Source organism: Aegilops tauschii, chromosome 2 (assembly GCF_002575655.3).
Source record: "Aegilops tauschii subsp. strangulata cultivar AL8/78 chromosome 2, Aet v6.0, whole genome shotgun sequence".
Lineage (NCBI taxonomy): Eukaryota > Viridiplantae > Streptophyta > Magnoliopsida > Poales > Poaceae > Aegilops > Aegilops tauschii.
The window spans coordinates 118,901,072-118,973,160 of NC_053036.3; positions in this window are offsets into that span (position 1 = coordinate 118,901,072).

Below are 72,089 nucleotides of genomic sequence, written 5' to 3' on the forward strand. Positions count from 1 at the left end.
CTGAACTATCAAGTAGTCATCATACCGAGTTTTTGTCAAAACGTTCATAACGTCCGCATCTGCTCCTGCAATAGTTCTATCACCTAGCGGTGCATCAAGGACATAATACTTCTGTGCAGCAATGAGGTTAATCCTCAGATCACGGACCAAGTCCGCATCATTGCTACTAACATCTTTCAACTTAGTTTTCTCTAGGAACATATCAAAATAAAACAGGGGAGCTAAACGCGAGCTATTGATCTACAACATAGATATGCTAATACTACCAGGACTAAGTTCATGATAAATTAAAGTTCAATTAATCATATTACTTAAGAACTCCCACTAAGATAGACATCCCTCTAATCATCTAAGTGATCACGTGATCCAAATCAACTAAACCATAAATGATCATCACGTGAAATGGAGTAGTTTTCAATGGTGAACATCACTATGTTGATCATATCTACTATATGATTCATGCTCGACCTTTTGGTCTCAGTGTTCTGAGGCCATATCTGCATATGCTAGGCTCGTCAAGTTTAACCTGAGTATTCTGCGTGTGCAAAACTGGCTTGCACCCGTTGTAGATGGACGTAGAGCTTATCACACCCGATCATCACGTGGTGTCTGGGCACGACGAACTTTGGCAACGGTGCATACTCAGGGAGAACACTTTTATCTTGAAATTTAGTGAGAGATCCTATTATAATGCTACCGTCAAACAAAGCAAAATAAGATGCATAAAAGATAAACATCACATGCAATCAATATAAGTGATATGATATGGCCATCATCATCTTGTGCTTGTGATCTCCATCTTCGAAGCACCGTCATGATCACCATCGTCACCAACGCGACACCTTGATCTCCATCGTAGCATCGTTGTCGTCTCGCCAGTTATTGCTTCTACGACTATCACTACCGCTTAGTGATAAAGTAAAGCAATTACAGGGCGATTGCATTGCATACAATAAAGCGACAACCATAAGGCTCCTGCCAGCTGCCGATAACTCGGTTACAAAACATGATCATCTCATACAATAAAATATAGCATCATGCCTTGACCATATCACATCACAACATGCCCTGCAAAAACAAGTTAGACGTCCTCTACTTTGTTGTTGCAAATTTTACGTGGCTCCTACGGGCTGAGCAAGAACCGTTCTTACCTACGCATCAAAACCACAACGATAGTTTGTCAAGTTAGTGTTGTTTTAACCTTCTCAAGGACCGGGCGTAGCCACACTCGGTTCAACTAAAGTTGGGGCTCTGGTGCCACTGTTGGGGAACGTAGTAATTTCAAAAAAAATCCTACGCACACACAGGATCATGGTGATGCATAGCAACAAGAGGGGAGAGTGTTGTCCACATACCCTTGTAGACCGAAAGCAGAAGCGTTAGCACAACGCGGTTGATGTAGTCGTACGTCTTCACGATCCGACCGATCAAGTACCTAACGCACGACACCTCCGAGTTCAGCACACGTTCAGCTCGATGACGTCCCTCGAACTCCGATCCAGCCGAGCTTTGAGGGAGAGTTCCGTCAGCACGACGGCGTGGTGACGATGATGATGTTCTACCGATGCAGGGCTTCGCCTAAGCACCGCTACGATATTATCGAGGTGGATTATGGTGGAGGGGGGCACCGCACACGGCTAAGAGATCAAGAGATCAATTGTTGTGTCTCCAAGGGGTGCCCCCCTCCCCGTATATAAAGGAGTGGAGGAGGGGGAGGGCCGGCCCTCTCTATGGCGCGCCCTAGGAGGAGTCCTACTCCCACCGGGAGTAGGATCCCCCCCTTCCAAGTAGTAGGAGTAGGAGTCAAGGAAAGGGGAGAGAGAAGAGAAGGAAGGAGGGGGCGCAGCCCCTCCCCCTAGTCCAATTCGGACTAGGCCTTGGGGGCGCGCAGCCTCTCCTCTCTCTTTCCCCTAAAGCCCAATAAGGCCCATATACTCCCCGGCGAATTCCCGTAACTCTCCGGTACTCCGAAAAATACCCGAATCACTCGGAACCTTTCCGATGTCCGAATATAGTCGTCCAATATATCGATCTTTACGTCTCGACCATTTCGAGACTCCTCGTCATGTCCCCGATCTCATCCGGGACTCCGAACTTCCTTCGGTACATCAAAACACATAAACTCATAATATAACCGTCATCGAACTTTAAGCGTGCGGACCCTACGGGTTCGAGAACAATGTAGACATGACCGAGACACGTCTCCGGTCAATAACCTATAGAGGAACCTGGATGCTCATATTGGCTCCCACATATTCTACGAAGATCTTTATCGGTCAAACCGCATAACAACATACGTTGTTCCCTTTGTCATCGGTATGTTACTTGTCCGAGATTCGATCGTCGGTATCTCAATACCTAGTTCAATCTCGTTACCGGAAAATCTCTTTACTCGTTCCGTAATAAATCATCCCGCAACTAACTCATTAGTTACAATGCTTGCAAGGCTTATATTGATGTGCATTACCGAGTGGGCCCAGAGATACCTCTCCGACAATCGGAGTGACAAGTCCTAATCTCGAAATACGCCAACCCAACAAGTACCTTCAGAGACACCTGTAGAGCATCTTTATAATCACCCAGTTACGTTGTGACGTTTGGTAGCACACAAAGTGTTCCTCTGGTAAACGGGAGTTGCATAATCTCATAGTCATAGGAACATGTATAAGTCATGAAGAAAGCAATAGCAACATACTAAACGATCGAGTGCTAAGCTAACGGAATGGGTCAAGTCAATCACATCATTCTCCTAATGATGTGATCCCATTAATCAAATGACAACTCTTTGTCTATGGCTAGGAAACATAACCATCTTTGATCAACGAGCTAGTCAAGTAGAGGCATACTAGTGACACTCTGTTTGTCTATGTATTCACACATGTATCATGTTTCCGGTTAATACAATTCTAGCATGAATAATAAACATTTATCATGAAATAAGGAAATAAATAATAACTTTATTATTGCCTCTAGGGCATATTTCCTTCATCAACCTACTGCACCTATTGAAAATATTGAATATGAAATTCCTTCGGCTATGATAGAACAACTGCTAGCTAATCCTTATGCAGGAGATGGAACCGAACATCTTGATATGCACTTGATATATGTGGAACAAATTTGTGGATTGTTTAAGCTTGCAGGTTTACCCAGGGATGAAGTGATGAAAAAGGTTTTCCCTTTATCTTTGAAGGGAAAAGCATTGGCATGGTATAGGCTATGTGATGATATTGGATCATGGAATTGGAATCGTTTGAAATTGGAGTTCCACCAAAAAAATTATCCTATGCATCTAGTTCATCGTGATCAGAATTATATATATAATTTTTGGCCTCGTGAAGGAGAAAGTATCTCTCTAGCTTGGGGGAGGCTTAAGTCCATGTTATATTCATGCCCCAATCATGAGCTCTTAAGAGAAATTATTATTCATAATTTTTATGCTCGGCTTTCTCGTAATGATCAAACCATGCTTGATACTTCTTGTGCTGGTTCATTTATGAAGAAGACTATTGAATTCCACTGGGATATTTTGGAAAGAATTAAACACAACTCTGAAGATTGGGAACTCGATGAAGGTAAAGAGTCAGGTATTAAACTCAAGTATGATTGTGTTAAATTTTTTATGGATACTGATGCTTTTCAAAAGTTTAGCACTAAATATGGACTTGACTCTGAGATAGTAGCTTCCTTTTGTGAATCATTTGCTACTCATGTTGAACTCCCTAAGGAGAAGTGGTTTAAATATCACCCACCTATTAAAGAAGAAATTAAAGAACCAGTAACAGTTAAAGAAGAAACTATACTTTATAATGTTGATGCAGTTGTTCCTTCTGCTTATATTGAGAAACCACCTTTCCCTGTTAGGATAAAGGAACATGCTAAAGTTTCAACTGTGGTCAACAAAAGCTACATTAGAACACCTAAACCTGATGAACAAATTAAAGTTGAACCTAGTATTTCTATGGTTAAAGATCTCTTGGAAGAAGATATGGATGGGCATGTGGTACGTCTCCAACGTATCTATAATTTTTGATTGTTCCATGCTATTATATTATCCATCTAGGATGTTTTATATGCATTTATATGCTATTTTATATGATTTTTGGGACTAACCTATTAACCTAGAGCCCAGTGCCAGTTTCTGTTTTTTCCTTGTTTTTGAGTATCATAGAAAAGGAAAACCAAACGGAGTCCAATTGACCTGAAATTTCACGGAGTTCGTTTTTGGACCAGAAGAAGCCCACGGAGCACCGAAGATGGGCCAGAAGAGTCCCGAGGCACCCACGAGGGTGGGGGCGCGCCCTACCCCCCTGGGCGCGCCCCCTACCTCGTGGCCGCCTCGGAGACCCCCCCTGACTTGTTCCCGACGCCAAAACCTCTTATATATACCCAAACTTCCAGAACATAACCTAGATCGGGAGTTCCGCTGCCACAAGCCTCTGTAGCCACCAAAAACCAATCGGGACCCTGTTCCGGCACCCTGCCGAAGGGGGGAACCCTCACCGGTGGCCATCTTCATCATCCCGTCGCTCTCCATGACGAGGAGGGAGTAGTTCACCCTCGGGACTGAGGGTATGTACCAGTAGCTATGTGTTTGATCTCTCTCTCTCTCTCTCTCTCGTGTTCTTGATTTGGCACGACCTTGATGTATCACGAGCTTTGCTATTATAGTTGGATCTTATGATGTTTCTCCCCCTCTACTCTCTTGTAATGGATTGAGTTTTCCCTTTGAAGTTATCTTATCGGATTGAGTCTTTAAGGATTTGAGAACACTTGATGTATGTCTTGCATGTGCTTATCTATGGTGACAATGGGATATTCACGTGATCTACTTGATGTATGTTTTGGTGATCAGCTTGCGGGTTCGGTGACCTTGTGAACTTATGCATAGGGGTTGGCACACGTTTTCGTCTTGACTCTCCGGTAGAAACTTTGGGGCACTCTTTGAAGTTCTTTGTGTTGGCTGAATAGATGAATCTGAGATTGTGTGATGCATATCGTATAATCATACCCACGGATACTTGAGGTGACATTGGAGTATCTAGGTGACATTAGGGTTTTGGTTGATTTGTGTCTTAAGGTGTTATTCTAGTACGAACTCTAGGATAGATCGAACGGAAAGAATAGCTTCGTGTTATTTTACTACGGACTCTTGAATAGATCGATCAGAAAGGATAACTTTGAGGTGGTTTCGTACCCTACAATAATCTCTTTGTTTGTTCTCCGCTATTAGTGACTTTGGAGTGACTCTTTGTTGCATGTTGAGGGATAGTTATATGATCCAATTATGTTATTATTGTTGAGAGAACTTGCCCTAGTGAAAGTATGAACCCTAGGCCTTGTTTCCACGCATTGCAATACCGTTTTCACTCACATTTATCATTAGTTACCTTGCTGTTTTTATATTTTCAGATTACAAATACCCATATCTACCATCCATATTGCACTTGTATCACCATCTCTTCGCCGAACTAGTGCATCTATACAATTTACCATTGTATTGGGTGTGTTGGGGACACAAGAGACTCTTTGTTATTTGGTTGCAGGGTTGTTTGAGAGAGACCATCTTCAACCTATGCCTCCCACGGATTGATAAACCTTAGGTCATTCACTTGAGGGAAATTTGCTACTGTCCTACAAACCTCTGCACTTGGAGTCCCAACAACGTCTACAAGAAGAAGGTTGCGTAGTAGACACCAAGCAGTTTCTGGCGCCGTTGCCGTGGAGGTGAGTGCTTGAAGGTATATCTTTAGATCTTGCAATCGAATATTTTAGTTTCTTGTTTTATCACTAGTTTAGTCTATAAAAGAAAACTACAAAAAATGGAATTAAGGTTGCCTCATATGCTTTATCTTTTTAATGTCTTTCGTGAAAATGATGGGAAGGAAAATTGTTCTCAAGTACTAGAAGAAGAATTACATAGAATGCTTGGCATAAAATATGTGAATGATGAGCATGATTGGAATGTTGTTAGTATGAATTCTTTGAATACCCGTGATGCTAATGATATGCAAAGCCACAAGCTTGGGGATGCTATATTTGATGAAGATGATATGTTTAGTCCCCCAAGTTTTGATGAGCAAATTTATTATGATGAAGGCATGCCTCCTATTTATGATGATTATTGTGATGACACGTTGATACGTCTCCAACATATCTATAATTTTTGATTGCTCCATGCTATTATATATTCTGTTTTGGATGTTTAATGGGCTTATTTATACACTTTTATATTATTTTTGGGACTAACTTATTAACCCAAGGCCCAGTGCAAATTGCTGTTTTTTTTTTGCCTATTTCAGTGTTTCGCACAAAAGGAATATCAAACGGAGTCCAAACGGAATGAAACCTTCGGGAGAGTTATTTTTGGAACAAACGTGATCCAGAGGACTTGGAGTGGACGTCAAGCAATCAACGAGGAGGCCACGAGGAAGGGGGCATGCCTACCCCCCTGGGCGCGCCCTCCACCCTCCTGGGCCCCTCATGGCTCCACTGACCTACTTCTTCCTCCTATATATACCTACGTACCCCGAAACCATCCAGGAGCACCACAAAAACCTAATTCCACCGCCGCAACCTTCTGTACCCGTGAGATCCCATCTTGGGGCCTTTTCTGGCGCTCTGCCCGAGGGGGCATCGATCACAGAGGGCTTCTACATCAACACCATAGCCTCTCCGATGATGTGTGAGTAGTTTACCACAGACCTTCGGCTCCATAGTTATTAGCTAGATGGCTTCTTCTCTCTCTCTCTTTGTATCTCAATACAAAGTTCTCCTCGATCTTCTTGGAGATCTATTTGATGTAACTCTTTTTGCGGTGTGTTTGTCGAGATACGATGAATTGTGGGTTTATGATCAAGACTATCTATGAACAATATTTGAATCTTCTCTGAATTCTTTTATGTATGATTGGTTATCTTTGCAAGTCTCTTCGAATTATCAGTTTGGTTTGGCCTACTAGATTGATCTTTCTTGCAATGGGAGAAGTGCTTAGCTTTGGGTTCAATCTTGCGGTGTCCTTTCCCAGTGACAGTAGGGGCAGCAAGGCACATATTGTATTGTTGCCATCGAGGATAACAAGATGGGGTTTATATCATATTGCATGAGTTTATCCCTCTACATCATGTCATCTTACTTAAAGCGTTACTCTGTTCTTATGAACTTAATACTCTAGATGCATGCTGGATGGCGGTCGATGTGTGGAGTAATAGTAGTAGATGTAGGTAGGAGTCGGTCTACTTGTCACGGACGTGATGCCTATATACATGATCATGCCTCGATATTCTCATAATTATGCACTTTTCTATCAATTGCTCGACAGTAATTTGTTCACCCACCGTAATACTTATGCTATCTTGAGAGAAGACACTAGTGAAACCTATGGCCCCTAGGTCTATTTTCCACCATATTAATCTCCCGCCAACTAGCTATTTCTATCGCCGTTTATTTTGCTTTCTTTACTTTTAATCCTTATCATAAAAATACCAAAATTATTATATTATCATCTCTATCAGATCTCACTTTTGCAAGTGTCCGTGAAGGGATTGACAACCCCTTTATCACGTTGGTTGCAAGGTTCTTATTTGTTCGTGTAGGTACGAGGGACTTGCGTGTGGCCTCCTACTGGATTGATACCTTGGTTCTCAAAAATTGAGGGAAATACTTATGCTACTTTGTTGCATCACCCTTTCCTCTTCAAGGGAAAACCAACGCGGTGCTCAAGAGGTAGCAAGAAGGATTTCTGGCGCAGTTGCCGGGGAGGCTTACACCAAGTCAAGTAAAGATTTGATCTCCCGCCAACGTGCGATTTCTGGCGCCGTTGCCGGGGAGTCTACGCACAAGTCAAGACATACCAAGTACCCATCACAAACTCTTATCCCTCGCATTACATTATTTGCCATTTGCCTCTCTTTTTCCTCTCCCCCACTTCACCCTTGCCGTTTTTATTCGCCCTCTTTTTCCGTTTGCCTCTTTCTAGTTGTTTTTCTTGTGCCATGGCCGAATCAAAAAGGGCCAAGGGCTTTCTCCATGGTTTTAATACTTTGGATAGTCCCTCTATCCTCTCTAAGCTTATAAATAATGATGCTATGGAAAGACCTACCGAGGTCGTCAGTGAGGGTTTGAATAATTTCGATGAAGATGATCCCGGAATTTTTCATTATTTACTTGATGAATCTTTGAAAGATGCTTGGGATAGGCTTTTGAGGATCCAAGCTAGCTATGTGCCCCAATATCAAATTGAGATATACCTAAAAAGCTTTTATGTTGCGTTGCCCGCTTCGTTCAAGCAAGTTTTAGATTCTATTTTTGAAGAGGGTTTTCTTGAAGGGGATCCCATAGATACTTATGAAAAGATGAAAACTATATTTGGGCACCCTATGAGTGAGAAAGTTGAATCCACCTCTCTTTTGTGCTTTTACCAAAACGAAATTATCAAAGAGATGAAAGCTAGCTTAGATGCAAATTTTCGTAGTGTGTTTAATCTTTCTTCCACCATTAATGGCCACGTACTTTATCAAAATAGAAAGATAAATGCCATAGATAATAAATTTTCTCTTTTCTTTCCCAACACCAAAGATGCTAACACCTAGATCTATCCTTGCCTTTATGCCTAGCTAGGGGCGTTAAACGATAGCGCTTGTTGGGAGGCAACCCAATTTTATTTTAGTTTTTTTGCTTTTTGGTTCTGTTAGGAATAAATAATCCATCTAGCTTCTGTTTAGATGTGGTTTTGTGTTTTAATTAGTGTTTGTGCCAAGTAGAACCTTTGGGAAGACTTGGGGAAAGTCTTTGCGATCTTGCTGTAAAAAACAGAAACATTAGCGCTCACGAGATTAGCTACAACTTTTTACTGGAGAGTGCTATTTAGTTGATTCTTTTTGAAGATGATTAATAGATAAATTCCTCACGTCCAGAAAGTTATTTTAGCATTTTTGGAGTTCCATAAGTTTGCGTCAGTTACAGATCACTACAGACTGTTCTGTTTTTGACAGATTCTGTTTTTCGCGTGTTGTTTGTTTATTTTGATGAATCTATGGCTATTAATGGAGCTTATGAACCATATAAAAGTTGGAATACAGTAGGTTTAACACCAATATAAATAAATAATGAGTTCATTACAGTACCTTGAAGTGGTGTTTTGTTTTCTTTCGCTAACGGAGCTCACGAGATTTTCTGTTAAGTTTTGTGTTGTGAAGTTTTCACGTTTTGGGTAAAGATTTGATGGATTATGGAACAAGGAGTGGCAAGAGCCTAAGATTGGGGATGCCCAAGGCACCCCAAGGTAAAATCTAAGTACAACCCAAATGCCTAAGCTTGTGGATGCCCCGGAAGGCATCCCCTCTTTTGTCTTCGTCCATCGGTAACTTTACTTGGAGCTATATTTTTATTCACCACATGATAGGTGTTTTGCTTGGAGCGTCTTGTATGATTTGAGTCTTTGCTTTTTAGTTCACCACAATCATCCTTGCTGTACACACCTTTTGAGAGAGACACACATTATTCGGAATTTATTAGAATACTCTATGTGCTTCACTTATATCTTTTGAGCTAAACAATTTTGCTCTAGTGCTTCACTTATATCTTTTAGAGCATGGTGGTGGTTATATTTTATAGAAATTATTGATCTCTCATTCTTCACTTATATTATTTTGAGATTCCTTTAGAACAGCATGGTAATTTGCTTTGGTTATAAAATTAGTCCTAATATGATAGGCATCCAAGATAAAAACTATAAAGTGCATTGAATACTAAGAGAAGTTTGATACTTGATAATTGTTTTGAAATATGAAGATGGTGATATTAGAGTCATGCTAGTTGAATAGTTATGAATTTGAGAAATACTTGTTCTAAAGTTTGTGATTCCCGTAGCATGCACGTATGGTGAACCGTATGTGATGAAGTCAGAGCATGATTTATTTATTGACTGTCTTCCTTATGGGTGGTGGTCGGGGACGAGCGATGGTCTTTTCCTACCAATCTATCCCCCTAGGAGCATGCGCGTAGTACTTCGTTTCGATAACTAATAGATTTTTGCAATAAGTATGTGAGTTCTTTATGACTAATGTTGAGTCCATGGATTATACGCACTCTCATCCTTCCACCATTGCTAGCCTCTCTAATACCGTGCACCTTTCGCCGGTATCACATACCCACCATATACCTTCCTCAAAACAGCCACCATACCTACCTATTATGGCATTTCCATAGCCATTCCGAGATATATTGCCATGCAACTTACCACCGTTCCATTTATTATGACACGCTTCATCATTGTCATATTGCTTTGCATGATCATGTAGTTGACATCGTATTTGTGGCAAAGCCACCTTCATAATTCTTTCATACATGTCACTCTTGATTCATTGCATATCCTGGTACACCGCCGGATGCATTCACATAGAGACATATTTTGTTCTAAGTATCAAGTTGTAATTCTTGAGTTGTAAGTAAATAAAAGTGTGATGATCATTATTAGAGCATTGTCCCATGTCAGGAAAGGATGATGGAGACTATGATTCCCCCATAAGTCGGGATGAGACTCCGGACGAAGAAAAAAAAAGGGGAAAGAAAAGAGGCCAAAAGAAAAAAAAGAAAAGAAGGCCCAAATAAAAAATGAGAGAAAAAGAGAGAAGGGACAATGTTACTATCCTTTTTCCACACTTGTGCTTCAAAGTAGCACCATGATCTTCATATACTAGTGGGAATTTTACATTATAGAACTTGGCTTGTATATTCCAATGATGGCTTCCTCAAAATTCCCTAGGTCTTCGTGAGCAAGCGAGTTGGATGCACACCCACTTAGTTTCTTTTGTTGAGCTTTCATACACTTATAGCTCTAGTGCATCCATTGCATGGCAATCCCTACTCACTCACATTGATATCTATTGATGGGCATCTCCATAGCCCGTTGATACGCCTAGTTGATGTGAGACTATCTTCTCCTTTTTTGTCTTCTCCACAACCACCATTTGTCACAGCCCTAGAATTTGCTTGTAGCTAATTACATGAGTGAGCATCATGCATCATGTCTAAATTCTGAAAGTTGAATTGAGGTTAGTTGGAACCCTCAAAAATCACTTCAGAAATAATCAACATTAAAATCTTTTCAAAGAAGTCCAAGAAAATGTTGCTCTTAGTCTCTGAAAATATTGGCAAGAGGTAAAACTTAAAACAATATTTTTGGAATCTTAGAGATATTTATTTTGGGCCTTTGAATTAAATCAATAACTATTTGCATTGGATATATATTTGTTAATTAATTAATATATGTCCAATAATTCTGATCTTTGGTGAAGGGCTTTGGAATAATCCAACTAGTCCCTACAAGAATTATCAGAAGCAACAAAAATGATTTAGTGTCTAAAACTAAATCAAAACAAATTATAGAAAATGCAAAACAGAAGAAAAGAGAGAGAGAGAGAGAGAGAGAACTACCTGGCCATACCTGTGTAACCACTTGGCCCAGCCGAAGCAGCCCAGCCCACCAGGCCCTCTTGCCAGTCATCTCCCTCCTCTCGCCAGAAGGACGAGAGGCGTGTGCCCGCAGCGCGCGAGCACGCGCTCGGCCACCTCCTGCCTCTCTGCTAGCTCCCCGACGCCCTACGCACGCCAAGCAACCCGTGGAACCCTCTCGGCCTCCCCCTCGTGCTCCTCCCCCTCCTCTGCTCTCTCCCTTCCATGCACCCGAGCATGCTCGTCGTCGCCGTCGCTGCCAACGCGCCCACCGGCCATACCTCTCCTTGCCGACGTGCCAAGATGCTCCGCCGCTTCATCCTCGACCTCCTCATCGAGCCACGCCCCGCGGGAAGCCCCGCCTCGCCGACTACGTCGCCTTCTTCAACCTCCGGCCGCGAGATCGCCGGTGACCTTGCGCTCACCTTGCTGCGCCCCCGAGCCCGCTGAGCCTCTCTTCCGAACCACCGTGAGCTCACGATCCTTTCCCCCCATCTCCCCTCGTCGTTTTCCTCACCAAGGCCATAGTTTCGCTGGAGCCGTGAACTCCTCGCCGCCGGCGATGATGCAGCCACGGCCACAGTCGCTACAGCCCGTGTCCGAGCACATCAGTGTGCTCAGGACGTCTCCGCCAACCCGTAGCCACCCGCAGCTCCCCCTCCCATGCTCTCTAGCGCAGAGCCCGACTGCTCCCGACCTCCGACCGCCGCCCAAGTGTTCGCCGCCGGTGAACCAGACCACCCCGCGGCCCCCTGACGCGCCCCCTGGATGCGGGAGAGCGCAAGCTTGCCTCCGGTGCCCTCGGCGCGTCCAGACGTGGCCGGAAACGGCCGGCCGACGAGCACCGCGGCGCTCCGGTTCGCGCCGGTGATAGCCGCTGACGTGGCCTTGTCATTAGCTACTAATGGCCGCACTAATCACCCTAGAGCCACTGCCATGTGGGTCCATGCGCCCATTTAGGTTAGCCTATTTTTCTGTTTAGATTAGTGCTAAGCATGTGGCCCCACGTGTTAGCTTGACTTTGACTTAGTCATCGTTGACCGGACCCACCTGTCGGCGACTTAACTGGCCCAGGGTCAGTGACCAACGGGTCAGGTTTGACCTGGACTAGCCCTGTTGACTCGCTGACGTCATGCTGACGCAGTTAATCTTTTCTGGAATTAGTTTATTTTTGAAATAACCAGAAATTCCAGAAAATGACTTAAACTTCAAAAATCCATAGAAAATAATCTATAACTCCAATGGAAATAATTTATATATGAAAAATGATCAGAAAAATCCAAAGAATCTGTTTATGTCATTTGCATGCATTTTAGAGCAACTTATGTCCTCTATTTAGGACAATTCAATTAAATGGCATTTAAGAAAGCACATATGGAGTTTGAATTTGAACCTAGTGTTCAAACCAACTCCATTTAACTTGTTGCTAGTTGCATTAGGCCAATCAACAGCGTATTGCCATGTCACATTCATGCATCATATTGTTGCATGGCATTGGTTGTGTTTCTTCTTTGTTTGTTGGTGGTTGTTCCTTCTCGATAGATGTGTTTCGATGACGTGATCGATGACACCAATGAAAAGCTATACTATCTTCAGAAGTGCCAGGCAAGCAAAACCCCCTTGTTCATTCCAATACAATCCCACTCTCTCGCTCCTGCTCTCTTTTACTGCATTAGGACAACAACGATTCAACTGTTACATGATGCGAGAGCTGAACCCCTTTTCCTCTGCATGACCTGTCATTGCCACAGTAAATAGATGAAACCCACTAGCATGAGTAGGAGTTGTTTGAGCCCTGATGTGCCTACTCATTCATGCTTGTTTGTCATGCCTGCTACTGCTTAGAGTTGAGTCAGGTCTGATTCATCGGGAATGAATTGGAATGGTGATGAACATGTCCTATTGTGTGTGAGCTAAGTGTGTGAACACGATTTGGTAAAGGTAGCGGTGAGAGGCCATGTAGGAGTACATGGTGGGTTGTCTCATTCAAACCGTCCTCAGGAACTGAGTTCTATGTTTGTGATCCATGAACAGCAACTACCACGCGTTGGGCCCGAAACCAATGGACCCTCTCGACTTATTAATCGCCTTGATCTCTGTCCAGGAGTTGCAACTAGTTTTTGGTGTTTGTAGGATATGTGTTGGAGGCCGTGCGTAGTGCTGACCCTAGGGGTGGGCTATGATACGGTAGATACACTGTGGCCCGGTGTACCGGGCACCCGTTTGGTGTCTCGGGAACCCTGCACACATCGTTTGGGGCCGTGAGCGAAACCCCGGCCGGATCTCCTCGTGGATGGAACCCGAATAGGCGATAAACCTGGACTAGAGACTTGTGTGGTTAGTCAGGTCGTGGCCGACTCCCTCGCCAGGCTTCCTCTTGAAGGTTGCCGAGATACACGACGTGTACATGGTGGTAAGTGGCGAGAGCGTGTGTGAAGAAGTACACCCCTGCAGGGTTATAAATGATCTATTCGAATAGCCGTGTCCGCGGTAAAGGACTTCTGGGTTGCCTATATAGTTCATAGACAAGTGAAAGTGGATACTCTAAAATACGCAAGATAAGCATGAGTGCTAAGGATGCTTGTAGGGAGACGGGAGCGAATCCATAGTGGTGTATTGATATGGTGAATATGTGGACTCGTGTGCGCCGCCTCAAAAGAGTTACTTGCAGTCGTAGTTTAGGATAGCCACCGAGTCAAAGCTGGCTTGCTGCAGTTAAACTCCACCACCCCTTTGTTGATACCGATGCATATGTAGCTAGTTCTGATGTAAGTCTTGCTAGGTACATTTGTACTCACGTTGCTTATTCTATGTTTTGCAGAGAGACTTCAGTCTCACTAGTAGTTCCGCATGGACCTCGACGTTTAGCTTTATACCTCAGCTATGATCTTGTACCCTTGGGAGGGTCTTGTAGACAGTCAGGCTTCTTAGCCTTTTTCATGTGTAGTTGTCTGTACTCAGACAAGATAAGCTTCCGCATGTGCTTGTTGCTTGTATGACTTGTATGTTGGGTCATGAGACCCATGTTTGTAATACTTGGCTCCTCGGAGCCTAATGAATAAATACTCTGAGTCGTAGAGTCTTGTTGTGATGACATGTTGTATTTGCACATATCGAGCATATTGTGTGTATGATTGAAATGCTTGGTATGTGTGGGATCCGACAATCTAGTTGTTTATCCTTGGTAGCCTCTCTTATGGGGAAATGTAGTCTGGTGCTTCCACTGAGCCTTGGTAGTCCGCTACAGCCCAGTTTACCGGAGTCCTGCTAGCCCAGCACTACTGCTCCGGAACACCTAGACTGGTGATGACCCACAAGTATAGGGGATCTATCGTAGTCCTTTCGATAAGTAAGAGTCTCGAACCCAACAAGGAGTAGAACGAAATGATAAGCGGTTTTCAGCAAGGTATTCTCTGCAAGTACTGAATAAGTGGTAACAGTTAGTTTTGTGATAGGATAATTTGTAACGAGCAACAAGTAACAAAAATAAATAAAGTGCAGCAAGGTGGCCCAATCCTTTTTGTAGCAAAGGACAAGCCTGGACAAACTCTTATATAGAGAAAAGCGCTCCCAAGGACACATGGGAATTATCGTCAAGCTAGTTTTCATCACGTTCATATGATTCACGTTCGGTACTTTGATAATTTGATATGTGGGTGGACCGGTGCTTGGGTGCTATTCTTACTTGAACAAGCATCCCACTTATGATTAACATCTATTGCAAGCATCCGCAACTACAACAAAAGTATTAAGGTAAACCTAACCATAGCATGAAACATATGGATCCAAATCAGCCCCTTACGAAGCAACGCATAAACTAGGGTTTAAGCTTCTGTCACTCTAGCAACCCATCATCTACTTATTACTTCCCAATGCCTTCCTCTAGGCCCAAATAATGGTGAAGTGTTATGTAGTCGACGTTCACATAACACCACTAGAAGATAGACAACATACATCTCATCAAAATATCGAACGAATACCAAATTCACATGACTACTAATAGCAAGACTTCTCCCATGTCCTCAGGAACAAACGTAACTACTCACAAAGCATATTCATGTTCATAATCAGAGGGGTATTAATATGCATATAGGATCTGAACATATGATCTTCCACCAAATAAACCAACTAGCATCAACTACAAGGAGTAATCAACACTACTAGCAACCTACTAGTACCAATCCCGGACTTGGAGACAAGAATTGGATACAAGAGATGAACTAGGGTTTTGAGAGGAGATGGTGCTGGTGAAGATAAATATGTCCACATCTTTAGAGGTAGAGGTGTCGAAAAAATAAAATACGGACATGAGGGCATCATGATTATTCTCATAACAGCAACATATATGGATATTGTCATATGATTTCTTATGCTCAAGTAATAACCTATTCACAATGAAAAAGTACGAATCAGAAACTTTATTGAGAACTAACAAACTATAATCTCAGTCATTGAAGCAATTGCAATTTATCATATTATCAGAAAGAGTCTATGTCAGAGCTTTCTAGCAAATCCACATACTCAACTATCATTTAGTCTTTCATAATTGCTAACACTCACGCAATACTTGTGGTTATGGAGTTTTAATCGGACACAGAGAAAGATAGGGGCTTATAGTTCGCCTCCCAACCTTTTACCCCAAGGGTAATGTCAACAATAATAACTCATGCTGACTTACATCCAATTAGATATATCTATCAGGATCTTTCCAACACCCTGTGCTTGCCAAAGGATAAAATGTAAAAAGGAGAGGTGAAGATCACCATGACTCTTGCATAAGGTAGAAGATAATAGTAAAAGATAGGCCCTTCGCAGAGGGAAGCAGAGGTTGCCATGTGCTTTCAGGGTTGGATGCACAAAATCTTAATGCGAAAGAACGTCACTTTATATTGCCACTTGTGATATGAACCTTTATTATGCAGTCCGTCGCTTTTATTTCTTCCACATCACAAGATCGTATAAAGCTTATTTCCTCCATACCAATCAATCATACATATTTAGAGAGCAATTTTTATTGCTTGCACCGATGACAACTTACTTGAAGGATCTTACTCAATCCATAGGTAGATATGGTGGACTCTCATGGCAAAACTGGTTTAAGAGTTTTCGGAAGCACAAGTAGTATCTCTACTTAGTGCAAAGAATTTGGCTAGCATGAGGGGGAAAGGCAAGCTCAATGTAACATCCCAAATTTTCAATTTGGTATGTTATACATAGATCATCATTGCATATCATATTTTTATTGCATTTTGACAAATCCTCGATAAATCCTAAGCAACTCAAGGACCCTCGGAGAGAGTTGGGGATTTTCTCGAAGCTTTCATATTTGATTTTCATCAAATAATAACACGAGGATTTTGGTTTTAATTATTTTCTCTCCGGAAAAATATTTCATTTAAAATTTAATGAGAGCAGAAAATATGACTTCTCCAAAACAATTGAAATATTGGAGGAAAAATATTAAAATCATTTATTTGATTTTATTCGGATTTTATTTGCAATTTAATTGCATTAAAAAATATTGCACGTTTTCAAAATTTCTTTTGTGTCAAAACAATGTTCACCCAGTTCTAAATATTCTAACTAGACGGGGAAAATTTGTTTTATCTTTTTTGGATTTTTATTTATTTTTCTACGAATTCTTTTTTGGCGGAATGTTTTAAAAAAAATCGCGCCGCGCCCGACCGGGCCGAGGCCCAACCGAGCCGCCGGCCCACCCCGCGCGCCTCCTCCGCGCGTACGCCGCACGCCGCCGCCGTGACCGCCTCGGACACCGCCGCCGCGCCTTGCCCCCTCCTCCAAGCACCGCCCCCCCTCCTCTTATAAGCCGCCCCCCCCTTCACCCCGTACCCGCACCCCGAGCCGCCGCCGCCGGAAGCCCGCACCGCCGCCGCCCCGAGCCGCCGCCCCGCTCGCCGTTCGCCGCCGCCGTTCGCCGCCCCTTGCCGCCCCCGAGCCCCGCCGCACCCCGCCGCCCTCGCCGGAGCCCAGCCGAGCCCGCCGGAGCCCCGCCCCGACGAGGTATTACCTCGCCGTCGTTTGCCGGTTTTGTTAAAAAAACCGTTCGTTTTAAAAAAAACCTAGATCGGTTTATTTTCTTCGGTTTTGTTATTTTGTGAACGTTCACCGACCCGTTCGTTTTAACGAACGCGTTCGTCGGATTTTCTCTATTAACGAACGTACGTTCCTTAACCGTTCGTCAGTTTTTCTTTTTCGTCGGATTTTTCCGTGATTATCTCAGATCTCGATTTCTGATCGGATCTTCGTTTCTGTTTAACTTTTCGCTCGTTTATCGGAATCAGGCGATTCAAGCGCCTAGAGTTTCATCTCGAAATTCTCTTTCCGTTTAACCTACTCAAATAAGTTTTAGCTACTGTAAAATTTGACCTAGATCCAGATTAGTAAACGGAGCTTGTTTCTTTCGTCGTTTGTATAAGGACCGCCACCCAGGCTCAAAGGGATCATAAGATTATTCATGCTAGAAACTTCCGTGTGCAGCCACAAGCTATTATGGGCTCTAGCATAGTTGAGTAGGTTACATGATCTCTTGAAGAGGTGGGCTAGCAGATGTAGGGGTAAGTAGGTGTAACTGTCCACCCGGAGTAAAGAGTGATTGTTCCTGAAAGGCTGTGTCTCGATCATCCGTTTCTCAAACATCATGTAGTGCGAGAATCAAGCGGAGGCGATCGAGTCTTGTGGGGAAAAGTGCACAAACCTCTGCAGAGTGTACAAACTAATCATGGTTAGCCGTGTCCCCAGTTATGGACAACTTGAGTATCTAGTACCTGGATTATCATTTGAATCTCATCACCATGTTACTTTTAATTAATTTTGTTGGGTTAATGATGACTTTTAATTGGGATTGAGATGCTGTCAACCATCTCAATGTTTAACAACCACCATGATAGTTAAATAAAATTTATTCCTTTGCAGTAGGGAAAAATTGGCTTTTCGCAAAACTTTAACCATAGAGCTTTCCACCAGCCCTATATGCATGTAGTATAGCATTATTATGTTCATTATTTCTCCATGTGTTATTTTGCCAGCATATTCCATGTGCTGACCCGTTTTTCGGGCTGCAACGTTTCATGTTGCAGACTTTTCAGACGACGAGTAAGGTGCCTTAGGTCGTGGTCTTATACTCAGTGATGCCGTTGGAGTTGATGGACTCACTTATCTTCCAAGTCTTCCGCTGTTATCGTTTTAGATGGCCTTAAGCCATATTTATCATACTTATTCTCTTTGGAGATATTCGATGTAATAAGTGTGTGATTGCTACTCTGTTATAAATCCTCCATTTGTACTGTGCGTGTCAGCATTACTGATCCAGGGATGACACTGGTGCACAGCAGCACAGACCATTTGAGGTCTGGTCGCTACAAAGGTGGTATCAGAGCCAGGTTGACTGTAGGACACGACCACTAAGTTTAAGCCCTAGAACACTTCTCTCTTCTCATTTCTGACCCCTCTCCACTTTCTACTCTTTTAGGAATGGCGGATGCAAGGAGCAAGTTCATGCAACCAGATGAAGACACGCCTTTTGGACGACATTTGAAGGAAGTCACTAAGTACTTGAACATAGGAATACCAAGCATCACCGGAACTTACAATGCCACATTACCCGAAGAGGAAAGCTGGAAGATTCAAGTTCACATTCCAGGAAGGACGTTTGTGCCAGTTATTGAACCCGTAAGATTGATTTTCGAAGCACCAACCTGGAGTTTAGGGAAGAGCATGGCCGCCCACATCGCTATGGGACGCATTGGAGAAGTCTACCACCAGGAGCTTAAGGATACAATTTATCAGATTTGTGGACGCCGAGACGCGCAATAGGAGATGATCAGAACCAAGAAGGATGGATCAATTGCATCTTTCATCCAGGAGCAAAACCAACACATTCGTCGCCAGGAGAACCAGATGTGCTCGGACAAGGAAGAACTAAAGAAGGCATTGACGAAGATCAAGGAACTGGAGGAAGAACTCAAGGCTACACGCGAGGATTATATGGAGGAAATCGTCGCATTAGTAGGGAAGAATGACGACCTGGAGAAGAAGATTGGAGTATTCATGGGAAATCCAGTGCCAAAAGCAAAAGATGACGAATGCACTTGTCCGGATAAATACATCACATCGACGACACCGACTCGGAACCAAGTGAAGATGACTTTGTTGATGAAGCTGGAGCAGACATCATGGAGTCTTCAACGGATCAGAATTTCTAGTAGACCACCCTATCAGTAGTAGTTTTCCCCCATTTAATAGTATAGTTCAAGCACTTTGTAACGCTAGTTAGATCGATTGTTATGCCTTGATTAAATTGATTGAGTGATATTGATTGTATTTGTCTCATGAGCATATGGGTAGTGTTTTCCCTCTAGACCTCATTCTATTCTTAACTCTCATCTTTTCTAACCCATCAGATGCCTCCGAGACGCGACACCGGATTTGTTTTCCCACCGGAGATCACCCAGTTGATTCAGCAACAGAATGCCCTGATGCAAGTGTTAGTGCAGAACCAAGGCAACAACAACAACAACAACCCACCACCACCACCACCTGTTGATCACTTAGCCTGTTTCTTAAGGCTAAACCCGCCGGTGTTTTCCAGTAGCACCGAGCCGATTGTTGCAGATGATTGGCTCCGCAAAGTTGGAAGGGAGTTGACCACTGCAGGATGCACAGATGCGGAAAGAGTGCGTTTTGCCGCACATCAGCTTGATGGACCCGCAGCATCATGGTGGGAGAATTATACCGCCACACACCCTATTGACACTGTCACATGGGACCAGTTTCAGCAAGCTTTCCGTACAGCTCATGTTTCAGCAGGAGCTATGGCTATGAAGAAGCATGAGTTTCGCAACCTACGCCAAGGAGGACGCACCATAGGCCGGTACGTGGAGGATTTCAGTAAGTTAGCACGTTATGCACCAGATGACGTTGCTACAGACGCAGCCAAGCAGGAGAAATTTTTGGAAGGACTGAGTGATGAACTGAGTATGCAGTTGATGGTAGCAACCTTCAACAACTACCAGGAGCTGGTAGATAGAGCTCTCATGATTGAAGGGAAGCAACAGCAGATTGAAAACCGTAAGAGGAAGTATGGACAAGGGAAGTATAACTCTGGAGCTCAGCAGAAGCCACGTTTTGCCCCGAAGCCGGGAGGACAGTTTCAGCATACCCATGGAGGAGGTAGTTCGCACAATCATAATGGCTCCAAGAATGGTAATGGAAATGGAGGAACCAACGGACAGAACCGCACCAACCCATCTACCCCAGCCAAGAGGGATCTAAGTCACGTTACCTGTTTCAAGTGCCAGAAGACTGGACATTATGCAACTGATTGTCCTGAAGCCCAAAATGGAAATCGTAATGGAAGCTCTGGGAAGAAGCCGAACCCGTTCAACAAAGGACACGTGAACCACGTGAGCGTGGAGGAGGTTGAAGCACAGCCTGATGCAGTAATAGGTAAGTTTTTGGTTAAGTCATTTACTGCAACCGTTCTTTTCGATACTGGTGCATCGCATTCATACATATCAAGGGGATTTGTGAATAAGTTTAAGCTGCCCACCAAAGTTCTCAGAACCCCTATGTTAGTAACCTCGCCAGGAGCAGAGTATATGGCAAGCCAAGGATGTTTTCAGATGCCTTTGGGCATTGGTAGGCATGTTTTCCCCTCAGACCTAATAGTTTTGGAGTCGCAAGGTTTGGATGTGATTTTGGGAATGGATTGGCTATCGTTGTATGGAGGAAACATCGATTGCGCCAGTAAGTCAGTTTTGCTTACCACCCCAGAAGGAAAAAGGATTAAGTATGTATCCCGGCATATGCCTAAGAGGACTCAAGTGAATTCCTTATCAGGAGTTGTACAGGAGGAAGTACCAGTGGTGAAGGATTACCCGGATGTATTTCCAGAAGAGTTGCCAGGCATGCCACCAGATAGATACATTGAGTTCTTGATCGAACTTTTGCCAGGCATAGGGCCAATATCTAAGAGACCGTACAGGATGCCCGCAAAAGATTTGGAGGAAATTAAGAAGCAGATCAAGGAGTTACTGGATAAAGGTTATATTCGCCCAAGTTCGTCACCTTGGGGATCACCAGTACTTCTAGTGGAGAAGAAAGATGGATCGTTGAGGATGGTTGTTGATTACCGTGGATTGAATGAAGTGACCATCAAGAACAAGTACCCACTACCGATGATCAATGATTTGTTTGACCGCCTACAAGGAGCTAAAGTATTTTCCAATATCGATCTACGATCAGGATACCATCAGTTAAAGATTCGAGAGCAGGATATACTTAAGACGGCTTTTACCACCAGATATGGACTGTATGAGTATACTGTTATGTCATTTGGCCTGACTAACGCACCTGCCTATTTCATGAACCTGATGAACAAAGTGTTTATGGAGTTTTTGGATAAGTTCGTTGTGGTGTTCATTGATGATATTTTAGTCTTTTCCAAGAATGAGGAAGAGCATGAGGAGCATTTGCGATTGGTACTTGAGAAGCTCAGAGAACATCAGTTATATGCCAAGTTCAGCAAATGTGAATTTTGGCTGAAGGAAGTTGGATTCCTTGGACATGTTATTTCTGGAGAAGGAATAGCAGTAGACCCTGCCAAAGTTGACACAGTGACAAGTTGGGAATCACCCACGTCAGTTGGAGAAATCCGGAGTTTTCTTGGACTTGCAGGATACTACCGGAGGTTCATCGAGAATTTCTCGAAGATTGCTAAGCCCATGACTGAGCTATTAAAGAAGGACACCAAATTCAATTGGACTGAGGATTGTGAAGCTAGTTTCCAAGAGTTGAAGAAACGATTGGTTACATCACCAGTGTTGATTCTACCAGATCAACGCAAGGATTATGAAGTTTATTGCGACGCTTCTCGTCGAGGACTTGGAGCAGTGCTTATGCAGGAAGGAAGAGTTGTGTCATATGCTTCACGACAACTTAAACCCCATGAGAAGAATTATGCTACGCATGATTTGGAGTTAGCAGCCGTGGTGCATGCGTTGAAGACATGGAGACATTTTCTCATCGGAAACCATTGTGAGGTGTACACGGATCACAAGAGTTTGAAGTATATTTTCATGTAGAAGGAGTTAAATCTCAGACAGAGGAGATGGTTGGAGCTTATTAAGGATTATGATATGAGATTGCATTATCACATAGGAAAGGCTAACGTAGTAGCAGACGCGTTGAGCCGCAAGAGTCATGTCAACACCCTCATGACAGGAGAGTTACCTCGGGAGTTAGCCGAGGACCTTCGCGAGCTATGTTTGGAGATAGTCCCAAGAGGCTATTTAGTGACACGGGAGATTCAGTCTACCTTGATGGAAAGGATCAGAGAAGCTCAGAAGACAGACAAGGAGATTGACGAGATAAAGGAGAAGATGAGCAAAGGAAAAGCCAAAGGATTTTGTGAGGACGAGCACGATACCTTATGGTTTGAGGACCGCGTTTATGTGCCAAATGATCCGGAGATCAGGAAGTTGATTTTGCAAGAAGCCCATGATTCACCGTACTCGATTCACCCAGGGAATACCAAGATGTATTTGGATCTGAAAAATACTTTCTGGTGGACCGGAATGAAGAAGGATATTGCAGAGTATGTAGTAGTTTGTGATGTGTGTCAGGGAGTGAAGGCAGAGCATCAGAAGCCAGCAGGATTGCTACAACCATTGCCGATACCCGAATGGAAGTGGGATAAAATAGGCATGGATTTTATCACAGGATTGCCCAGGACTCGTTCAGGCTACAACCATTGTCGACCGTTTGACGAAAGTAGCTCATTTTATTCCAGTGAAGACCACTTACACCAGTGCTAAGTTGGCAAAGATATACATGACCAGGATCGTATGTTTGCATGGAGTTCCGAGGACCATTGTATCAGACAGAGGAACCCAGTTTACCTCGAAGTTTTGGAAGCAGTTACATGAAACATTGGGAACCAGGCTAGAATTTAGTACAGCCTTTCACCCACAAACAGATGGACAGACCGAGAGAGTCAATCAAATTTTGGAGGACATGTTGAGAGCTTGTGCACTAGATTATGGATCTGGTTGGGACGACAATTTGCCATATGCGGAGTTTTCTTACAACAACAGTTATCAAACCAGTTTGAAGATGGCCCCTTTCGAAGCTTTGTACGGAAGGAGGTGTAGAACACCGTTGTTATGGGACGAAGTTGGAGACCGTCAGTTGTTTGGACCAGATTTGATTAAGGAGTCTGAACAGAAAGTGAGGTTGATTCGCGATAGGCTCAAGGTAGCCCAGTCCAGGCAGAAGAGTTATGCTGATTCTAAACGAAAGGAGACAGTTCACGAAGTCGGAGACAGAGTTTATCTTCGAGTATCACCACTTCGAGGAGTGAAGCGCTTTGGAGTTAAGGGAAAGTTAGCGCCCCGTTTTATCGGACCATACAGAGTTTTGGAACGTATGGGAGAGGTTGCCTACAAGCTGGAATTGCCCGAAGGATTGTCTGGAGTTCATGACGTATTCCACGTTTCCCAGTAGAAGAAGTGCCACGCAGAGATGGCTGAGATACCACTGAGAGATACTGTGCCGCTGGAAGCAATTCAGCTGGAAAGTGATTTGACCTATGAGGAGAAACCAGTTAAGATTCTTGAGTATGCCAGCCGAGTTACCCGCAGTAAGGTTATCAAGTTTTGCAAAGTCCAGTGGAGTCACCACACGAAAGATGAAGCCACCTGGGACCGAGAGGAAGATCTACGGAAGGACCACTCCCACCTGTTTTCTAGCCAACCCGAATCTCGAGGGCGAGATTCATCTTAAGGGGGGTAGGTTTGTAACATCCCAAATTTTCAATTTGGTATGTTATACATAGATCATCATTGCATATCATATTTTTATTGCATTTTGACAAATCCTCGATAAATCCTAAGCAACTCAAGGACCCTCGGAGAGAGTTGGGGATTTTCTCGAAGCTTTCATATTTGATTTTCATCAAATAATAACACGAGGATTTTGGTTTTAATTATTTTCTCTCCGGAAAAATATTTCATTTAAAATTTAATGAGAGGAGAAAATATGACTTCTCCAAAACAATTGAAATATTGGAGGAAAAATATTAAAATCATTTATTTGATTTTATTCGGATTTTATTTGCAATTTAATTGCATTAAAAAAATTGCACGTTTCCAAAATTTCTTTTGTGTCAAAAAAAAATGTTCACCCTGTTCTAAATATTCTAACTAGACGGGGAAAATTTGTTTTATCTTTTTTGGATTTTCATTTATTTTTCTAAAATTCTTTTTTTGGCGGAATGTTTAAAAAAAAATCGCGCCGCGCCCGGCCGGGCCGAGGCCCAGCCGAGCCGCCGGCCCACCCCGCGCGTATGCCGGACGCTGCCATCGTGACCGCCTCGGACACCGCTGCCGCGCCTTGCCCCTTCCTCCAAGCACCGCCCCCCTCCTCTTATAAGCCGTCGCCGCCCCCCCCCCCCCTTCACCCCGTACCCGCACCCCGAGCCGCCGCCGCTGGAAGCCCGCACCGCCGCCGCCCCGAGCCGCCGCCCCGCTCGCCGTTCGCCGACGCCGGAGCCGCCCCTCGCCGGCACCGAGCCCCGCCGCACCCTGCCGCACCCCGCCGCCCTCGCCGGAGCCCAGCCGAGCCCGCCGGAGCCCCGCCCCGACGAGGTATTACCTCGCCGTCGTTTGCCGGTTTTGTTAAAAAAACGTTCGTTTTAAAAAAAAACCCTAGATCGGTTTATTTTCTTCGATTTTGTTATTTTGTGAACATTCACCGACCCGTTCGTTTTAACGAACGCATTCGTCGGATTTTCTCTGTTAACGAACGTCCGTTCCTTAACCGTTCGTCAGTTTTTCTTTTTCGTCGGATTTTTCCGCGATTATCTCAGATCTCGATTTCTGATCGGATCTTCGTTTCTGTTTAACTTTTCGCTCGTTTATCGGAATCAGGCGATTCAAGCGCCTAGAGTTTCGTCTCGAAATTCTCTTTCCGTTTAACCTACTCAAATAAGTTTTAGCTACTGTAAAATTTGACCTAGATCCAGATTAGTAAACGGAGCTTGTTTCTTTCGCCGTTTGACTTTCGTTGCTTCGTTCGAGTTGATAGTTCTTAAGTTGAACTTTCTGGTTGGATCTTTCATTCGAGTTTTACCTATGCATTAGATAAGTACTTATTGTTTGCTTGTTTGTTTGCGATAGAGTACCTGGAGTGTGCCGCTTGTTACTTCGAATCGCTAGGTTTCGCGGATCATCAGCAAGGCAAGTAACACTTTGATCATATACCTTCCATACCCAGTTTTTATTGCATTAGATCTATTCCTCAAACATTGCATGATTAGGATCTAATTAAATTTTGGGTATTGGGAAGTAGTTGAGGTAGTACCTATTACCTGTTCTTTTTATCAAACCCTTGGGAGTTACTTCTACGTTTGCTAATATATTGCCATGCTATGCTCGTAGACGTGGATTGGGTTTGAGAGACATTCACGACAGATGTGAGATTGTTAATAATGGTTTACTTAAGGTGGCAACTAAAACTCACATATGGGTGGATTGAGGCACCTGGGGAACCCAGTGTTGTCTGTTTGTATAAGGACCGCCACCCAGGCTCAAAGGGATCATAAGATTATTCATGCTAGAAACTTCCGTGTGCAGCCACAAGCTATTATGGGCTCTAGCATAGTTGAGTAGGTTACATGATCTCTTGAAGAGGTGGGCTAGCAGATGTAGGGGTAAGTAGGTGTAACTGTCCACCCGGAGTAAAGAGTGATTGTTCCTGAAAGGCTGTGTCTCGATCATCCGTTTCTCAAACATCATGTAGTGCGAGAATCAAGCGGAGGCGATCGAGTCTTGTGGGGAAAAGTGCACAAACCTCTGCAGAGTGTACAAACTAATCATGGTTAGCCGTGTCCCCGGTTATGGACAACTTGAGTATCTAGTACCTGGATTATCATTTGAATCTCACCACCATGTTACTTTTAATTAATTTTGTTGGGTTAATGATGACTTTTAATTGGGATTGAGATGCTGTCAACCATCTCAATGTTTAACAACCACCATGATAGTTAAATAAAATTTATTCCTTTGCAGTAGGGAAAAATTGGCTTTTCACAAAACTTTAACCATAGAGCTTTCCACCAGCCCTATATGCATGTAGTATAGCATTATTATGTTCATTATTTCTCCATGTGTTATTTTGCCAGCATATTCCATGTGCTGACCCGTTTTTCGGGCTGCAACGTTTCATGTTGCAGACTTTTCAGACGACGAGTAAGGTGCCTTAGGTCGTGGTCTTATACTCAGTGATGCCGTTGGAGTTGATGGACTCACTTATCTTCCAAGTCTTCCGCTGTTATCGTTTTAGATGGCCTTAAGCCATATTTATCATACTTATTCTCTTTGGAGATATTCGATGTAATAAGTGTGTGATTGCTACTCTGTTATAAATCCTCCATTTGTACTGTGCGTGTCAGCATTACTGATCCAGGGATGACACTGGTGCACAGCAGCACAGACCATTTGAGGTCTGGTCACTACACTCAACATGTTGGATGATCCATGACAATATACTTTATCTCAGATATAAGAAAACATAACCCATTACGTTGTCTTCCTTGTCCAACATCAACTCTTTAGCATGTCATATTTTAATGAGTGCTCCCAATCATAAAAGATGTCCAAGATAGTATATTTATATGTGAAACCTCTCTTTCTTTATTACTTCCTATTAATTGCAACAATGACCAAAGCTATGTTTGCCAACTCCCAACAACTTTTAATCATCATACTCTTTCTATGTGAAGTCATTACTCTCAATAAGATCAATATGATCTCTTTATTTCTTTTTATTCTTTTCTCTTTTCTATTATTCACTCAAGATCATGGAAAAATAATCAAGCCCTTGACTCAACACTAATCTTTATTATATAGCTCACGGACTCGATTACATAGAGAGATCGTAAAGCAAAACTCAAAACTAGATCATGCCATAAACTTTATTCTACTAGATCAAGATACTACTAATAGGATCGAACTAAGAAAATGGTAAAGATAGGAGTGTGATGGTGATACGATACCGGGGCATCTCCCCCAAGCTTGGCAGTTGCCAAGGGGAGTGCCCATACCCATATGATTATATCTCCTTCGGTGATGGTGATGTGATATTCTTGGCGATAATGCCCCTCAGGATACGATTCTCTTCCTTGAGCTTATTGAGTTGCTGCTTGAGATCCATTATCTCCTTACGAAGCTTCTCTGCAACGGCTAAAGCCCCTTTCACCCAAGGGTGTTGCATAGCTGTGGGAGAACAAGTGACACTCTTCTTCATATTTTCATAAGAAAGAAATTTAACATTGCAAGGGATAACCGAGTTTGGAATAGCTTAGCTCTGTAGTTCCCCCATCGTGAACCCAGCTCGGAAGCGAGAAGTGACTTCTTGATCCTCCATGGCATCTATCCTCATCAAATCAGCTTCCATCTCTTCCTCCGTTGCTGGCTCAAAGTGGTCAGCATCGCTATTTGTTCTTGGTCTCGATGCCGGATGAGACACCCGGCTCTCCCCGACTGACTCTTGAGAAGACATCTTGCTCTAATCTGCAGCAGCAACAGCTCAAAACAAGAACAGAGGATATTTGCGTGATACAAGAGTCAAAACCTTCGGGAGATTATATAATGAATTTTTACCGACCAAAATACGTATCGTGCAAGAAAACGGAGTTCGGAGAGCACACGAGGTGCCCATGAGGTAGGGGGCGCGCCCAGGGGGTAGGGCGCGCCCTCCACCCTCGTGGAGCCCTCGTGCCTTCCCGGACTGCTTCTTATTTTTCTATTTTTCTAAATATTCCAAAACGGAGAATATTGCCTTAAAAACTGTTTTGGAGTCGGTTTACTTACCGTACCACGTACCTATTCCTTTTCGGAGTCTGAAACGTTCCGGAAAGTGTCCCTTATGTATTCCTCCGGGGTTACGGTTTCAATAACATTGGTTTCAACATTTATAGGATTACCTGAGATATAATGTTTAATTCTTCGACCGTTCACCACCTTCGGATTTGTGCCTTCGAAGTTGTTGATTTTTATGGCACCGGAATGATAGACCTCCTTGATAACGTAAGGGCCTTCCCATTTAGAGAGAAGTTTTCCTGCAAAAAATCTTAAACGAGAGTTGTATAGCAATACATAATCACCTACATTAAACTCACGCTTTTGTATCCTTTTGTCATGCCATCTTTTAACGTTTTCTTTAAATAACTTGGCATTTTCATAAGCTTGGGTTCTCCATTCATCAAGTGAGCTAATATCAAATAGCCTCTTCTCACCGGCAAGTTTGAAATCATAGTTGAGCTCTTTAATAGCCCAATATGCCATATGTTCTAGTTCGAGAGGTAAGTGACATGCTTTTCCATAAACCATTTTATACGGAGACATACCCATAGGATTTTTATATGCAGTTCTATAGGCCCATAATGCATCATCAAGTTTCTTAGACCAATTCTTTCTCGATCTATTAACAGTCTTTTGCAAAATTAATTTGAGCTCTCTATTACTCAATACTACTTGACCACTAGACTGTGGGTGATAAGGAGATGCAATTCTATGATTAACATCGTATTTAGCAAGCATTTTCCGGAAAGCACCATGAATAAAATGTGAACCACCATCAGTCATTAAATATCTAGGGACTCCAAACCTCGGAAAATAACTTCTTTAAGCATTTTAATAGAAGTGTTATGATCAGCACTACTAGTTGGAATAGCTTCTACCCACTTAGTAACGTAATCAACAGCAACTAAAATATGTGTATATCCATTAGAGGCAGGAAAAGGTCCCATATAATCAAAGCCCCAAACATCAAATGGTTCAATAACAAGTGAATAATTCATAGGCATTTCTTGACGTCTACTAATATTACCAATCCTTTGACATTCATCACAAGATAGGACAAACTTACGGGCATCCTTGAAGAGAGTAGGCCAATAAAAACCGGATTGCAATACCTTATGTGCAGTTCTATCTCCAGCGTGGTGTCCTCCATAAGCCTCGGAGTGACACTTGCGTAGGATCTGTTCCTATTCATGCTCAGGTACACAACGTCTAATAACACCATCTACTCCTTCTTTATAAAGATGTGGGTCATCCCAAAAGTAATGTCTCAAATCATAGAAAAACTTTTTCTTTTGCTGGTATGTGAAACTAGGTGGTATAAATTTAGCAATGATGTAATTAGCATAATCAGCATACCATGGAGCAGTACGAGAAGCATTTATGACATTTAATTGTTCATCAGGAAAGCTATCATCAATAGGTAGTGGGTCATCAAGAACATTTTCTAACCTAGACAAGTTATCTGCCACGGGGTTCTCATCTCCCTTTCTATCAACAATATGCAAATCAAATTCTTGTAGCAAGAGAACCCATCTAATAAGTCTAGGTTTAGCATCTTTCTTTTCCATAAGATATTTAATAGCAGCATGATCAGTGTGAATAGTTACTTTAGAATCAACAATATAAGGTCTGAACTTATCACAAGCAAATACAACTGCTAAGAATTCTTTTTCAGTAGTAGCATAACTTCTCTGAGCATTGTCTAGAGTTTTACTAGCATATTGAATAACATTTAATTTCTTATGAACTCTTTGCCCTAGAACAGCACCTACAGCATAATCACTAGCATCACACATAATTTCAAAGGGTAAATTCCAATCAGGTGGCTGAACAATAGGTGCAGAGATCAATGTTTTCTTAAGTATTTCAAATGCTTCTACACAATCATCATCAAAAACAAATGGTATATCTTTTTGTAATAAATTAGTCAGAGGCCGAGAAATTTTTGAGAAGTCCTTAATGAACCTCCTATAAAAACCGGCGTGACCAAGGAAACTTCTTATACCTTTGATGTCCTTGGGACAGGGCATCTTTTCAATAGCATCAACCTTGGCTTTTATCAACCTCAATACCTCTTTCAGAAACTTTATGCCCCAAGACAATACCTTCATTAACCATAAAGTAGCACTTTTCCCAATTCAAGACAAGATAAGTTTCTTCACATCTCTGCAAAACTCGATCAAGGTTGCTCAAGCAATCATCAAAAGAGGATCCATAGACGGAAAAGTCGTCCATGAAAACCTCACAAATCTTTTCACAAAAGTCAGAGAATATAGCCATCATGCATCTTTGAAAGGTAGCAGGTGCATTACATAAACCAAAAGGCATACGTCTATAAGAAAAAGTACCAAAAGGGCAAGTAAAAGTAGTCTTTGATTGATCATTGGCTGACACAGGTATTTGAGAGAAACCAGAATAACCATCTAGAAAGCAAAAGTGTGTATGTTTGCATAATCTCTCTAGCATTTGATCGATAAAAGGTAAGGGGTAATGATCCTTTTTAGTAGCCTTATTTAATTTTCGGAAATCAATTACCATCCTATAACCTGTAATAATTCTTTGCAGAATCAATTCATCTTTATCATTAGGAACGACGGTAATACCTCCCTTCTTAGGGACACAATGGACATGACTTACCCACTGACTATCAGCAACAGGATAAATTATACCTGCCTCAAGGAGCTTTAGTATTTCCTTTCTTACCACTTCCTTCATCTTAGGATTAAGCCGTCGTTGATGATCACACACTGGTTTGGCATCTTCTTCCAAATTTATTTAATGTTGACATAGAGTGGGACTAATGCCCTTAAGATCATCAAGAGTGTATCCAATAGCAGCGCGATGCTTCTTCAGAGTTTTCAATAATCTCTCTTCTTCATGCTCTGAAAGGTTAGCACTAATAATAACAGGATATATCTTTTTCTCATCAAGATAAGCATATTTAAGAGTATCAGGCAACGGTTTAAGCTTAAACACGGGATCACCCTTGGGTGGAGGAGGATCCCCTAGGATTTCAACAGGCAAATTGTGTTTCAGGATAGGTTCCTGTTTAAAGAATACTTCATCTATTTCCCTTCTTTCATGCATAAACATATCATTTTCATGGTCTAGCAAATATTGTTCTAAAGGATCACTAGGAGGTACGACAATAGAAGCAAGACCAATAATTTCATCCTTACTAGGTAATTCCTCTTTACGGTGTTGTCTACTAAATTTAGAGAAATTAAAGTCATGAGACATATCACCCAAGCCAATAGTAACAACACTCTTTTCGCAGTCTATCCTAGCATTAACTGTGTTCAAGAAGGGTCTACCAAATATAATGGGACAAAAGCTATCTTGTGGGGAACCAAGAACAAGAAAATCAGCAGGATATTTAGTTTTCCCACACAAGACTTCAACATCTCTAACAATTCCAATGGGTGATATTGTATCTCTATTAGCAAGTTTGATGGTAACATCAATACCTTCTATCTTAGCAGGTGCAATTTCATGCATAATTTCTTTGTATAAGTCATGAGGTATAGCACTAGCACTAGCACCCATATCACATAAGCCATGATAAAAATGATCTCCTATTTTAACAGAAATAACATGCATGCCTACCACAGGTCTATGTTTATCTTTAGCACAAGGTTTGGCAATTCTAGCAGTTTCATCGCAGAAATAAATAACATGCCCATCAATATTATCATCCAAGAGATCTTTAACAATAGCAATATTAGGTTCAACTTTAATCTGCTCAGGAGGTGTATAAGTTCTAATATTGCTTTTACGAACCATAGTTGAAGCTTTAGCATGATCCTTTATTCTAACAGGGAAAGGTGGTTTCTCAACATAAGAAGTAGGAACAATAGGATCATTATAAGTGACAGTCTTTTCTTCAACTCTAATAGGTGCAGCTACTTTTACTTCTATGGGAGGATGATACTTAAACCACTTCTCCTTAGGGAGATCAACATAAGTAGCAAAAGATTCACAGGATGAAGCTACTATCTCAGAGTCAAGTCCATATTTAGTGCTAAATTTACGGAAAACATCGGTATCCATAAAAGATTTAACACAATCAAACTTAGGTGTCATACCTGACTCCTTACCTTCATCGAGATCCCAATCTTCAGAGTTGCGTTTAACTCTATCCAATAAATTCCATTTGAATTCAATAGTCTTCATCATAAAAGAGCCAGCACAAGGAGTATCGAGCATGGTGCGATTGTTATCAGAAAGCCGAGCATAAAAACTTTGAATAATTATTTCTCTTGAGAGCTCATGATTGGGGCATCAATATAACATTGATTTAAGCCTCCCCCAAGCTTGAGCGATGCTTTCTCCTTCGCGAGGCCAAAAATTATATATATAATTGCGATCATGATGAACAAGATGCATAGGATAAAATTTCTGATGAAATTCCACTTTCAATCGTTTGTAGTTCCATGATCCCGTATCATCACATAGCCTATACCATGTCGATGCGTCTCCCTTCAAAGATAAAGGGAAGACCTTCCTCTTAACAACATCACCGGGTATACCTGCAAGCTTAAATAATCCACAAACTCCATCCACATAGATTAGGTTCTCATCAGGATGCTTTGTTCCATCTCCTGCAAAAGGATTAGCTAGCAGTTTTTCTAACATATCCGAAGGAACTTCAAAGGGGACATTTTCATTTTCAATAGGTTCAGTAGGTTGAGGAGCAACTCTTTGCTCTACTGGTCGGGGTGAAGATACCCCGAACAAGCCCCTCAGAGGATTACTTTCCATAGTAACAAGTGACAGTAAATTTCAGCACACTATATAAATTTTTCCTTACCAAATTCCACCTACCAAAGGCGCTTCACTCCCCGGCAACGGCGCCAGAAAAGAGTCTTGATGACCCACAAGTATAGGAGATCTATTTTAGTCCTTTCGATAAGTAAGAGTGTCGAACCCAACGAGGAGCAGAAGGAAATGATAAGCGGTTTACAGCAAGGTATTCTCTGCAAGTACTGAAATAAGTGGTAACAGATAGTTTTGTGATAGGATAATTTGTAACGAGCAACAAGTAACAAAAATAAATAAAGTGCAGCAAGGTGGCCCAATCCTTTTTGTAGCAAAGGACAAGCCTGGACAAACTCTTATATAGAGAAAAGCGCTCCTGAGGACACATGGGAATTATCGTCAAGCTAGTTTTCATCACGTTCATATGATTCGCGTTCGGTACTTTGATAATTTGATATGTGGGTGGACCGGTGCTTGGGTGCTATTCTTACTTGAACAAGCATCCCACTTATGGTTAACCTCTATTGCAAGCATCCGCAACTACAACAAAAGTATTAAGGTAAACCTAACCATAGCATGAAACATATGGATCCAAATCAGCCCCTTACGAAGCAACGCATAAACTAGGGTTTAAGCTTCTGTCACTCTAGCAACCCATCATCTACTTATTACTTCCCAATGCCTTCCTCTAGGCCCAAATAATGGTGAAGTGTTATGTAGTCGACGTTCACATAACACCACTAGAAGATAGGCAACATACATCTCATCAAAATATCAAACGAATACCAAATTCACATGACTACTAATAGCAAGACTTCTCCCATGTCCTCAGGAACAAACATAACTACTCACAAAGCATATTCATGTTCATAATCAGAGGGGTATTAATATGCATATAGGATCTGAACATATGATCTTCCACCAAATAAACCAACTAGCATCAACTACAAGGAGTAATCAACACTACTAGCAACCTACTAGTACCAATCCCGGACTTGGAGACAAGAATTGGATACAAGAGATGAACTAGGGTTTTGAGAGGAGATGGTGCTGGTGAAGATGTTGATGGAGATTGCCCTCTCCCGATGAGAGGAGCGTTGGTGATGAAGATGGCGATGATTTCCCCCTCCCGGAGGGAAGTGTCCCCGGCAGAATAGCTCTGTCGGAGCCCTAGATTGGTTCCGCCAAGGTTCTGCCTCGTGGCGGCGGAGTCTCGTCCCGAAAGGTTGCTTATGATTTTTTTCCTCGATGAAAGACTTCATATAGAAGAAGATGGCCACCGGAGAGCCAACAGGGGGCCCACGAGGCAGGGGCGTGCCCTGGGGGTAGGGCGCGCCCCCACCCTCGTGGACAGGTGGTGGCCCCCTGACGTATTTCTTCCGCTCGGTATTTTTTATTATTTCCAAAAATAACTTTCGTGGAGTTTCAGGACTTTTGGAGTTGTGCAGAATAGGTCTCTAATATTTGCTCCTTTTCCAGCCCAGAATTCCAGCTGCCGGCATTCTCCCTCCTTATGTAAACCTTGTAAAATAAGAGAGAATGGGCATAAGTATGGTGACATAACGTGTAATAACAACCCATAATGCAATAAATATCGATATAAAAGCATGATGCAAAATGGACGTATCAACTAGCCGGCATGTGATACACTTCGTTCCTGTGTCTGTCCCTTCGGGGAAATGTCACGCGATGACATCCGGAGTCCTGCTAGCCTGCTACAGCCCGGGTTCCCGGAGTCATGTTGGCCCAGTCGCTACAGCCCGGATTCACACGCTGCTGACCGACATGCTCGATGTTGTTTCATGTATGCATGTCCCCGTAAGTTAGTGCCACTTTGGGTTCACGACTAGTCATGTCGGCCCGGGTTCTCTGTCATATGGATGCTAGCGACACTATCATATACGTGAGCCAAAAGGCGCAAACGGTCCCGGGCCAGGTAAGGCGACACCCGTGGGAATACCGTGCGTGAGGCCGCAAAGTGATATGAGGTGTTACATGCTAGATCGATGTGACTTAGAATCGGGGTCCTGACAGCTTTGGTATCAGAGCCTGACTGCCTGTAGGATTACCAAGCCAAACTGGTCGAAGTTGAGTCTAGAAATGCTTTAGTTATATATAGGGGAATTAATTGTGGAAGGGAATGTAAGGCTATTTTTACTCCTTTACCTTATGCCTTCTGATCTGAGTCAACCTCTTCTTTCTACGGGGATTAAGAACTAGGCCTTCTCATCTATCTATTAGGATGACGAGTTACTATGATAGAGACTTATAGGATTGTTGGTTCCGGGCCTCAATTCAGTTTCTACTATTTTTAGTATGTTGTCAGTTGAACCAGAACCTTGATATGATGATGTTAAGTTGTTGAGCCACTATTTTGCAGGATGTCTCAAATCTTTTTGAGCATTTACAGCCGTTATGCTGTCCGAGTCATCCCAGGTTTCTAAACAATCTGATGCATTTGCAAATCCCTTTCTCCTGTTTCCGATGTCTTTTTGGGCCAGTTTGACCACGCTAATCAGTGAGTTGAGGTACTCTGTTGCCTTGACATATATGTTGGAGTTATTATTATGACCCTAGGTGTTTTATAGGATCACCTAGTAATCTAGCCATGTTTTTGTGTCCCGGTGTGATGATTCTGGCCATCATTCTCGAAAGCATCCCGTGATGCCACTTAGTAGTATGTATTCTAATCCTGGGTTTTTGAGCCCAAGATTCATCCTACTTACTTCATGTTGATAGTGTTGCTAGTTCCTTTAGGATATTAGTAACCTTTGTGATAGTCCTCGAGGTCCGTGGTATTTCCTTCTTCCAAATACCATGAACTACTAATGGTAGAAGTTCTTTTGAGCCAAAAGATCACAACCAGAGCGCTCTTGATGAGTTCTCCATTCTACATTGTGAATCTGCCAGTTCTACCTTTCTGCATGGGTTATCTGGAAGAAATGTTGAGCTTTGCTCGACATACTAATCTATGCATCCACAACTCAGAAAGATACATGTTCCTTGAGTTGTTACTCTTCACTTGTATTCCGACCATTGTCTATCAATCGATAGTCTAGAGTATGTGTGTGATCGTGTTCATCGATGCCTATTATTCTTGTGGTCCGTCAAGCCATTCTATTCCGGAATGACTAGGAGAAACAAACTCCAGTACCTCATCCATTTCTAGGATTGGGTCAAAGTAGTTGTATTCCGCGGATCAAATGCAATCAAGCTTTTGGTCTGTTCTACCCTGAAGTATTACCCACTTTATGTCAGGAATGTCATGAGAATTGCACCTTCCCTTATGAATTCTTGACGTAGTGATACTTCTTGCCATCATTATTCATTTCCTCGGTGTCGTGTTGTCGCAACCGGAATGCCGACAAGTGAATCATGATGTGTGAAATCAATACTCCTAGCAACTGTGTTGCTTGGTAGTTAATGGACAATATTCTCATTCTTAGCGTGTTGGTTATTGAATCATCATTCTAAGATATATTGTGCTACCTAGTCCTTATTCCTGGTGCACTCTTCAATCAATGAGTTAGGATTATTCAATCCCTTGCTTATTTCATCATGTCGTCTTGCCTTGAAAAGCAAGATTGCTCTCGAGCTTAATAACATATCGGTGGTTCGTGATTTTCCGAATATCTTCTTGGAAGTATTACCAAGTTGTCACCTGACCGCTATGTTGAGTTCGTGATCAAGTTGGTTTTCCCATAAACCACTCCTTCTCTAAGAATCTGTGTTGGATACCCCTGAGCTAGTTGGTTAAGCCAAACAATAACTTGGAGAGTTGGAAGATAAAAGCTTGTCTGACTTAGTTCATGATTAAGGGATATCTTTGTGTGTGTGTGTGTGTGTGTGTGTGTTGAAGAAAGATGATATCTCCATCGATTGGTCCTCGTGATCAGTTATTGGATCTATTGTCTTGTCCAAACTTTGATTTGAGTGTGGGCTATCCTCAAATCAAATCAGAACCAACGATGTTCGTAATGTTGTCTTACTCGTGGTTGATCCCTCGGGCATACACCATTACATCCTTTGGTCTGACCAATGCTATCTCCGTGTTCACTTAATTGTGGAATTCCATCTATATGGAAGCCTGGATGGTTTGTTGTTGAGCCCATTAACAACATTTTCATCTTGTCCATGATTCATGTAGAACATCTAAGTTAGCGTTGGAAACTTTTGAAAGCATTTTCTTCGTGCTAGCTCATGAAGTTTATGTTTTAATGAAAGAAGTGACTTTCTCTGATTCACGTGCATTTGATGCAAGTTGCCGCCGTGAGTTCGAGAAAGATTGTTTTTGTCTCCTGTGGTACCATCCCAAGTCAGTCATGCATGTGCGAAGTATGCGATGGTTTGACAGGCTCGCTACCTCCATTCCATATGTATCTCCTAGTACACCAAGCCACTGATTGATTTGTTCGAGGAAAAGGAGTTGCTATGCGAATACTAGTTCATGCACAAGATTCCAATATCCTCGATGATGGTTCCCCACCTAAACTCGGTGGTGTTTTATTATAAGACTACTACGTGGTCATGCATGTTTGGGACAATGTGTTCACATGTATGTAGCAGAACCAGCTCATGTTTTGGAACTTGCTATCGTAGTTCATTCCCGAGAATCTCGCAACACCATCTCGTCTATTTGTGTTGCTACCTTTCTTTTTCCAGACATGCTGTCTGAAATATCCCGATACCAACCAGATCTGAATCTCAGGCGGATATGATGGTTGGAACATTCCCAACATTGCATTTAGTTCCCAGCTTGCGCCGCCATTGTGCCAATCTCCCATGGGCTGCCCTTCTCAGCATTTGTTGTTTAGGATCATCTTCAGAAGTGGTCCTACCATGGGTCCCATCCATTTCCGATGATAGGCAAAAATCATTCATTGTATTATCTTCAACAAGGTAGTCCACATCATCCATCCTAGTTCGACTATGTCATTCTTTGTAACTCCTTCAAATGATCGATTGTAATTGCCTTAGGCTGGTATAGAGAATTTCAATGATCTAGATATCAAAGTAATTCTTTTTTCCACTTAAGGGAATACTTCTACGAGCCACCTTCTCTAAGGTGTTCCGTTATGGAATCATGGCAAATTATCTCCTTGCTACCTTGACACATACTCACCATCTAGTTAAGCGTGGAATTGCTGTCTACCAACTTGAACCTTGGACCTCTGTTTCTTCCATCCTTCTCGATTTTTGTTTTGTGTCTCAGCTCAAGAGATGTTTCAATGACTCATTCCGTGAGTTGATCGTGAGTTGCTCAATCTTTGAGAAGATTGATTCTTGTAGAATTTCTTTTGTCATCATCGTGTTGGGGTGAAGTTCTTGAGGGCAAAGATGTCAAGATCGACATGATGCAATGAATCAACATCTTCGAGAAGGGCAATCGGATCGTGAAGATTCTTTATTGGTGCCCCCTCTGTCTTCTTACCTCATGTCTTGAATCTCGGGACGAGATTCTTGTTTAGTGGGGGTGAGTTGTCATAGCCCTAGAATTTGCTTGTAGCTAATTACATGAGTGAGCATCATGCATCATGTCTAAATTCTAAAAGTTGAATTGAGGTTAGTTGAAACCCTCAAAAATCACTTCAGAAATAATCAACATTAAAATCTTTTCAAAGAAGTCCAAGAAAATGTTCCTCTTAGTCTCTGAAAATATTGGCAAGAGGTAAAACTTAAAACAATATTTTTGGAATCTCAGAGATATTTATTTTGGGCCTTTGAATTAAATCAATAACTATTTGCATTGGATATATATTTGTTAATTAATTAATATATGTCCAATAATTCTGATCTTTGGTGAAGGGCTTTGGAATAATCCAACTAGTCCCTACAAGAATTATCAGAAGCAACAAAAATGATTTAGTGTCTAAAACTAAATCAAAACAAATTACAGAAAATGCAAAACAGAAGAAAAGAGAGAGAGAGAGAGAGAGAGAGAGAGAGAGAGAGAGAGAGAACTACCTGGCCATACCTGTGTAGCCACTTGGCCCAGCCGAAGCAGCCCAGCCCACCAGGCCATCTTGCCAGTCATCTCCCTCCTCTCGCCAGAAGGACGAGAGGCGTGTGCCGCAGCACGCGAGCACGCGCTCGGCCACCTCCTCCCTCTCTGCTAGCTCCCCGACGACCTTTAAGAAAGCACATATGGAGTTTGAATTTGAACCTAGTGTTCAAACCAACTCCATTTAACTTGTTGCTAGTTTCATTAGGCCAATCAGCAGCATATTGCCATGTCACATTCATGCATCATATTGTTGCATGGCATTGATTGTGTTTCTTCTTTGTTTGTCGGTGGTTGTTCCCTCTCGATAGACGTGTTCCGACGACGTGATCGATGACACCAATGAAGAGCTATACTATCTTCAGAAGTGCCAGGCAAGCAAAAACCCCTTGTTCATTCCGATACAATCCTGCTCTCTTTTACTGCATTAGGATAACAATGATTCAACTATTACATGTTGCGGTAGCTGAACCCCTTTTCCTCTGCATGACTTGTCATTGCCACAGTAAATAGATGAAACCCACTAGCATGAGTAGGAGTTGTTTGAGCCCTGATGTGCCTACTCATTCATGCTTGTTTGTCATGCCTGCTACTGCTTAGAGTTGAGTCAGGTCTGATTCATCGGGAATGAATTGGAATGGTGATGAACATGTCCTACTGTATGTGAGCTAAGTGTGTGAACACGATTCGGTAAAGGTAGTAGTGAGAGGCCATGTAGGAGTACATGGTGGGTTGTCTCATTCAAACCGTCCTCGGGAACCGAGTTCTGTGTTTGTGATCCATGAACAGCTACTACCACGCGTTGGGCCCGAAACCAATGGACCCTCTCGACTTATTAATCGCCTTGATCTCTGTCCAGGAGTTGCAACTAGTTTCTGGTGTTTGTAGGATATGTGTTGGAGGCGGTGCGTAGCGCTGACCCTAGGGGTGGGCTATGATGCGGTAGATACACCATGGCCCGGTCTACCGGGCGCCCGTTTGGTGTCTCGGGAACACTGCACACATCGTTTGGGGCTGTGAGCGAAACCCCGGCTGGATCTCCTCGCAGATGGAACCCGAATAGGCGATAAACCTAGACTAGAGACTTGTGTCACTACAAAAAAATACACTTCCGTGATGATACGTGTTTGTCATAGTAGGTCGCGTTTTTTGTCATGCATGTACATCCATGATAAATTTATGACAGAATCAAGATAGTCATACTTGTGCTGTCGTAGAAGTGTTCCATGACATTACCAAAATTATCATCACAGAAGTGTCCACTTCCATGACGATAAATCGCTGGTCACAGAAGTGCTTTCGTCAAGGGTGACCGACACATGGCATCCACCGTAACGGAACGCCGTTAAGCTATCGGGTTGGGTTTTGGATCTGATAACCCGTTAACAGCCCCGACCAATGGGGATTTTCCACGTGTAAAATCATCATTGGCTGGAGGAAACACGTGTCGGCTCATCGCTGGGACAGATGTCATCCACTCATTGGACAGAAGGCGCCTATGATACGTCGACACGTGGCACGGCCCAACAGAGGCCCATTCCTGTGAAAAGGCCGGCCCGTTTCACTTGGTCAAAAGGTGGCGGGCCGGCCCATGGAAAGCCTGTTAACGGCCTGTTCGCATATAGCCCATTTACAGCCCGCTAACCCAAGGCCCGTTATGCCCTATTCGAATTAGGCCCAGTAGCGTCATCTGGGCCATCCAATATGATTCCAGCCCGTTTTCACTTCTGGCCCATGTATGGCCCATGACGTCTTTCGGCCCATATGAGGCCCTATGTAACTCTTGGCCTATTAACGGCCCGTGGTGAAACTGGCCCGTAATGAACAGTGTATCACTTTACACCCATTAACGGCCCGTGGTGAAACTGGCCCGTAAAGAACAGTGTATCACTTTATACCCATTAACGGCCCGTTATTCCGTTGGGCCGTTTCCAGCCCATGTTATCTTTCGGCCTTCTCAGAGCCCATTTATTCTTGGGCTATTTTCCAGCATTCGTTTACTTACGGCCCGTTACTGTCATTTTCTGCTTGTGGGCCAAATCCAGCCCGTGGTTACAGTCGGCCCGTTTGTGGTCCGTTAATATGTTGGGCCGTTTTCATAGCGTCATCAAATACGGCCTATTAACGATGGCCCGTTATGGTCGGCCCATGAACGGACGATTCCAACTCTAGCCCATTTACGGCCAGAATGCGGTCTGTTTGGCCCATGTTTGGCCAATCGATCATACGGCCCGTATAAGGCCCATTGATGATACGGCCCGTAGAAGACCCATTATTTCTACGGCCCGTAGAAGGCCCACTGTTTCTATGGCCCGTAGAAGGCCCACTGTTTCTACGGCCCGTAGGAGGCCCAGTGTCACTACAGTAAATATTAGCCCATGGTTATTGTGGCCTAGTTCTAAAAAATAGGTTATTGCAGCCACTAGCAAACCGCAGAAAAAGAACTGCACTGACTACAAGCAAACAAATAAACAAGACAACAAGGAAATAAATAAGCAAGCAACTTACACTAGGATCTCACGGCTATTACACATATTACATCCACTGGGCATCAAAGTTCACCACCAGTGCAAATATAGGGAACACAGCAACATATAAACGCCGCAGCAAGACAAGTCTAGAACTGAAACCACTTCAGAAGAGCTCAAGAAACAATATCCTGGGTACCCATAATGCTGGCAAGATGCTTAGCAAGCTTATTAACTTTCTCTTGTTTGGCGCTTAAGTCCTCCAGCGCTTGCTGTTGCACCAGAAAGTATGCATCTGAATTCTGCAGGGACTTCCTCAGTCCTTCGGCCTCCTGTCGCATAACATCTGATCGATGTCTTTCAACTTGAAGTTGAGACTCAAGAAGCCGAACTGATTCAGGCAACGAGTTCGAAGAGCTGGTGCCAGCAGTGGTAGCCAGTAACTCGAACACTACATCAAGACAGGACTTTGGGGTTGTCTCAGTGTCTTCAGTATAGTTTTTATCAGCTTTCTTGGAGACCAACAGGGATGTCTCACTATCTTGAACCTTATCTGCATTACTTCCTTTACCATTGCATAACAAGGTACTCTTCTCCAATATTTTATCCGCGTTCTAAAAGAGAAACAAACAAACAAACACATCTCAGGTTTACAATGTAGTATATGAAACTCATTTTGGTAAACCAGTTCAGTAGTAAGGTGGACAGGATAACAGCATGAAACAAACATATATCTATGTAGTATGGTCACTGTATGGTCTATATCATTCTAGTTTATGTTGCCAAATCAAGATAGATACAGTTCGAATCATATCTATTTAAGACAAAGCAGCATAAACAGAATATAAGTGTGGGAAACTACACAGCAATAACAACACTTGTAATGTGCATGGCATGAGAACATAACTGTTTATTCTATTGAAACTGAAATCAACATAGAGCAAGTTACAACAGCAAACAGCCAAACACGTTGAAGAAACAGGTTTAAAACATACCTGTTGCGCCATTGGAGTTTCAATTGCATCCTTCAAATTTGAAATTAGTTGGTATCAGTAAATACAGTGATGCAAGAGCAAAGTAGTATGAACCATAGCTACGGAACCTAACCTGAGAACAATTCTTCTTCTGCTTTAAGCGTTGACTTCGGGTTCGGAGTGGTGGTCCTCGTGATTTGGGCACTACAGTTGCCTTACTAACTGCTCGTGTTTGGGTGCTCTGTGGTGGAGACGGTGATGTGTCAACGGGAACTGGGTGTCTATCTGCTGGGGTTGGGGTTAGAAGGGGTGTAGCTGGTTCTCTGTCCAACTGGGTAGGGGTACAATCTGCATGAGTGTGGGTTATGTGTGGTGGGGCTGGTTCTTGGGCAAGTACAACCGTGGTTCTATCTGCATCGACAGGTAGCACGATCTTTTCTGAAGACCGTGTTTTTACTCCCACAGATACTGCCATCACTCCCTCCAATTGAAATGGCTGATAAACAAGAAAAGTAATTGAATGTACAGACATTGTAAGATAGACAGGTGCAATGGATAGTAGGGAAGAAAACAGGGCATGAAATAATTCACATTTATGTTGTCTAAGCAAACAGAATAGCAGGACATAATTTCACATATATGATGGCTAATTAAACAGGATAGCATGACACAATTTCACATGTATGATGGCTAACTAAACAGGATAGAATGACATACTTCAAAATATGATGACTATGTAAACAGGATGACATGATATAACTATACGATGTGTCTATTAAAGTGGTTGGCATGCCATAAATCACAAACATGCCGTCGATGGAAACATGATGGCATGATATAATTCGCGGATAGAATGACATAATTTAAAATATGATGACTATGTAAACAGGATGAGATGATATAACTATATTATGTCTTTAGAAAATGGGTTGGCATGCCATAATTCAGATACATGCTGTCTATGTAAACATCATGGCATGACATAATTCAAATATATGATTTATATACTAAGGAAGTGAGCAGAGGGCAATCACATATATGATGTGTCAACTAAGGAGATGGCATTCAATATTGTGTATATGATGTAAAAACTAAGCATTGCAATACAACATATGCATTATATGAGTAATATAACCCTGCCAAGTTTGAGCATACACCTCAGGGGGATAATAGGACTGGTCATCTGCCTCTGAATCCTCCTCTGAAGAGCTATCTGTAACCAGCAAGATATCTGCTTCAGCAGGTAGCATTGTCTGCTCTGAAGACCTTGTTTTCACTCCAGATTTCTCCATCACCAATTCAAATGGCTGATGCACAGGAAGAGCAGTTGAATATACAAACATTGTCGACAAAAGCAATGAGAAATACAAAAAAAGGACGGCATGATATAATTCACATATATGACGCTTGCCTAAACAGCATGGCATTGCATAATTCACATACATAATGCCTTGCAAATAGATAACATTGCATAATTCACATATATAATGTCTTGCAACAAGATGGCATTGCATAATTCACATATATGGTAATTAGACACTAAACAGGTGGCATTCACACAAAGCATGTCTAAACTAAGCAAATGACATAGCAATGCAAGATACCATACGCACGATATGAGCAACATAACCCTACCAAGTTAGGGCATGCACCTCGGGGGGGAAATATGACTGGTCATCTGTCTCTGAATCCTCCTCTGAGGAGCTATCGGTAACAAACCAGACATGCGCTTCGTCAGATAGCATTGTCTGCTCTAAAGACCTTGTTTCCACTCCAGATTTTTCCATGACCGTGCCGAATGGCTGATGCACAGGAAGAGTAATTGAATGTACTAAAATTGTTGACAAATTTAACACGTAATAAAAATGATGGCATGATATAATTCACATATAATATGACTGGCTAACCTGGGTGGCATTGCAAAATTCACATATATGATGCCTGGCTAGACAAGATGGCATTGCATGATTCACATATATGATAAAGAAACTAAACAGATGGCATTGACACAAAGCATGTCTAAACTAAGCAGATGACATCTTTAATGTATACAGTAAGCAATGCAAGGCACCATATGCATGATATTACCAACATCAGCATGCCAAGTTAGAGCGAAGACCTCATGGGGGTAAATAGGAGTGGTCTTCTCCTTCTGAATCCCCCTCAGAACAGTTATCTTCCTCTTGATTATGATCCGAAATGGGTGGAGGGGGGCTGCCTTTGCGCCCACCATGGAACGACGTCTGCATGAAATTTTATTGCCACACAAGGCTCGTCTCTTTTGCTCTACATGATCAGTTCCATTGTGTACAATAACTGGCATGCATAGGAATAAAACATAGTGATATTATGTAAGGAGTGCATGCACAAATCCAGAGTGATGGTAGCAAACTGTGGATAGACCCAAAACCAATGATAGCAGGCAGATAATAGCTTTAGTTAAAAAAATACAAATAATGGCTCCTTTAATGTTTGTTTGCACCCAACATGAAACTCATAGTAGACACCGGAGATTAACCAGATAGTAGACAGATAGTACTGATTGCTGCCCCAATATGTACCCCACAACCATTTAAAAACTCAAGTTTTGGCATTAGTTTGGACCTGACTCGGAGTCTAATAGGTGAACACGAAAATAATGTAGCATGTCATCATATTAAGCGACGCATAACGTAAGCAGACACGGAAGAGTGCGACCTCTCTTGCGTACCCGTGTAGTCCTCAAGGTCATCTGCTCAGTTGATGATGGTAATGCAGTTGCCGTGGCTGCCGGCGGTGGGGAAGAAGATCTGAGGCGGCGAAAGACAGTCTAGAGAGCGGAACCCTGTTGTGGTGAACCCTTCCGTCCTTGGAGCAGCTAAGCTGGGGTGGAACACAGCGCCGCAGGAGCAGGACAAACCACACAAGGTTTTCTTTGACACATATCTGTAACAGAAGTAATTGAGTAAGGGCTTGTTTGAATTTGAGGATTCTAACAATGCAGGGATAGGAAATAGACAGGAATAGGATAGGAATGCACGTGCAAAATAGAGAATTTAAAAACACAGGATTTCTGCCAATCTGGGTGTTTGATTCACAACAATTGGAAGATCACAGGATGCAAAAAAGCATGGTGAGATTAAGTCAAACCACAAGAAAATGTACGGTTATAATGCTATTATGCAACTATCTCTTAGTCTTGTGCTTGATGAATAGGAATATGAAAAGGAGGAGAAGTGGAAATTAGAATTCCTACGGTTTTTCTTTCAAGGAGACACTAAAGGAACAAATCCTACAGTTTTCCTTTGCTCCATTCCTTTGCACCAAATTCATGAAAAGTAGTACCATAGGAAACTTTCCAATTCCGATTTTTTCATTCACTTTTCCTTTCAAGCACTGGTGATTCTAGTAGGCAGGCTTGAGCAAGGAAAATCCTACACTAAAAAAATGTTTTTGTGCTACTTCTATTACTTTGGACCCAGGCCACTGCCATACTAGCTCAACTCCCAAGCCCATCGACAAATGCACAGCTCAAACGCGCAGAGATAAATAATGATGGCGTTCAAGAGAGTCCATCATGGATAGCTAAGTTGCCTGGTACCTCACTGCTTGTCATATAGTAGGATAAAATAATCGTATTTCCCGTTACTACGAGTGCTCAGTGGACAGTATATATAACATGTAGAGTAAAAAAGAGATGCAACAAGTGTACAACCTCTTTGGCGAAGCCATGTCGATCTCAGCGTGATTGGGTTGGCCGGTGAGGATGCTCCGGCTGACTTGGCTGTCGGAGGAGGGGAAGAAGATCTTAGGCGTCTGGAGATGGAGCCCGAGGTACTGCTCCGCTGTGATGGAGGGTTTCGTCGTTGGAGCAGCTCCGGTGAGTTGTACGACGCCGAGGCTGAAGCAGGACAAGAGAGACAACGAACAACGTTAACCTGAATGGAATTCTAATAGCATCTCCAATACATGACGTAAAATACATAACCACAAAGTGCTAGATGTAAAATACATCAGCCGCTCATCTCTGAACTTAACTGTCAAAACTGAATTTAACTGTCGAAACTGAACTTAACTGTCGAAACTGAATTTTGATGTCGAAACTGAATTTTGCTGTCGAAACTGAACGCACTAGCAAGGTGAGGCTACACGTCGGTCGACTGACTTTTTCATCTCTGGTCAGTCGATTTTGCAGCCGTTGGATACGAAATCAAGGGCCTGCGGTTCATCTTCAACCTCCACCCCCCTGAGCCGCCAGCCACCACCGGCCAAACAGCAGCCCCCCGCCGCCCGCCGCCGGCGGTGCGCCGCCCCGCCCGCCCCGAAAACACTCCCCACCGCCGGTCCGCCGCCGCCCCGGCCATCCCTCTAGGCCCCTCGTGCCGAGCTTTTTCTCCGGCGATCCCCACACCACCGCCCCGCCAACGCCCCGCCACCGCCGGCGACCACCGCCCCCATCCTGAACCCTAAGATAGATAGTGGGGTACCTCTCCGGCAAGCCCCCTCCCCACTGCGGCTGGTTCTTCCTTCACCCCGGCGAGCCCCCCCCCCCACCCCCTGAAAATCGACTGACCCAAAAGTCGATTCAGTCGACTGAAGTGTAGCTAAATCGGAGCAGCATCGCAAGCAAGAGCAAGAGCGAGAGCAGCAGCGCGAGCAAGAGCAATAGCAAGAGCAGACCAGGCAGGGGACCGAGAGCAAGAGCAGAGCAGCAGCGCGAGCGAGAGCTAAAGCAGCAGCAGCTCCTACTGATGTGGACGTCGCCGCCGAGGGAGCGACGCCGTGGAGGAAGTGGCCGGCAACGCCGCCGTGGATGGAGCCGCGCCGTGTCGGCTCGGGACCGAGCGCTGGCAGCACCATGAGATCGAATCAAGAAGAAAATGCGGCGATTAGTGTACAACCTCTTTGGTGGCGCCGATTAGGCCGCAGCTTCATCCGAGGAAACGGTGATGATGATGCTCTTCCGGTGGTGCAGGTGAATACGGTGGTGTGGGAATGGAGGTGGCGCAAAAGACGAGGGGAATGTCGGGACAGCTCCTTGGAGGTGGAGGACGGGGTGGCTGAACCGGCGGGACGATGAGATCGACGACGGATCCTCATCCGATATGGTGGATGAGGGACGTTGAGGTGTTGCTGTGGACGACGTCGTCGGGGAAGAGGCTCCGGCTGGGTGGCGGACGGAGCAGGGTGTGGGGTTTCGTCGCGGGTTTTCGCGGCCTCGGTGTACGAATGGATGGGCGGATGGGATGGCAGTGGGGAACCATGGCTTAGAGACGCGCTTGTCCGAAATGTGGGGAAAGTTATGAAAGTACCCACCGATTTGAGGCGGTTCTTTCGGTTCAGGGGTACCACGGGCATTTCGCGTGTCGGGATTTCACAGGAGGTGGGAGTTTTCGCGCGCGTTGTAATTTCGGAATAGCAAGGCGCGGGTTGAGATGGAGGGAGTTGTCGGAGCACAACGAGACAAAGATATATCTTAAATATTTCGGGCTAACAAGGCGCGGGTTGAAGAGGCGGGAGTTTCGCAGCACGATAGACAGAGACGCTAGCTTGAATTTTCGGCATAACAAGGCGCGGCTTGAAATTTCGGAAGAACAAGCTTAACGTGTACCAAAAAAAGACAATTTGCACCTCAACACGCACAACACACACACAAACACCATTTAGACTAGAGTAAGGTACACGTGCATTGCACGCATGAGATTTGGCAACCAAATTATGAATAAATACCACATTATAGCATGCAAGCTTTGAGTCATATATGCATGATGTAGATGTTCGTTTAATTTTTATAGTTCATTTCATTCAAAATCATCTAGTTTTTATAAGAAAGCTAATCTATTTTAAGATTCATGGAATTGTGCGTCGTAAGACATAAAGTAAAAACAAATAATGGCAAATCATGTAGAAAAACATTTGGGCAATTCTGATACGGAAGATTCTAGAACAAATAAGAAGTGCTTGTGTTTTGATGTTTGTGCATTATGCTTAAGTTCAACCATGGAATCTTCTAGATTATACATGTGGCGAAATCTGGTGGAATCTAGATGATATCCAATGGCCAGTAGTGCTCAAATTCACCATCTTTGGACCATCGGATTCGCCTCATCCAACGACCATCTTTCAAAGTTAAAGTTACCCGCACACAATATAAAAAAATATAATATATAATATATATATATATAGGGGTGTAGATATAGATATGTGATGCGAAAGCCGCCCATCATCTCCAATTAGAATAGTGTGTCCATGCACGGATGCGACGTGGCCAAATGATGTCTGCCATCGGTATCTCAAATTCAAATCAGTCTGACCTTGTTCAATGTGTATACATTACAACATGCTCGTTTCCAAATCACACCGCGCAGATCTCCGTTATATTCATGCATGCATGGGTTTCAAACATCAGGATCCCTTATTCAAATATTTGAATTCAACTTTACATTGATTATGACCTCACCTATTCTTTTACACCCACACAGTAGTCTTCTCTTTATAATTGTACCACTAACTTTCTCTCGTGCATGCATGCACACACACTACCAGTCGGCATTATCCATCGCACGCATACAATCTTTTTCTTCAGGTCGGTCTCCCATGAAGGCACACACCCACACACATCCCCCTCTCCGTCATATAGAGCATTCTTTATCTCTCACGCGTGCATGCGCAACAATCGATGTTCCTCTATGTATGTGTGTATATAGCTAGGTCTTTCATAGTTTTCCACACAAACCGATCAATCGATATATCCAGTGAGGTCTCACCCTCTTTCCCACGTCCACATCGATCAATCTATACCTCTCTATATAGGATTAACATATATATCTAATACACCCACATTAATTATATATCCAACGTCCCCCTCTCATCATCCATGCCTTCCGCTTCATCTCTCAGACGCGTGCACAATGGCGAAGACAGGGGCAGTAAGGGCCCTGCCCCCTCCCCCCCTAACATCACTATATATCGAGGCTAATATGAATGTGATCATTAGACAATTGCTGCTAAAAATGGTTTAAGTTCATGAATTGACCCTCCTCGTAAAGGATTAGCAATGCTTGGCCCCCTAGCTCATTTATTTTTCATGGCTCCGCCACTGCGCGCAACAGCGCACGTGTTCGCCCCCTCTCTCTAAATACCGATCTCGCACTTGTGCATTCCTTCATAGTCTCCCTCCACTCGGCCCCTCGCACCATCTTCTAGCCCCCCACCGGATTTTGCCACATGTACAATCTAGCAGACTCCATGGTTGAACTTAAGCATAATGCACAAACCTCAAAACAACAGTGGCTCTCTTTTGTTCTAGAATCTTCCGTATCATAACTGCCCAAACTTTTTTTCTAGTTGAATTGCCATTATTTGTTTTTACTTTATGCTTTACAACGCACAATTCCATGAATCATAAAATAGATTAAGGGCTTCTTTGATTCAAAGGATTCTCAAAGGAATTTTGGAGGATTCTAATCATTAGGAATTTTTCCTATCTTGGTTGTTTGATTCATAGGATTGTAAACCATAGGAATTTTTCCATATGATTCATTTGCACTAGATTTCATAGGAAACATCCCATCCACTCAAACCTCTTTGAAAGAGTTCTGCGTTTTTTCTATGCACAATCAAACACTCGTACAATCCTGTAGGATTCAAGACGACATTCCACTATAATCCCATGTTTTTCCTATTCCCGCGTTCTTAGCTTTTTTATAAAAACAAATTGATTTTGAATGAGATGAACTATAAGAATTAAACGAAGGGCTACATCAGGCATATATGACTCAGAGCTTACATGCTATAGTGTGGTATTTATTCATAATTTGGTTGCAAAATCTGATGCGTGCAATGCACGTGTACCTTACTAGTACTTCGAGTATGTGCAAAACACGTAAATTAGAATACCAATGGCACGCTACACAGTGTCTCTATTACAGTTCATGAAGCCACATGGCACATGTGGAGGTGTTGTCGTGACCTTCTTGCGTGGATTGATCACAGTGACGTGCTGCTGGTTCCAGAAGAATGTACTCGTCCTCCCTGAGCCATACTGGCGGTACATGCACGAAGCGAAGATGTGCACGCACGCCACGCACGCACTCATTCCCTCGCACGCACACGCGGGTACACGGGCGGACGCAATTTTGTACCAAGATCCACCCCATGTGATAATTTGACGCGTGTAAAGTCGTTCACTTCATTGATGGTCAATTAATACAGCGCATGCAAATTGAGTGGACGTGAGGGCGGAAGAAAGACATTATTACTCCACTGCGCGCATGCGAGTAGTTAAATCATGGGTTGCTAGTAGTACTTCCATTGGCCTCCTTCGTATTTTGTGCCAATTTTTGACAGTAACATAATATTTACGCATTTGAGCAGTGTAGTACTTGAAATTTATGTTCCGCTAAACTCATCGGGAGCCGTTTCGGGCCTCGAAACCAAAACCATCAATTAATTTTTACCTTGTTCCCATCACATTCGAAAGCCTGCTCACACCTACTAGTACGTACCAAACCTGAACGTGTTCCCACTATGAAGGTATTAGTACTAGTGCTAGTACTTAGGTTATAAAAAGGGGAACTACCTAACCGAAAATTACTCTACCTTTCCTCCTCATAAGTGCTTCTTCTTCGTCCGTCGTTGCCATGGCCGGTGAGCAGAGCTCTAGGTCGAGAACTACTCGTAACAAGGGAGCGGCAACCAAGGCTGCGAAAAAAAGAGAGGGCTCGCCGCCACGCAGAGACCTCAAAAGATCTCTCACGGGCAGGCGATGGCTCCCAGGAGCGCCCTAGCCGCGGAGGCGAACATGCCGAGCCGGCGGAGCTGGAGTCGTTATCCCTCGACAGCATGCCCGATCAGCTCAATAAGCAGAAGGAGTTCATCCAAGGCTTGATGGAGTTGCTAAAGGAGAGCCTCGACGACATGCCCGCTGAGCTCAAGCAGCAGGGGGAGTTGACCGCCGGCTTGGTGATGCTGCTGAAGAAGAGCATTGCCTCGGAGAAGAAGGCGACCGGCGAAATCCTGCGACTTCAGGAGGACAAGACGAAGCTCTGCCACGAGATCGACCTGTTGAAGGAGAAGAACGCCGGCTGGAAGAAGCTGCATGAGAATAGTAGTTCCTCGATGAAGATGCTGCAGGCCCTCGTCATGGAACAGAAGGAGGAGTTGGCGAAGCTCCGCATCGAGCACTCGGCTGCTGTCAAGGTACGTAATGCGGCCGTGGAACAGACGATGAAGGCTCGCGTCGAGAAATCCCGCGTCATGGACAGAATGAAGAAGATGGCGGAGGAGACGCGCAAGGAGATGGAGGTCGTGGAGGCGATGAAGAAGCAGTTACGACTCCGCGGCGAATTAGATCATTTGGGGTGATAATCTTCCTTCTTCTTTTGCTCTTGTGTTTCATCTTTTGCTTCGGGTGTTTCGCCGCACGTGTCACGTTCTCTGCGAGGCATGAATAGAACAATGTTTTTTTAGGGAATGAATAGAACAATGCTAACAATGAGATGACTAGCAAATTAGATCATTTTTTATCGCCATATGGCACTGGGCTGCCGTGTTTCGTGCTCCTCCGTCGCAGTACTACTCCAGTGGAAAACTTGGGTATACCGCACGGTTCTTTGCTCCTCGATCAGGTCGTCGGTGCATTTATATGAGCAGTCAAATCACAAGGCCCCGCCTTCCAGCAGTAATGAGCCGTCAAATCACAAAGGCCCTCGCCTCTCGTGAAACCGACCAAGCTAGACTGCCCCGCCCTCTAGCCTTTTAAAAAATGTATACTTTTGTACAGAGTAGTATTGATGGATTGCGCCATGGAGCAAAACTTGAAATTAAAAAAAAAGGTGGTACATATAGAGAGCGCTCGTCACCAAATTATGCATATAGTACTATTAAAAAGGCTAGTCACAATAATGGTGTCCAGCACAACCCACCCCTCAAATAAAACTAAGAGGGTGCTTGGATACGTTTTAGTCCCATGACTAAAAGTAGTGGGACTAAAACATGCTAGCCTCACCCATGCTTGGATCCAAATACTAAAAAGGCTAGAATCAAGTTAATGAGCATTTATTATCCTCCAAACCCTCCAATCCAGAACTCGCCTGTGTTAAAGGAGAGGAGTTAAATGAGTAGAGAGAGGACTAATCCACATTTTAGTAGGGGTACCCCTGACTAAAAAAATTTAGTCTCAAGACTAGTTTTAGCCCCTCTTTAGTCAGGGGTGCTTGGAACTTTAGCCTCTTAAAGAGACTATTTTTAGTCAGACTAAAATAAGTCCCTTGGATCCAAGCACCCTCTAAGCATCCTGGAATTCTTTGACGAAACTAAGCACCCTGAAATTCTTTGACAACTAAACTGCTGGCTATATGATGTTGGCCATATATATTTTACGTATATAATGTGAAGAAACGAGTGGTAGTACTATACCAACTAAAAGATGAAATGTAAGAAATACTAGTATGTACGTACTGAAGAGTTAAAGTAACGAGAAGAAACATAACATAGTTCTGCTGGGGGCTCAACACAACACACCCCTCAAATTAAATTAAGCACACCTGAAATTAAACTTTGCAACTATTCCGGTAGACACTGCATTAGAACCACCATGAGCAACGACACTGCCACCTTACTCGGAGTCCTCGTCCACGTCCTCGACTTCGTCCTTATCCCTCTTCCTCTTGGCCGATACTTCTTTGCTTGAACCGCACACTTGGCTGTTGCTCTTCATCCAACCCTTGTAGATATTGAAGCAAAGGTAGCCATCCATTGCAGCGTAGTGGATGTGGTCTATATCTAGTACATTCTGCTGCCATGCATGACGATGAAACGTGTATGGAGGTTTCTCCAGTTTACCGTACGAAGGATGAACCATGGCTCCTGCCAGGGTCAGCATTGAAGGTTGACAAGAGGACACCAGCTGATTCTTCTGGAGGTCGAAGGTGTTGCCTACAACGAGGCTTATCCGATGCAGGACTTCTTTGTCGTTACCAAAGTCTACAGTAACGAATTTGACTAGGTTGCTCTCAAGGAAGTCCTTAAAATCCTGGCACTCAACGTCGGCATGGCATATGTGGTAGACCAAGCATAAGTCATGCATGCAAACCTGGATCACGGCGGGCTTCTTCCTCTCTTCGTCCTTTAGATCCTTCTCTCGTCCTAGGACTGTGGTGTACTCAACATCTAGCCCAGCGACCCACTCATCATCTGAGTCTTCGAACATGCGTCTGAAGCGAGAAAGGCATCCTTTCACCGTCGCGGAAGAACGGGTGTAGATGACGTCAAACTCATCGCCGGTGATGGTTCTAACCTTGTACTCACCGCCGATCGTGGAGATTTGGGACGCCATGGATTTGGGAGGAGGGTTAGGATTAGTGGAACTGCCGTAATGTGAATGGACGGGACGACTAGGAGCGAACCGCCGTAGTATTGAAGGACGTGCAGGGACGAGTAGGAGCGAACTGTCAGCGTGCGAACGGCAGGGTAGTGGCTTTCCATTCTCCCATGATACGGGCTTCCGAGAGCCCTTGGATCTGAGATTGAACGGTTGCATGGCGTGATTCTAGACCTATGGGTGAATATCCTATCCTGGAGGGTTATTCTGCAAATTTTCAGCAACTTAGCATGCGACCGTTTGATCTCAGATCCAAGGGCTGCCAGCAGCCCGTATCATGGTCGTGCCTACCACGACCGTCACGTCGTTCGCGCGGTCGCGCCCTTGGAGATTTAACACGGTGCGTTAGGCTATCTGATGTTGGCATGTCATACATAGTCATCACTTAGTCACTCATACTACAACAAGGTTGGCTATAAGGTTGGCTATAAGTGTAATTTTTTTACTCCTCTCTATCTCTTTCTTCGTACTCCCTTCGTCCCATAATATAAGAACGTTTTTGACACTAGTGTAGTGCCAAAAATGTTCTTATATTATGGGACACAGGGAGTACTAGTATTTATTGCATTTGCCAAGGACTGACCTCTTCCAATGAAATGGTGTTGCTAAGTTTGCTTCATTTAATTAGCTATAGACTCAAAATTCTCTTTTCACCTAGGTACACGCGCTTAGCACCGTTTCTTCCTTGGGTCACCAAACTAGTCTCTCTCTTCTTGATTAACTTGCCACATCAGACTTTATGCCTATGTGGCAAGCTTAAGCACCTGTAGGAGCAAGTAAAAGTAAGTACAATAGTGCGCTTTACATGGCATTTTTGCATATGTGGAGGAAAGAGAGGCAAGGAAAAAGTGGAGAAGTGGGCTCTCATGCAAGAGCCAGCCTCTACTACATGGTGGAGCATTGGGAGAGGCACCTGTATGGAGGTTGTCAGGAATCGGGAGACTCACGCCGATCTTAGCGCAAAAGTTAAAATGATAATGGCAAGTCAAATCACGGGGCCCCACCTGTCCAGCAGTAACTCGCTGTCAAATCACACAGCCCTACATTTGCAGCAGCCTACTCCCTCGTCTTCTCGCGTCTCTGTCGAACCGACTAGGCGGAACTGCCCCGCCTACCGCGCAGGAAAAGCCCCGCCCTCGACTTTTAAATTGTGTACAGTATACTAATTTTGTATCCATGGATTGCGCCCGCGCCATGGAGCAAAGCGTCTAGAAAACGGCGGTACACATGTACGGAGTATACAGCACGCCCGTCGCGTTCGCGTCGCACCCCAGACGGTCGGTCGGTCTAGCACGCTGCTCTCCAAATGGAACGCGTGTCATATTGCGTTTGCACACACATGTGGGATGGCAATAGAGAACCGACCATAGGCACACTCCCCGGCCCCGCAAGTCGGGTGACTTAATAGAAGAGGGAGACGAGCGATAGTACTAGAGAAGTGTTGTACTACGTTGGTGCCTGGACGATCCCTGCAAGACACGGAAGATCAGTTCGTCCATGCATGTGACCAGACTCCAGCAGACACGCCTGGATTGGCTATCGTCTACATATCGTGCAGGCTGTGTTGTACATGGCTGTAGTTGTGGTGAGAAATCTAAAAAAAAGGTTTCTTGTCATCTCGCAAAATTAGGTGTCATGTGCTTCGAATCACTGCGAGGGTTAAACAGCGACAACTGAGTTGGGCTAGTCATTGGGGGCACATGCACGAACAGTGACTACTCGGCTGCCATCTAGGTCAAGCCGGCTATGTTAATTAGGACATCTATCGACGGACCCCTTTTCTACGAGTTTATCTTTAATTTGAGCTTTGTTCCTCATCTAGTTTGTCTGTTGGGATTCATGTTGTCTCCTTTGGGCAGTGAGGTTATGATTTCTTGTCATGTGGCATTTTTTCGTGTTATATGTTATAATCCGGCGCTTCAGATCAAAATGACGACAACTGCGCCTCCGGGCCACGTGCATGAAGACTTCTCGACAGTCATTGACGAGGTCAAGCCGGCTCCGGTAGACAAAAGAAAACTAGTACTACTCCACTATATAGGCAGGAGCCTCCGCGCTTGCTTGCTAGTGTTGCTCTCTTCACACTGTCTCGGCCTCTCCAGATCTAAACACGACAGCGGTGGCCACATTCTCTCTCTCTCTCTGCTCACCGTCGGTCACAGATCCAGCCGGATCCTCTCCGCCGGGGAAGGTGAGAAGGTGCAACATTCACGCGGTCGTCCTCGGCGACGGCTCTTACCCACTGCTGGGCGCGTCCCGATCAGCCTGCCTTGTCGTTCTCTCCCAAGCACCGCTGGCGAGGGAGGGCCTCCGACCCCTTCTTCCTCGCTGCCGTAGTGTGGGCAGATCCGGCCTCCCGCCGACCACCTAGCGACATCCCGGCGACCATCAGGTATAACTTCCTTTGAAACCGGCCTTGCTCTACTTCCCGAGCTCCTGACCTCGTTGCATTTGTATCTTTTACTATTTCTCAGGCCCCCTCGTAGATAGGATCGATCGCCTGTTCGAAAACCACCTAATTTTTTTACGTTTAAGAGGTAAAACTAGTTCATGCACTCGAATCTAGTACTACTTGGTTCAAACAAGGAAGAAAGGGGGTGGGGGTGGGGGAGGATTTGTTACCTGAATCTAGGACATGGTCGAAAGAGGAAATAATGGGGGCGAAAAGTAGCAGAGACTGGCTATCCAACTGGTCTCTAGGTCTAATAGGGAAATAAAGGGAAACGCAGTACAAACTCAATATAAACCCGATCTATTGGTTGAAAAAGGAAAGAAAGTGGGGACTGGGGGACAAGTCAACAGAGTAAGTCCAGCACTATATTTGCTAGCCTCACACAGTATAAGGTGGCTATACCGAACAAAAATGGGACCAACCCAGATATCATGTTCTGATGTTTGTTGCCCCGAGCCACTCTTATGTAATGCCACTGGTAAAATGTAGCAGTCGCACTGTTAAAAGTAAGGACACATTAAACCAATGTTGTTTGCAATGTAATGCCTCCAGTAATATGAATCAATGGCACTTCTTTACATGTCCTGCTAAAATTTCCCATTAAGATAAGTTGGTTCTTTTCGTTAGAAATGCAACTGTCCTGGTCCGCCTACTCTCCCGTGCCCAAAGTAATGTCGTATTTAACGGTTGTCATAGTTAATCCTAATGCCCACACTAATATCTAGCAATGCCAGTGCTTTAGAAATTGCTACTGTCCTTGTAGGATTGCCATTCAGATAAGGAACATGCTTCTTTTCATTTGATGCATGTCATCACTTGTTAGTCACCCTCCTTTCCACCTTTTTTGTGCAAACAGAGATATACATTTCACGCTCGATCTTAGTTGAACTGCACAAATGATATCCAAATTATAGTTGAGCATTCCAGGAGCTTCACAACCAACCTTGATGTTGCTCAATTTTATTGCAACTAATGAAGAAGAAGCTCTGTGGGTTTCGTTTTCTGATGGAAATGGAACCGGAGCTGGAGCCCATTTCTTAAAAAAAATTGAAGAAGAAGCTGCTAGCTCACGGGACATTGCTTCATTTTAGGTGAACTGCACCAAAAGGTCCCATGAATTAAATCATCCATGTTGGTGACTGAAAGAGCCAGCTTCAGCATCCCAGTCTAAGCACCCCCGGCCTCCATCCTTGCGACGCACGGTACACCTCCTTTGCCACCTGCTCGACCCTAGTGTCACTGATAAAATGAAGTAATAATACAGTTAAAATAGAGCGAGTGTCATCTCTATCATTTCATTTCCAATGTAGATAAAGAAAGTGCTTCTCTTTGTTAATGTATGTTTCATCAACTAGTCCCATTGTTAATGTTTAAGCGTTTCTGCAAACTGGGGTGCTTAATTTTAGTTGATATGTACAAAAATAGAGATTTGAATGTCTCAAGGCGCCTCCTTGTACTACCGTTGTACAATGATGTTCATCACTGGCAGAAGGTGTATCTGGGAGACTTGGGACGATGTCCAGTATGAGGCGTACCGTATGAGGCGTCGCAGGGCCCATCTCGCCCTCGCAGCATGGCATACTATGATACTATCGCAATATTTTCTTCTATTTATTTTGTGTGTTTCATCAACTAGTGCCACTATAATGTAATCACGCTTTTTCATTATCTGTGCAAACAGGGTTATTCAGCTGCATTTTGGTGGAACTGCACAAATGTACGTATGGAACCGGCATATATGCAGAGTGCGAGGTGTGCCAAGTAAAAATTACTGACACCAACCATGCTGCATGCACGCATTGGCATCCACCACCACCAGTGGGATGTGTGGCGCTCTCTGTGGACGGATCTTTCTCGGCAGCAAATCATCTAACCAAATACTAGTAGCTTATATTGGCAGTTTTCTAGGGAGTACTCTTTTCTGAAAGAAGCACCAATCTATTTTTCTTTATTTGTACACTGTGTCACAGCTTTGACCCAAAGGTCCAGACCTATTTTAGGGTGATTGGCGTAGTACTCGGAGACTGATTGTAAGCATGATTTTCATTAGCTGTCACACTGATTGTAAGCATGAGCAGGTGGAAGATTAGGTTAGTGCGAAGCTTACCTTAAACCCTACCGCCGCCGTTGAAACGAGGCGAGCGTCGAGGGAACCGTGGAGAACGGCGGGGAAGCGACGTCGCGCCATCCGGCCTCCTCTTGCGGTGGGAGAACGAATACTCCTGTGGCTCCGGCTGGCTCTGCACCCTCACGAACGGCACACCATACTCGATCGATTCGTTATCCTCTGGGTGCTCGACCTTTGACCTGTACGCCCACCACCTCCGCCTGACTGTCGCCTCGGGCGAATCTGTCTGATCCATCGCCCAGAGGAGATACTCGATGAACTCGGAGGACTACGGCATGACTGCCGCCGAGGAGTACATGTACATCGCCGCCCTCATCACCGCCGTCTCGCTCTTTCGCATACATTGCCACATGGCCCGCACCGTCCTCGAAATCTCCCACTCATTGTCAAACCAACTAAGGATCTCCTTCAACCTGCCTAACTTTGCCTGGTCGCCGCGGGCGATCTGCCTAATTCGCTGCTGCATCCTCTCCATAGATGTCCTTCTGAGTGGTCCGGTGCTAGCTTTGGAAGATGGGAGGAGAGACGGTGGTCTTGCAATAGAGAAGAGGGAGAGGCGAGATGGTGGTTTTGGAATGGAGATGATGGAGAGGAGAGGAGGTGGTTTTGCAATGGAGAAGATCAGAAGAGGGAGAGGCGAGACGGTGGTTTTGGAATGGAGATGATGGAGAGGAGAGGAGGTGGTTTTGCAATGGAGAAGATCAGAAGAGGGAGAGGCGAGACGGTGGTTTTGGAATGGAGATGATGGAGAGGAGAGGAGGTGGTTTTGCAATGGAGAAGAGGGAGAGGAGCGTGCGGCAGCGATTTAGGATTGGACGAGAGGGCCGGCGCGCTGTGACTGGATCAAAATCAAAATCAATTTACCCTTCAATTAAGAAAGCGACCCCACATTAACTAGTCTCCCTTTTATTCTGGGTCATAATTGACCATGATTTTCGCACATAAAATATATGGTATACGTTGCAAAAATAATATAATTTGAAAGTACATTCTGATACGAACCAAACGATACAATTTTTGGTGACATGCATTCACATTTTGCTTGTCAAATACAGTACGTGGTCAAACTTTGACCCAAAATACGCAAAACAACAAAAAAATACTTCCAAGACCAGCGTCGCTCTTCCGCTCTTCTCCTCTTAAACCACCGCCGCTCCTCTCCTGTTCCAATCTAAATGCAGTGCCGCTCCTCTCCTCTTCCATTTCAAAACCACCGCCCCTCCTCTCCTGTTCCAGTCCAAAACCAGCATCGCTCCTCTCCCGTTCTAATCCAAAACCAGCGCTGCTCCTCTCCTCTTCCATTCAAAAACCACCGCCGGCGAGTGAAGGTGCTGTGGAGAAGTAGATCGATGGAGGAGTACAACCGATACGTGAGGATCGCAGACAGCGACCCTGTGAAGCTAGCTAGGATGTTGGAGATACAGTCTTGGTTTGACAACAAGGACCAACTAGCGGCGACGGCGACATCCATGGGCAAATATCTGCAACAGAGCGAAAAGGCGGCGATACTCCCGGAGGGAGTCGCGCCGGAGTACATAGAGCTGCTCCTCTGGGCCATGGAGCAAACAGATTCACCGAATCCGATCGTGAGGGAGCGGTGGTGGAGTATCGATCCCAGATGGAGCATCCACCAGAGATTGAAGGATCGAGCATCTACAGGGTGCCGTTTGTGAGGGTGTCCTGCCAGAGCGAGCCGGTGGAGTCTTCGTCGACCGAACCCAACTGCAAGAGGAGAAAAGCAGTTGGCCCGACGACGCTTCCCCGCCATCGTCTCCCTCGCCATTCACATCGTCTCACGGGGCGGCTGTCTGCCGCCGAGGAATAGGAGGGGGCTGCCCCCCCCCCCCGCCCAATAGTCGGGCAGGTTGTGAATTGTCAGGAGGAGCTTAGGGTTGTCAGTATTTGCAGGTTGTGAATTGTGTTTTGTGTTGTGTATTTTGAGAGTACTTTCAGATATGAATGTCTTTTGAATTTTAGATTTGCAGTATTGAGCATATGAAGTATTTTATGAATTCTAGAGATCTATTTTTAGCACTTAAAAAATGTAGTTTCATAGGAGTATAAAAGTGCAGACAATGTGATTCTCAGAGAAGAAACTGCAAGTTCAGTTTTAGATAAGAAACTGCAACTTTCAGAGGCAGAGCATTTATATTAACACGGCCTTTTCAAACAGGGTTAACATCATGTTGGCAGTTTTATTCATGGTCGAAAATGGAACTACCAGCCAGTTAACATCATGCTGATCAACATTCATGCATAGCACATCTTCATATGATGCACAGTCAAAATGCCCACACAATGTCGAGTGTGCGAAACACAGAGAAAACGAGGGACGAAGTTTTGGCAAGTGTTGGACGTGGTTTTGGGCTGCCCCGTCTAGGCCTGCTCCCTCCTTCCCGCGGCCGGCTCTGCTGCCGCGCAGGCCTCACCGCCCCACCGTACTCCCATCGCTGGCCTAGCCATCCCTCTACTCACCCACACCTGCTGTTATTCTCCGGCGACGGCAAACGAACCAGTAAACCCCTCGTACAGTCGTACTCCCCTCCACGTGGGAAACAACTGCCGAGTCTTCCCTGCCTCTGTGTCATTCCCTTCCTAGGCCTCGCCGTTGTCCACCGCCCTGGTGCTCTCGGCGCGGCCTGGTCAACATGGTCAACGACCGACATGCATCTGAAGTGGACTGTACGTGGAGAGGCCGACAGCTGGGTCCACGGCCGCACACAAGGAAATGCCTCCTTATTACGCGCAAAATAATGATTCCTCCACCTCACATCAGGGACCCACCGAAAGGGCCTCTGTATTTTGCGAAAAAAAACATTACCGCCGCTGACAGCTCGGACCCACCAGCTATATCTTCGCACGCAAGGAAGTGCCTCCTTATTACGCACAAAAAAATGAATACTCCCCTTGCTAGCTGGGACCCACCATGGTGGGAGGCTGACTTGTGGGCCTACTAAGTTGACTGGGACGGGGGCCTTTGTCAACTTTAGTCAATATGAACGATTCTAGCTCCAGTGACCGTACAATGTCCATCCAACGGCCGTAGTGCTTCTTCAACCTCTGGTCTTCTTGCTCCAGCCGCCCAAAGCAGCGCCGGTCGTGCCGCATGCTCCTGCCTCCCGTGGCCGGCTGTGCTGCCGCGGAGGCCTCACCGCCCCCTACTATTCCCACCGCTGGCCAGGCCCTGCGGCGACGGCAACCTCACACCGCAGCCAAACCAGTGAACCCTCGTACTCCTCTCCGCGCGGGCTTCCACTGCCGCGTCTTCCCCGGCTCCGCGTCGTCCCCTTCCTAGGCCTCACCGTGGTGCTCTCCGCGCGGCGTGGTCAACGTGGTCAAGGAATGACTTCCATCGGAAGAGTACTGTACGTGGAGAGGCTGACAGCTGGGTCCACGGCCACAGCCCAGTTTTTTTGTGATTTGCCAAGTAAGTCGCTTTGTCACGCCTGTTGGGCTGCAAATCTTTCAAGATGAGGAGAGCTTTCATTCGGCTGGCCGAGAAAATGGCCCATCAGTAATGAGAAATGGGTTGTACATTTTTAAAACACATCAAACCGGCAATTAGTTTCAAATATATTTTTTTCATTTCGAGATTTTAAATTACATTAATCTTTATGCGTGGAGAATTTGTTGGATTTTATATTGATATACATTTATTTTTAAAATCAGTTTGAATGTGAGTCGAAATTTCGGGATTAAAAACAGTTCGGACCGCACTGAAATATGCAAAATTTCGTATAATTTTTTAACCATGGCCATAATATGGGCTGTAATGCTAACAAAAAGAATATGGGCTCCAAAAAACCTTAATAATTAGCAAATGGGCTGTAAATTATTAGAAATAATGGCAGATGGGTTGTATGCTGTTTTCCACAGATTTGAGGCTTTCCTAAAAAAAGGTTGACGCACAAGCAGTGACTGTTGGATGGACATCCAACAGCCGTCGTGCTTCTTCAATCTCTGCTCTTCCTGCTCCAGCCGCTCAAACAAGCGCCGGCGGGACTGCCTGCTCCCTCCTCCCCGCGGCCGGCTCTGCTGCCGCGCAGGCCTCACCGCCCACCGTACTCCCATCGTTGGCCTAGCCATCCCTCTACTCACCCAGACCTGCTGTTATTCTCCGGCGACGGCAGACGAACCAGTAAACCCTCGTACAGTCGTACTCCCCTTCGCGTGGGAAACAACTGCCGAGTCTTCCCTGCCTCCGTGTCGTTCCCTTCCTAGGCCTCGCCGTTGTTCACCGCCCTGGTGCTCTCGGCGCGGCCTGGTCAACGTGGTCAACGACCGACATGCATCTGAAGTGGACTGTATGTGGAGAGGCCGACAGCTGGGTCCACGGCCGCACGCTAGGAAATGCCTCCTTATTACGCGCAAAATAATGATTCCTCCACCTGACATCAGGGACCCACCGAAAGGGCCTCTGTATTTCGTGAAAAAAACGTTACCGCCGCTGACAGCTCGGACCCACCAGCTATATCTTTGCACGCAAGGAAGTGCCTCCTTATTACGCACAAAAAAATGAATACTCCCCCTGCTAGCTGGGACCCACCATGGTGGGAGGCTGACTTGTGGGCCTACTAAGTTGACTGGGACAGGGGCCTTTGTCAACTTTAGTCAATATGAACGATTCTAGCTCCAGTGACCGTATGATGTCCATCCAACGGTCGTAGTGCTTCTTCAACCTCTGGTCTTCTTGCTCCAGCCGCCCAAAGCAGCGCCGGTCGTGCCGCATGCTCCTGCCTCCCGTGGCCGGCTGTGCTGCCGCGGAGGCCTCACCGCCCCCTACTATTCCCACCGCTGGCCAGGCCCTGCGGCGACAACAGCCTCACACCGCAGCCGAACCAGTGAACCCTCGTACTCCTCTCCGCGCGGGCTTCCACTGCCGCGTCTTCCCCGGCTCCGCATCGTCCCCTTCCTAGGCCTCGCCGTCGTCCACCGCCATGGTGCTCTCCGCGCGGCGTGGTCAACGTGGTCAAGGAACGACTTCCATCGGAAGAGTACTGTACGTGGAGAGGCTGACAGCTGGGTCCACGGCCACAGCCCAGTTTTTTTGTGATTTGCCAAGTATGTCGCTTTGTCAGGCCTGTTGGGATGCAAATCTTTCAAGACGAGGAGAGCTTTCATTCGGCTGGCCGAGAAAATGGCCCATCAGTAATGAGAAATGGGCTGTACATTTTTAAAACACATCAAACCGGCAATTAGTTTCAAATATCTTTTTTTTCATTTCGAGATTTTAAATTACATTAATTTTTATGCGTGGAGAATTTGTTGGATTTTATATTGATATACATTTATTTTTAAAATCACTTTGAATGTGAGTCGAAATTTCGGGATTAAAAACAGTTCGGACCGCACCAAAATATGCAAAATTTCGTATAATTTTTTAACCGTGGCCACAATATGGGCTGTAATGCTAACAAAAAGAATATGGGCTCCACAAAAAACCTTACTAATTAGCAAATGGGATGTAAATTATCAGAAATAATGGCAGATGGGTTGTATGTTGTTTTCCATAGATTTGAGGCTTTCCTAAAAAAAGGTTGACGCACAAGCAGTGACTGTTGGATGGCCATCCAACGGCCGTCGTGCTTCTTCAATCTCTGCTCTTCCTGCTCCAGCCGCTCAAACAAGCGCCGCCGGACTGCCTGCTCCCTCCTCCCCGCGGCCGGCTCTGCTGCCGTGCAGGCCCACCGCCCCACCGTACTCCCATAGCTGGCCTAGCCATCCCTCTACTCACCCACACCTGCTGTTATTCTCCGGCAACGGCAGACGAACCAGTAAACCCTCGTACAGTCGTACTCCCCTCCACGTGGGAAACAACTGTCGAGTCTTCCCTGCCTCCGTGTCATTCCCTTCCTAGGCCTCACCGTCGTCCACCGCCCTGGTGCTCTCAGTGCGGCCTGGTCAACGTGGTCAACGACCGACATGCATCTGAAGTGGACTGTACGTGGAGAGGCCGACAGCTGGGTCCACGGCCGCACACAAGGAAATGCCTCCTTATTACGCGCAAAATAATGATTCCTCCACCTGACATCAGGGACCCACCGAAAGGGCCTCTGTATTTCACGAAAAAAACGTTACCGCCGCTGACAGCTCGGACCCACCAGCTATATCTTCGCACGCAAGGAAGTGCCTCCTTATTATGCACAAAAAAATGAATACTCCCCCTGCTAGCTAGGACCCACCATGGTGGGAGGCTGACTTGTGGGCCTACTAAGTTGACTGGGACGGGGGCCTTTGTCAACTTTAGTCAATATGAACGATTCTAGCTCCAGTGACCGTACGATGTCCATCCAACGGCCGTAGTGCTTCTTCAACCTCTGGTCTTCTTGCTCCAGCCGCCCAAAGCAGCGCCGGTCGTGCCGCATGCTCCTGCCTCCCGTGGCCGGCTGTGCTGCCGCGGAGGCCTCACCGCCCCCTACTATTCCCACCGCTGGCCAGGCCCTGCGGCGACGGCAGCCTCACACCGCAGCCGAACCAGTGAACCCTCGTACTCCTCTCCGCGCGGGCTTCCACTGTCGCGTCTTCCCCGGCTCCCCGTCATCCCCTTCCTAGGCCTCGCCGTCGTCCACCGCCCTGGTGTTCTCGGCGCGGCGTGGTCAACGTGGTCAAGGAACGACTTTCATCGGACGTGGACTGTACGTGGAGAGGCTGACAGCTGGGTCCACGGCCGCAGCAAGGAAGTGCCTCCTTATTACGCGGAAAATAATGATTCCTCCACCTGACAGCTGGGACCCACCGGACGGGCCACTGTATTTCACGAAAAAAATGTTTCCCCCTGACTGCTGGGACCCACCAGCTACATCTTCGCACGCAAGGAAGTGCGTCCGGGAAAAAAACTATTCGCCCCCCTGATTGTTGGGACCCACCAGCTACATCTTCGCAGGCAAGGAAGTGCCTGACAGTCGGGACCCACCTGGTCGAAGCGTACGCAGCGTTGTCATTCTGGTCGCGAACGTGTACGTACATATATACCGGTGGATGTAGAGGCCCGCACGTGTCGTAGTAGAGGCGCGTACGTGTCGTAGTAGAGGCGCGCACGTAGCATGTACACGTACGTACAACGGCCAGGGTGCAAGAAAGAAAATACGACCACGTATGTGTACATACAGGCGGGGCCTCGAACGCCTACTCGCGCATACGTACGGCCAGGGCTCGTGTACATGGCTGGGTGGAACGGAGAAACAGCGTCGTCGTGTTCATGGGGAGGCAACGGAATGCGTCGTGTTCATGGGGAGGCAACGGAATGCGTCGTGTTCATCGGGAGGCAACGGAACGCGTGGGAGCCAACCGGCTGGGTCGGAACGGAATGCGTGGTCGTGTTCATCGGGAGGGCTTGGATGGAACAGGCGATGGAAACGAGGCCTGGCGTACCGCACAACGGAGGAAACGGACCTCCTACATTCGGAACGGGGTCCTGTTGATCGGGAGGGGTGTGGCGTATCGCAAAACGGAGGAAACGGACCTCCTACGGTCGAAACGGGGGTCCTGTTGATCGGGAGGGGTGTGACGTACCACAAAACGGACGAAACGGACCTCCTACGGTCGAAACGGGGGTCCTGTTGATCGGGAGGGGTGTGGCATACCGCAAAACGGACGAAACGGACCTCCTACGGTCGAAACGGGGGTACTGTTCATTGGGAGGGGTGTGGCGTACCGCAAAACGGGACTCCACGGGATATTGTTCATCTCCACCGTCGACCTCCTCCAGCCTCCACGGGCTACCGTCGACCTCCTCCAGCCTCCACGGGCTCCTGTTCATCTAGCCTCCACTGCGCGCTACTCCACCGGCTACTGTTCAACCACCCCTCCACGGGCACCCCTCCACCATCTACTGTTCATCCAGCCCTCCACACCACGGGGTCCTGTTCAACCACCCCTCCACGGGCACCCCTCCACCGTCTACTGTTCATCCAACCCTCCACCACACCACGGGGTCCTGTTCATCCAGAGGCAATGCCACCGCTCACTGTTCATCCAACCCCCCCCCCCCGCAACGCTCACTGTTCATCCCAGAGGCAGCATCGATCGGCTTCAGTTAGCAGCAGTAGCGAAGGAATCGCTCGATCGGGTTCAGTTAACAGCCATCGATCGATCGCTCGGGTTCAGTAACGCGTAGCCTGCAGTGCAATCGCTCGGGTTTAGTTAGAGCCCAACGCCTCGCTCGGGTTCAGTTAGAGCCAACGCCTCGCACACACGCGCGTACGTGTACGAGAGAAACGCGCATCGCTCGGCCCCCGACCTCCCACTGTAACCGGGAACTCCCTGAAATTTTCCTCGCCCTCGCTTCTACCACGGTTTTTTCCGTCATGGACGGCCCAAAGAATGTCATGCAGCTGTGTCTCCGGCCCACCCAAGACGAAAAGCCCATTTTCTGTCATGATTTTTTGTCATAGAAGTAGGAGCCCACCACATCTATGATGATACCGGGTTTTGTCACAATTATCGTCATAGAAGTATCATATGTATGACAGAAAAAAATCGTTTGGCCCAAAATGTCACAGATGTGTCTTTTTTTTGTAGTGTGTGGTTAGTCAGGTCGTGGCCGACTCCCTCGCCAGGCTTCCGCTTGAAGGTTGCCGAGATACACGACGTGTACATGGTGGTAAGTTCGAGAGCGTGTGTGAAGAAGTACACCCCTGCAGTGTTATAAATGATCTATTCGAATAACCGTGTACGCGGTAAAGGACTTCTGGGTTGCCTGTACAGTTCATAGACAAGTGAAAGTGGATACTCTAAAATGCGCAAGATAACCGTGAGTGCTATGGATGGCGTTCTCGTAGGGAGACGAGAGCGGATCCATAGTGGTGTATTGATATGGTGAATATGTGGACTCGTGTGCGCCACCTCAAAAGAGTTACTTGCAGTCGTAGTTTAGGATAGCCACCGAGTCAAAGCTGGCTTGCTGCAGTTAAACTCCACCACCCCTTTGTTGATACCGATGCATATGTAGCTAGTTCTGATGTAAGTCTTGCTGGGTACATTTGTACTCACGTTGCTTATTTTATGTTTTGCAGAGAGACTTCAGTCTCACTGGTAGTTCCGCATGGACCTCGACGTTTAGCTTGATACCTCAGCTATGATCTTGTACCCTTGGGAGGGTCTTGTAGACAGTCAGGCTTCTTAGCCTTTTTCATTTGTAGTTGTCTGTACTCAAACAAGATAAGCTTCCGCATGTGCTTGTTGCTTGTATGACTTGTATGTTGGGTCATGAGACCCATGTTTGTAATACTTGGCTCCTCGGAGCCTAATGAATAAATACTCTGAGTCGTACAGTCTTGTTGTGATGCCATGTTGTATTTGCACATATCGAGCATATTGTGTGTATGATTGAAATGCTTGGTATGTGTGGGATCCGACAATCTAGTTGTTTATCCTTGGTAGCCTCTCTTATGGGGAAATGTAGTCTGGTGCTTCCACTGAGCCTTGGTAGTCCGCTACAGCCCGGTTTACCGGAGTCCTGCTAGCCTAGCACTACTGCTCCGGAACACCTAGACTGGCCGGCATGTGATACACTTCGTTCCTGTGTCTGTCCCTTCGGGGAAATGTCACGCGATGACATCCGGAGTCCTCCTAGCCTGCTACAACCCGGGTTCTCGGAGTCCTGTTAGCCCAATCGCTACAGCCCGGATTCACACGCTGCTGACCGACATGCTCAATGTTGTTTCATGTATGCCTGTCCCCGTAAGTTAGTGCCACTTTGGGTTCACGACTAGTCATGTCGGCCCGGGTTCTCTTTCATATGGATGCTAGCGACACTATCATATACGTGAGCCAAAAGGCGCAAACGGTCCCGGGCCAGGTAAGGCGACACCTGTGGGAATACCGTGCGTGAGGCCGCGAAGTGATATGAGGTGTTACATGCTAGATCGATGTGACTTAGAATCCGCGTCCTGACACCATTCTATTCCACCTATAGTGCTATGTCCATGGCTCACGCTCATATATTGCGTGAAGATTGAAAAAGTTTGAGAACATAAAAAGTATGAAACAATTGCTTGGCTTGTCATCGGGGTTGTGCATGATTTAAATACTTTGTGTGGTGAAGATAGAGCATAGCCAGACTATATGATTTTGTAGGGATAACTTTCTTTGGCCATGTTATTTTGAGAAGACATGATTGCTTTGTTAGTATGCTTGAAGTATTATTATTTTCATGTTAATATTAAAATTTTACCTTGAATCTTTCGGATCTGAACATTCATGCCACAATAAAGAGAAATACATTGAAGAATATGCTAAGTAGCATTCCACATCAAAAATTCTGTTTTTATCATTTACCTACTCGAGGACGAGCAGGAATTAAGCCTGGGGATGCTTGATACGTCTCCAATGTATCTATAATTTTTGATTGCTCCATGCTATTATATATTCTGTTTTGTACGCTTATTTATACACTTTTATATTATTTTTGGGACTAACCTATTAACCCAAGGCCCAGTGCAAATTGCTGATTTTTTTGCCTATTTCAGTGTTTCGCACAAATGGAATATCAAACGGAGTCCAAACGGAATGAAACCTTCGGGAGAGTTATTTTTGGAACAAACGTGATCCAGAGGACTTGGAGTGGACGTCAAGCAATCAACGAGGAGGCCACGAGGCAGGGGGCGCGCCTACCCCCCTTGGGCGCGCCCTCCACCCTCGTGGGCCCCTCGTGGCTCCACCGACCTACTTCTTCCTCCTATATATACCTACGTACCCCGGAACCATCCAGGAGCACCACGAAAACCTAATTCCACCGCCGCAACCTTCTGTACCCGTGAGTCCCATCTTGGGGCCTTTTCCGACGCTCTGCCCGAGGGGGCATCGATCACGAAGGGCTTCTACGTCAACACCATAGCCTCTCCGGTGATGTGTGAGTAGTTTACCACAGACCTTCGGGTCCATAGTTATTAGCTAGATGGCTTCTTCTCTCTCTTTGGATCTCAATACAAAGTTCTCCTCGATCTTCTTGGAGATCTATTTGATGTAACTCTTTTTGCGGTGTGTTTGTCGAGATCCGATGAATTGTGCGTTTATGATCAAGATTATCTATGAATAATATTTGAATCTTCTCTGAATTCTTTTATGTATGATTGTTTATCTTTGCAAGTCTCTTCGAATTATCAGTTTGGTTTGGCCTACTAGATTGATCTTTCTTGCAATGGGAGAAGTGCTTAGCTTTGGGTTCAATCATGCGGTGCTCGATCCCAGTGACAGTAGGGGGAACGACACGTATTGTATTGTTGCCATCGAGGATAAAAAGATGGGGGTTTATATCATATTGCATGAGTTTATCCCTCTACATCATGTCATCTTACCTAATGTGTTACTCTGTTCTTATGAACTTAATACTCTAGATGCATGCTGGATAGTGGTCGATGTGTGGAGTAATAGTAGTAGATGCAGGTAGGAGTCGGTCTACTTGTCGCGGACGTGATGCCTATATACATGATCATGCCTAGATATTCTCATAGTTATACACTTCTCTATCAATTGCTCGACAGTAATTTATTCACCCACCGTAATACTTATGCTATCTTGAGAGAAGCCACTAGTGAAACCTATGGCCCCGGGGTCTATTTTCCATCATATTAATCTCCCGCCAACTAGCTATTTCTATCGCCGTTTATTTTGCTTTCTTTACTTTTAATCTTTATCATAAAAATACCAAAAATATTATCTTACCATCTCTATTAGATCTCACTTTTGCAAGTGGCCGTGAAGGGATTGACAGCCCCTTTATCACGTTGGTTGCAAGGTTCTTATTTGTTTGTGTAGGTACGAGGGACTTGCGTGTGACCTCCTACTGGATTGATACCTTGGTTCTCAAAAACTGAGGGAAATACTTACGCTACTTTGCTGCATCACCCTTTCCTCTTCAAGGGAAAACCAACGCAGTGCTCAGGAGGTAGCACACGTATGCTATAAAGAATAAAGATAACCATGAAACTTGTCATCATGATTTTAATTTTCAAGTGGATTATGCTTCACATGATAGTTATTTTGTTGAGTTTGCTCCCACTATTCCTAATGAGAAGAAATTTGCTTATGTGAAGAGTAGTAAAATTTCTATGCAAGTAGATCATGAAAAGGACTTTATGTGCTGGTTATACGGTTGAATTCATTCATGATGCTACTGAAATTTATTATGAGGGAGGAATATATGCTTGTAGGAATTGCAATAATATCAAGTTTCCTCTCTATGTGCTTAAAGTTTTGAACTTATGCTTGTTTTGCCTTCCTATGCTAGTTGATTATTGTTCCCATAAGTTGTTTGCTCACAAAATCCCTATGCATAGGAAGTGGGTTAGACTTAAATGTGCTAGTCATATTCTTCATGATGCTCTCTTTATGTTTCAATTCTTATCTTTTATGTGAGCATCATTGAAATCATCATGCCTAGCTAGGGGCGTTAAACGTTAGCGCTTGTTGGGAGGCAACCCAATTTTATTTTTGTCCTTTGCTTTTGCTCCTGTTTAGTAATAAATAATTCATCTAGATTCTGTTTAGATGTGGTTTTATGTTTTAATTATTGTTTGTGCCAAGTAGAACCTTTGGGAAGACTTGGGTGAAGTCTTTGCAATCTTGCTGTAAAAAACAGAAACTTTTGCGCTCACGAGATTAGCTGCCGTTTTTTTACTGGAGAGTGCTTTTAGGTTGATTCTTTTTGCAGATGATTAATAGACAAATCCCTCAGGTCCACCAATTTATTTCAGAATTTTTGGAGTTCCAGAAGTATTCGAATGATACAAATTACTATAGACTGTTCTGTTTTTGACAGATTCTGTTTTCATTGTGTTGTTCGCTTATTTTGATGAATCTATGAGTAGTATCGGAGGGTATGAACCATAGAGAAGTTGTAATACAGTAGATATTACACCAATATGAATTTATAATGAGTTCACAACAGTACCTAAGTGGTGATTTATTTTCTTATATTAACGGAGCTTACGAGTTTTCTGTTGAGTTTTCTGTTGTGAAGTTTTCAAGTTTTGGGTAAAGATTCGATGGACTATGGAATAAGGAGTGGCAAGAGCCCAAGCTTGGTGATGCCCAAGGCACCCCAAGGTAATATTCAAGGACAACCAACAGCCTAAGCTTGGGGATGCCCCGGAAGGCATCCCCTCTTTCGTCTTCGTTCATCGGTAACTTTACTTGGAGCTATATTTTTATTCACCACATGATATGTGTTTTGCTTGGAGCGTCATTTTATTTTATTTTGTTTTGATTGATGTTTGAATAATATCCCAAGATCTGAAATTCTTAAATATTAGAGAGTCTTCACATAGTTACATAATTATTCGACTACTCATTGATCATCACTTATATCTTTCGGAGTAGTTTGTCATTTGTTCCAGTGCTTCACTTATATCTTTTAGAGCACGACGGTAGTTTCATTTTGAAGAAATTATAGATCAGAACAGCATGGTAATTTGCTTTGGTTATGAAACTAGTCCTAATATGATAGGCATCCAAGATGGGTACAATAAAAACTTCCATATAGAGTGCATTGAATATTATGAGAAGTTTGATTCCTTATGATTGCTTTGAGATATGAAGATGGTGATATTAGAGTCATGCTAGTGAGTAGTTGTGAATTTGAGAGATACTTGTGTTAAAGTGTGTGATTCCT